The 72,089-nt window shown below is 42.3% G+C and overlaps 1 long non-coding RNA gene across 1 annotated transcript; it reads right to left on the minus strand.

Moving 5' to 3' along the window:
• Positions 1–25,079: 25,079 nt before the first annotated feature.
• Positions 25,080–37,247, minus strand: LOC122686492. The gene is made up of 5 exons (XR_006338794.1): positions 37,170–37,247; positions 36,062–36,206; positions 29,735–29,877; positions 26,455–26,547; positions 25,080–25,201 (listed from the first exon to the last, which is right to left on the minus strand). It is a non-coding gene; the product is annotated as an uncharacterized LOC122686492 (long non-coding RNA).
• Positions 37,248–72,089: the final 34,842 nt, after the last annotated feature.

Genomic DNA, 72,089 nt, shown 5'->3' on the forward strand with positions numbered 1-72,089 from the left:
TGAAACTCCAATACTTTGGCCACTTGATGCAAAGAGCACACTCATTGGAAAAGACCCTGACACTGAGAAAGATTGAGGGTGGGAGGAAAACGGGACGACAGAGGATGAGATGGTTGAATGGCATCACCAACTCAATACACATGGATTTGAGTAGACTCTGGCAGTTGGTAATGGACAGGGAGGCCTGATGTGCTGCAGTTCATGGAGTCGCAAACAGTTGGACATGACTGAGCGACTGAACTGAACTGATGCCGGGAAGGGCCTTCCTACACACCTCATTCCCAAAATCCTTGGGTCTTTATTCAAACATCCTTCTCAGGGAGGCTTCCCCATCCACCCTACCTCCCTACCAACCTCCCCTGCTGTGTTCTCCTCAATACGTTTATCATCTCCTGACATGACACATGCTAATCTCATCTTCTTACCTCTCATCCTTCACTAATACAAACATCCTGAAGACAGAGATTTGTGTCTCTTTTGTTCTTGTGTTTACTGCTAGTCTAGAATAATGGCACATGATAGATGAACAATGAACATGTTTTAGGGGAATGGATGGATAAGTGAGTCAACAGTCACCAGCTGCAGAAATATGATTGCCAACATTTCATATTTGTTCACAACATCCCCGGGTGGAATGCCACTCAGAGCACATTGAAACGGAGGCCAGAATAAAGCACCAAGGCAATTTTAAAATGACAAATTAATGACAAATATATGTCTGTAAATGGGATCATCAGTAGTATACTTGGCCACTCAACTAGAGTCCTGTGCATTTCTGTGTCACTAGAATGCAACTCTGGAACTGATCCAGTTCTGAAGTGTCATATTGTTGCACACAGCTCAGGAAGCTGATCAGGAAACCACAAGTTTATTCCCTGATAAACAACAAAATCTGGACAACAAAATCATATAAATTTCACATCCATCCTTTGATTGTTCATCCAAACACAAAGATGGACTCCTTCACTCCTACAATGACTGTTTCTCAAAGTCCATTACACTTTGAACCAAATTTATATTCAGTAAGTGATAGAATTTAACGAAAAAACAACAGGCAAAGAGTTCACAGAAGGTAGAAGAAAGTTCAAAGCCAATGAAAAAAGCTTGTTTACAGATTAGCAAGGCATGGCATGGACCTACCAGAAGAAAATTCTAAGGAGGGTAATTTATACTTGCATGTATGCGTGGTTGCTAAGTTGCTTCAGTTGTGTCTGACTCTTTGCAAAGCTATGAACTATAGCCCATCAGGCTCTTCTGTCCATGGGACTTTCCAGACAAGAATACTGGAGTGGGTTGCCATGCCCTCCTCCAGGGGATCTTCCCAATCCAAGGATCGAACCCATGTTTCTTACATCTCCTGCCGGCAGGCAGGTTCTTTGGCAGGCATTGTTCTTTACCATTAGCACCACCTGGGAAGCACCAATTTATACTTACTGATATCAGTTGCTTTTTTTTTTTTTTTTGAGTATTTGCTCTAAAAATAGCCCATAATAATATAGCACAGGCTACATACCGAGGACTATTCTAAACACCTCATTAACTCAACCAACACACCCCAAGAAAACACAAGGAGGTAGATAGTATAACAGGCCCCCAAATTACACAAAATTTTACTGACGGATCCTAAGGCACACAGCCAATGAGCTAGGCTCCCTGAACTTGAACCTGGGCAGCCTGGCTGTGGAATCTGCATTCTTCACCTTTCCTCTCCATTTTGTGCTAAAGTTTCTGTTAAAATGTTACCCTCACTATCTCATTCAATGTGTAAAACCAATTCAAGAGGTAACAGAAGAGGAACTGAAGCTTAAAGAGGTGAAGTAAGTAGGCTGGGAAGTAGTAGCAAGGGTTTCAAACTCAAGTCAGCCTGACTCTGGAAGTCCGTCCACCTGGCCTCTTCTGGCCCCGCCTACATTTTCCCATCTGGCTTCCCCACTGGAGAACTGATTGCTGTCCCCAGGACCACCCTCACTGCCCTGTCTCCAGCCCACAAGTCTCCACACACAGGTGAATCTCTCTTTCCTATACATTTCCCTCAATTTTGCAGTGTGAAATGAAAATATCTCCTTCTATATTAATAAACAAGAAATGTCACAGCTATCCAAATGTGAATGAGAGCCCCCAAAACTGTGATCCATCGGATGCTGCCACCCTCCACGATGATTGCTGAGGAGCTGGGGGAATGCAAGAAGCAAGGTGAACAAGGAAACCGGAGTGGCCCCAGATAGCTGAGGTGACTATGAATGGAATGAATTCAGTGAGCCCAGAGGCTTTCGTTTTCCCATACATAGAATGCTAAATTCCTTAACTTGATACCTGATCTTTGATGTTCAGACTGCCTGCTCCCTTTGTTGCAAACTAGTATATTGCCTGACTTCCCCATCTGCATCCTTGGAGCAGTTTTCTCAGAGCTACTGAGAGGCTGTCTCCCAGGCTCGGAGTCCTAAACATTCCCACCAAATAAAGTAACTCTCTACTTTCAGGTTGTGACTATATTTTTTTAGTTGACATAGGAGAAGGCAATGGCAACCCACTCCAGTACTCTTGCCTGGAAAATCCCATGGATGGAGGAGCCTGGTAGGCTGCAGTCCACGGGGTCGCTAAGAGTTGGACACGACTGAGTGACTTCACTTTCACTTTTCACTTTCATGCATTGGAGAAGGAAATGGCAACCCACTCCAGTGTTCTTGCCTGGAGAATCCCAGGGATGGGGGAGCCTGGTGGGCTGCCATCTATGGGGTCGCACAGAGTCGGACACGACTGAAGCGACTTAACAGCAGCAGTAGCAGGAAAGTAAATGTGACTTGTCTCTTTCTTGAGGCTTTCCTTTGAATAAAATCTACCCTCAACACTTAACTCAAATGAAGTTTGTACTGATCAGGTTTCAGACTAAGATAAGAATCTCAGAGAGCATTAAGGACTGACTAAGCATTGACTAGGAAGGTCTCTTTCTGGTAGATGTAAACCATATCCCATGAGGGGGCATCTTGATCTATGAGTAAAGCTGGCAAAATCACAGTAGCCCACATACTGCTTGTGTGATCTCTGACAAGTCTCGTCAACTCTGTACCTCAGTTTCCCACGTGCAAAAACATACCTCCCTTGTGGGATGTGAGAAGAGTCCCTGACCTATTTACAGAACACAGTGCTTAGAACATTTCCCGGCACAAGGTAAGTGCTATGTAAGTGTTTGCTATTGTTATCACGATTATTAAATGCCTGGGTCACTATCCCTGCAAGGAGTGAGGAAGCAAGGAGTGAAGAGTCAGGCTTCTCATCTCTTCATTCCCAATCTCCTCTCAATCTAGAAAAACTTTATGCCACTGGTTTTTAAGAAAGCTTGCTTTCTGCCTCATGGAGTGGAGAAGTTGGGTTGATTTAATAAAGCTTGCTATTTATAGAGTGTTTTTCTTCCTTAAAAGACCTCTGCACAACCAACAGTTCTTTCCGTGACACTAAACAAAGAATTTTTAACAGGAAATTTTTGAAAGAAATGTCGTGGGCCTCATTTTCAGAAATGGCTGAGCTGGTTCAAGACTGCTTACAGTGAGAAGTATAACACAAACTACCACAAAAATGAGAACTTCTAGGGTACAAGAAAATGAACTTCATTCAAATGCCGGGGGGGTGGGTAGCTATTTTACATTTTTCAGCATTTGAGAGTAAATTTGCATTATTCCAAACACTTTGCATGCTGCTTCTTGGGCTTCTTTTAAAAGAAATTTTAAGAGAAGAAAAGAAAAGGGAACAGAGCAATTAAAAAAAAAAAAAAAAGCATCCCTCACTTATTTGACTCACACAATCCACTGACGATTTTCACCTCGCTTGATGGAAACGTCTATGTTTCCTCCTTCTTCAGTGGACTGTTCATCTTCCTCATTCAGAAATCTATTTCCCAAGCCATGAATTTTAACTTATTCACACTTAACTCTTTCCTGGGCTTCCCTGATAGCTCAGTTGGTAAAAAAAAAAAAAGAAAAAAAAAAATCTGCCTGCAATGCAAGAGACCCTCATTCAATTCCTGGGTGGAAAGATCCCCTGCAGAAGGGATAGGCTACCTGTTAAGGGAAGTACACTGACTGAAACCACCCACGCTGGCCAGGCACCATAGTAACCATTTGCATGAGTTGTTTTAGGACAGGAGGTCCTGGTAAGGAACACGGAACTAATAAGCCACCACCAACCGGAAGAGTTCAGGAAAGGTCAAAAAGTGACACCACATGCCCGACCACCTCCCAGAATCCTTCTCTCTGGCATCCATTTTGGCTGAACAAGGAGTGCACCAGCAGGAAGGACTCTGAGTCAGAATGATTGGCTAAAGACAACCCGGAAACTAATCCTATCACCATAAAACCTGAGACTGCGAACCAGGTGGCAGAGCTGTTCTCCTGGGTTCCCTTACCCTCCTGCTCTCCACCCGGGTGCCCTTTCCCAATAAAATCTCTTGCTTTGTCAGCACGTGTCTCCTCGAACAATTCATTTCCAAGCATTAGACAAGAGCCCAGTTCTGGGCCCTGAAAGGGGTCCCCCTTCCTGCAACATACCCACTCCAATATTCTTGGGCTTCCCTTGTGGTTCAGCTGATAACGAATCCTCCTGCAATGCAGGAGACGTGGGTTTGATTCCTAGGTTGGGAAGATCCTCTGGAGAAGGGAAAGGCTACCCACTCCAGTATTCTGGCCTGGAGAATTCCATGGACTGTAGAGTCCATGGGGTCGCAAAGAGTCAGACATGACTGACGGATTTTCACTTTCATTTTCAACACTTTCCTGGCTTTGTGCACTAAGAAAAGCTCTGAAACATAGGCAGGAAATGCCTTCTGCTACCTACAACTTCAGTAACATCTGAATATGTGCTTGCGTGCTAAGTCCCTTCAGTGGTGGCCAACTCTTTGTGACTCCATGGAGTGTAGTCCACCAGGCTCCTCTATCCATGGAGTTCTCCAGGCAAGAATACTGGAGTGGGTCACCATTTCCTCCTCCAGGGGATCTTCCCGATTGGAAGGCAGGTTCTTTATCACCACAGTCACTCTTAATATTGCAACTTCAGATGAAAGGATTTGCTCAGGAAATTATGAAAGAAACCAGATCAGTGGTTGAATACCTACATGGTCAGAGATGAAGGGCTTTTCCTGAGTAGTGTCAGCTTGAGAACAAGACCTCTAGCCCTGAAGGCAAACCATCTCTGTCTGGCCAACAGTGACTCCCCTCAGCTTCCCAGTCTGATTAAAAGATCAGCATTTGTAACTCCATGGCTTTCCTTTCCAGACGTCTGGTCTGTATTGGACGTATAAGACATTGGGCTATTTAGAGGTGGGGGCTCTGTGATTCTGCCCCATGACTGAGATATGCTTCGCTGATGGCCCCATCTTGGATGACCCCATCTTGGATGACAACTCAGCATGGTCGGTCTGGAGCTGCAGCCTCCTCATTGTCAATGACTCTCACACACACGACCTTGACTGTAATGTAACATCTGTAAACAGTGCCACCATTGCTTTGACTTCTGGTTATCACACACAGCCTTTTCATGAACACAGATAAGAAGAGCTGTGTCCAAATTAAGCAGACTGCTGTTGCATTTTCTTCATTGGATTGAGGAATTAAGTTGCCCAACTACGGGTTCCCTGAAGCCTGTGGTGGCCAGATTTATACAGTTGAACAGTATTTGTGTTGCTGGTTGAATCCAGAGAACACATACACTCAGTCTGCATTTTATTCCTGCAGCTTTCCTTGGTTCCAAGAACTCTCTTTGAAGTCAGTGCTCTTTAGTTCAGATGATAAGCACATTATTTTAATAAGGTCAGAACCATGAATCTATTTCACTTGTCAATTAATGTCACTCAGCTCCATGTCACAGACTGTACTAGTCCTCGCCAATTGTCTCACAAATGACTGTAGGTTACTAAGAATACCAACTTATGAAAGTGCGGCCAGGTCAGCACAAATCCACCATCCCCAGAGATGAAGCAAATCAAAGCATCCATCCCACCCCAAAAAAGTGGAGGGAGGGTCATAGTCCTGTGAAAATAGTTGCACTGAAGATATAAGTGTTCCATTAAAAGTGTCATTCACCCAGTGTTTATAAACAACTGCAAGCCAGCACCTATACTAATATTGCATGTACAGTGTCAGAAGATCAGAGTCTCAGGTGCACACAGTTAGTGACATCATCACAGCCAAAGCCTTCATGAATTTTCTTTACAGCCTTAAAGCATAAAATGCAGTGGCACTGGCTTTGCCTCTAGAGTAACTGCGGCAAAGTTTACAGTGCCATCAGAACAGATTATATCAATAAACTGAGCACGAAGTCTGTTCACCAATATAGATCATTTTAAACATGAAAACATAAAGAGCCTGAAGTCGATATTTTCCCATATCAAAACAGTCAGAAAATGAATGTGTTGGCCCACGGGCAGGCCTCATCCTGTGTCAAGGGTAGATATAGCCCCATAATGAAGACAAATTGATCAAGTTCCTTTTTGCCAAATGCCATGGATTAGTCAAATCACACAACTCTCCTGGTTCTAAATAGAATCTTTATGGCTAGTCCATAGCAATAAGATGCACTCTTATATTAACTGAATTCAACAAATAAGCATTAACCATCTAATTCGGGCCTAAGAATATAGTATCCTCTGGAGCTTGAATTCTGAACAGCCATTGATCAAAGAATTATACAAATACACATAAAATCCCAGTTGTGATAAATACTAAGTGTGAAAGGTTTCTAGTCCTAAAAGAGCAGAAAATAATTGGGACATATCAGTATTGTGACTACATTGATCAAGTAGAAATAAACATATTTAAGTTTCAGAATTCTTGTGGAGATTAAATTTTATATATACAAAGATGTATTTTTAAACTATACATACTTAGATAAAAATAAGGATCATTTTACTAAAGTGGATAGACTATGTTGCAATAATAAGTAATAAGTAAAATCTCAGTAATTAAATATTCTTTCCAACCCTGGGATCAAACCCAGGTCTCCCGAATTGTGGGAGGATTATTTACCAGTTGAGCCACCAGGGAATTCCAAGAATATTGGAGTGGGTAGCCTATCCCTTCTCCAGGGGATCTTCCCGACCCAGGAATCGAACTAGGGTCTCCTGCATTGCAGCCGGATTCTTTATCAACTGAGCTATCAGGGAAGCCCATCCTGGAGTGGGTTGCCATGCTCTCCTCCAGGGAATCTTCTTCCCAACCCAGGGATCGAACCCATATCACTTTACATCTTCTGCATTGGCAAGCGGGTTCTTTACCACTAGAGCCATCCTGGAAGCCCCTTAGTTAAACAGATCAAAGATTACACTCAAGTATAATCACTGTCAATCTGAAAGCTCTACAGGGCAGTTCCCTTCAAGCAGAGAGTCAGGAATCCAGTCCACTTGCATCATGGGTCTCCAGAATCTTAAGATGTGGCTTCTATATCATGGTGGTGACAAAGACCCTCAGAGCAAGGGATCACAGAGTCATGCACTGGCTCTCAAATGTTCCATCTTCCCACAAGGGCACTAGTAAATGCTGGGGAGAACTTGGATATTCAGTAAAGGCTTCTGCCATGAGTGGGACAAGCATGGTTCTTGAGCAAGTCATCCAGGTTTTCTAAGACCATTTTCTCATTGATCAAGTGAAAAGGGTGCTTTATCATCTCACAAGGCTTAATATGAAGACTTCATACATTGCAAGGAACCACAGAAAGGGCTCTTACTGCTTTATGTCTACCACAACCACCAGTGACACCAACACCAGGGAGGAGAATAAAAACTGAGCTGAAGAGTGATAGGCCTGGACCACTTTCTGTTGATGAAACAGGCCTGCCAGCCTGGCACCTAAGAATGGACAGCATCCTAAATCACCAGGGTGGGTGGAGGGAGAGTAGGAAGGGGTGGGTGAAAACAGCACTGAGACAACCCTGTGCAGACCTGGCCCTCCCCGCTAACCTCCTGGAAAGCACCATTTGACATCTGGGTCACTGCACATTTACCTAATTTTCCTACTGGGCTGATCTAAAATTGTCTAATCCAGTTAACAGACCCAGTTTTAATTTTTTAAGAAAGCTAAATATACGAAGTTACCTAGTATTTTCTCATCCGGAATCAAGCTATTCGAGGTCAGAGATGAGGTATATTACTTGTTTAACTGGTATTATTAGTCCCTATTTGACCATCAGAGAGTCAATGGCCCTGAGCTAAATTACAGACCCTTGTTTACCTAACTAAAAACCAAGAAACCTATAAAGCAGCAATTCCTGGTTATCATTATGGCTCCCAATTGTCTTTGTGAAGATGGAAACTCAGGTGGTATTTATCTGTTTGAGAAATATTGTGCTTATTTATACTCTCTTAAGCAACTATCCTCAGCACCAATATATCTGCTTAATATGCTGCCTTTATTGCTTTGGTGATAGATTCAACCATTAGGTGCACAGCATGACAAATGGATACTCGGGGCCTTGTGCAAATGATGTCAGCCTCTTCATCATGGGTTTTAGCTCTCTATCTGCTCATGCAGGCTACTCACAGCTAGAATGAAGAAAGCAATGTGCTGTTACATTAAAAGCAATACCAGAAGCAGAAAAAAATGATATTTCTGTAAAAACAAGTAGAGGTGAAAGAGAATGAAATGAAAGTAATTGATTGTAAGAAAAGAGTCTCAGAGAGTTCAAAGAGCAAAGATAAAAAATCCAAAGGCTTGGGAGATTAATTTAACCACTACAAAAAAGATGATTCTGAGAAAAACAACCTATAAGACCAATTGAAGAACAGATGGCTGTTTCAGAAAACAGAATACAATTGAAAATGCTGAGAGGGTAGAAAGGATATGGTAAACAAAACAACACTTATTTATTTAAGAAGTTGATGGCCAAAATGTGTGTTCTTGTTAAACATCATGGTGACCCAAAGCAAATAAAAATCCCAGTAACAGTACACTTCTGTTGCCTATTAAGAGAAGTTATAGAATCTTGGGGGCTTTCCCACAAAACTAAACCCTGAGAAATCACACAAAGAAAAGCAATTCACTCTATGATCTTGGTAGAAATTCATTCTTAACTAAGTAATAGAGAGTATATTTTTAGCCTATTTTATGAAAATTGCCTATATATTACATCATATTATGAAAATACATATATTGGGACGTTTCAAAAGGTGCTCATGCATATGTGTTTACATACATATGTTTTGTGGGAAGGACCACAGGTGGTCACTCACATTTTGAGCATGTGTAGGCAACAACTTGTATGTGTTTGGTGTGTTTACATAGGTCTGTGTGACTTGAGTGGTTATGTATGTGGTTGTACATATGAATGGATGTGTAAGTGTGTCACATGTGTGTATGAAAGTGTAACAGTGTATATGAGTATATGTGACTCTATGCAAGAGTGTCTCTCTGTCAGAGGTATAACTGCGAATACATGCAACTCTATGCGTGAACATGGATGTACATGGGTGCATGTGTATGTATGTAAGTATGTATGAGTGTACATGTGAGCGTGCTGTGAGTGTGCATGTATATGCACGTGGGCACATGTAAGCACAGGTAAGAGCTGTTGCTAAGAGTAGATAACTTCTAATAAACCAGACAATAAGGTGTTTCCATGGCTTAGAAGGAGACAAAGAGCAGAGATATTTAAAGGGGAATTAGCATAGCAACTGGCTTCTTATAAGATCACTGAGACCAGAACCACATTCGGCACCGAAGTCATTTCCTAAACGGTCCCCCAGGGACTGAGGCCTGCTTCCCTCCCTGCTCCATTCACTGCATTGTTTATCCTTACTAGCTTAAGAAGTGGAGAAGGCCCTGGCACCCCACTCCAGTACTCTTGCCTGGAAAATCCCATGGACGGAGGAGCCTGGTAGGCTGCAGCCCATGGGGTCGCGAAGAGTCAGACACGACTGAGCGACTTCACTTTCACTTTTCACTTTCATGCATTGGAGAAGGAAATGACAACCCACTCCAGTGTTCTTGCCTGGAGAATCCCAGGGATGGCGGAGCCTGGTGGGCTGCCGTCTATGGGGTCGCACAGAGTCGGACACGACTGAAGCGACTTAACAGCAGCAGCAACAGCTTAAGAAGGCCTAAAGACTCCAGCAGTAGCCCTTATTCCCTCCTAACCAGGTCTTTCTCATTTCCAGGCACCCCACCTCCTCCGTGAGGAAGGGGCCAGGCTCCACCTGTTCATCCCTGCCTGTGACATCTTCCAAATGCATCAAAAACACTTTCATTCAAGAAAGCTTCCCTCCCCAGCAGTCCCTCTCACTGATCTCTCTCTCTCTCTCTCAGCGTTAAGAACAGCATTTAGCATTTTGAATTACAGATTAAATTAAGTGTACAAAGAGATTAAATCACATGACTACTCAGGGTGATTATAACAACAGTTAACTTTTATTGGGGCCTTCCCTGGTGCCTCAGACGGTAAAGAATCCACCTATAAGGAGGGAAACCTGGGTTTGATCCCTGAGTCGGGAAGATCCCCTAGAGGAGGGCATGGCAACCCGCTCCAATATTCTTGTCTACAGAATATCCATGGACAGAGTAGCCTGGCAGGCTACAGTTCATGGATTCACAAAAAGTTGGACATGACAGGGCAACTTTTATTTTTAAGCACAACTTTTATTGAGAACTTACTATGTGCCTAGCACTCTGACAAATAAGCCTTTTGTATACACCTCAATAATTATCACAACACACATTTGACAGAGCTACAAACAGGACTTTCATTTGAAAGGTGTGGGGGAGAGGCTTAGTCATTCAATCATCTCTGACTCTTTGAGACCCCACGGACTGTAACTCTCCAGGCTCCTCTGTCCATGGGATTTTCCAGGCAAGAATACTGGAGTTGGTTGCCATTTCTTCCTTCAGGGCATCTTCCTGACCCAGGGATCAAACCTGCATCTTCTGCATCTCCTTCACTGCAGGCAGATTCTTTACCCACTGAGCCATCAGGGAGGAAAGTAAAATCCAAACAGTTTGGGTAACTCATCCAAAGTCTTTTTATTTTCTGTGTATGTTCTCTGCTATTCATACTGATTACATTGCATTGATCTGTTCTCAAATTCACAGATTTTTATCCTGTCTTCTCCACTTTACTATTGAGCCCGTCCAATGAGTGTTGCAGTTCCTGGGGTCACAAGGAATCAGACATGACTTAGCAACTGAACAACAACAATAATGAGTTTTTACACTAGTCATTGTATTTTTTAGTTCTATAATTTCCTTTTGGTTTCTTTTAAAAACAATATCTATTTTATTTCCTGAAATTTCCTAATTTTTTCATTTGCTCAAAAGAATCTGTAATTCCTTGGGAAACAGTTTCATGATAATGCTTTAAAACTGTTGGCAGTTCACTTCAATATCAGATTCAACTTCAGTATTAGCATCTGTTGATTGTCTTTTCAAATTTATGTTTTATTTCTCTGGTTCTTGGTATGACAAGTGACTTTCTATTGTACTCTGAGCATTTTGGATATTGTAATATGAGACTCTGGATCCTACTGTATCTTGTTTTTAGCAGACAGTCCCCCTGGTGACAGTTTCCTTTGAGCTTTTTAGTGTAAGAGTGTATATGTTTAAGTTCCCTCCAGGCCCTGCCAATACCAGCATGGGAAGAGTAGGGCACTGACTTGCCCCTTCTCACTATATAGTGGGTTCCTAGTCATCCCCCGTCCTGCCCTATTGACACTTTCCTGATGAGAGGGGTACCAGCTCCCACCCTGCTGGGCTCTGCTGCCACCAGGAGAGGGGAGGGAGAGGGATGGAGTGTCAACAAGCCCACCTCCAGCCTCCTAATTCTACCTTGTTGCTGTCGGATGGGGTGGAGGCTAAGTTCCCCTCTGAGCCCAGGGGAGAGCAGAGTACTGACTAGTCTTAGCACGTACCATCTCCTTAAATTTCATTGCTTCTAAGTGACGATGAAGACTCAGGTCACCACTGGACCCTGCTGACACTACCCCAGCAGAACTGGTTCCACCAGACAGGGAACGAAAGATGAGCCGCCCATCTGGTCCTGAGGACAGCACGTGGTGGAAGAATGGGGGTCTGCTTCTATCATGCATGGGACAGAAGGTCAGCTTCCAGCTCAGCCCTGCTCATACCACCCTACGGAGTTAAGGGAGCAGGCTGCCTGCCTGCTTCCACCCCGCAAGGGGGTGGAGGATAGAGGGGGCATCTTTCAGCTGGTGTTTGGTATTTGGCTACAGTAGGGGAGATGTTTTCAAATGTTCTTGGTCCTTTGCCCAGGGAGAACAGTCTTTCCTTGGAGCTTTTTATAGCTATGCTTATTGGTGATTCTGGGTTGGAGACTTCTGTGGTGCCTGTTCAAAATAAATATATAATAAGGTAACCCAGAGGCATCCCCAGCGGCTCAGTGGTAAAGAATCTGCCTGCAATGCAGGAGCCACAGGAGATGTGGGTTCGATCCCTGGGTTGAGAAGATCTCCTGGAGGAGGACATGGCAAGCCACTTCAGTATTCTTACCTGGAGAATCCCATGGACAGAGGAGTCTGGTGGGCTACAGTTCATGGGGTCACAAAGGGTTGGACACAACTGAGCGACTTAGTATGCACACACACAGGGTAACCCAGGAACTCATCACTGTGTCATTCCTCAAGGTCTCATGGTCTCAGGCAGCCCATTGTTTCACCTTTCACAGATTTCCTTTGCTTGTTTGTTGTATCATGTCTATTCAGTTGTAAAGGGGAGGGAACCTTGGAGGAATGGGACCACTCTATCTTGGCGGAGTCAGAAGTATCCAAGGTCTTATAAACTCATAACTAGTAAGGCTGGAATTTGAACCCAGGAGGTCTAGTCATAGAAAATATTATTTAAATCTCCAAGCTAGCACTAGTCATAATAAAAAGTATTATGTGTATGAGTTTGCTAGGGCTGCCATGACAAAATACCATAGACTGTGTGGCTTAAATAACAGAAACTTATCTGCTCACAGGGGCTTCCCTGGTGGCTGAGATGGTGAAGAATCTGCCTGCAATGCAGGAAACTCAGATTCAATCCCTGGGTCAGGAAGATCCCCTGGAGTAGGAAATGGCTACCCACTCCAGTATTCTTGCCTGGAGAATCCCATGGACAGAGGAGCCTGGTGGGCTACAGTCCATAAGGTTACAAAGAGTCAGATATGATTGAGTGACTAACACTTTCACTTTCTATCTGCTCACAATTCTCGAGCCTAGAAGCCAAGATCAAGGTGTTGCAGGGGTGGCTTCTTCTGAGGCCTCTCTTCTTAGCTTATAGATGCCTCTTCACACATCTTCACATGGTCTTCCTTCTGGATGTATCTATGTTCAGATTTTTTTTTTATAAGACTAATCACAATGGACTAGGGCCAACACCATGAACCTCATTTTAACTTAATTATCTCTTTAAAACTCTATCTCTAAACATAGGTGCATGCTGAGGTACTGGGGGTTGGGACTTCAACATAGGAGTATGGGGCAGGGGGACACAATTTAGCCCATAACAATATATCATATAATAATATAGTATATAAAATAGTAGACCTCTGTGTCACTGATTTTTTTTCTTCCTCTTCATTCACTTATGATTTGGATCACATTGAAACCGGCGGACACTCCCAACACCATCTTCCTTCTAGATGTTCCTCTCCCTGTCCCTGCTTAATGCCTGAGCCCTTTTGATAGACTGACATCCCACCACTGATCCTGGCCAATGGAGCAGGAAAGACTTTGTAATCCAAACCAGGCCAAGGAGATGCTTCTCTAGAATTTTTAGACTCGATGCCCAAGCATTTGAGGCAGAAAAAAAAAAAAAGTTTAGGGACTTCCCTGGTGATCCAGCAGTTAAGGATCTGCCTTCCGATGCAGGGGACACAGGTTTGATCCCTGGTGGGGGAACTAAGATGTCAGATGCAAGGAGCAACTAAGTTGCTGTAGTCGCCACAACTAGAGAGCCCACACACTGCAACGAAGATCCCACGTATTGCAAAGAAAATCCAGCGTGCCACAACTAAGACCCGATGCAGCCAAACAATTAATAAATAGATAACTAACACTTTGGATGCCGGTGTCTCGCTGTCTGCCATGTGTCTTGCTACGGATAAAATAGAGACAGTGAGGGTTCAAGTTCCAGTAGACAAAAGAGGAGCAGGTAAACAGAAAAAAGCACAATCAAGGACTGGGGAGAAAGCTCTGGTGGTATTTGATTCCCTGTTTCTGGTTAGTTCCTGAGTCTTGACTGAATTCCTCTTCTTGGGTTAGTGAGAGCCCTCAATATTTAATAAATATTTATTACTTAAATGTATATAAATGGATCATAAATTTAAATGTATATAAATGGATTGATTCTTTGCATAAAAGTAATAGAAACTCCATTTAAATACCTTTAGGTTGAGCTACATTAAATGGGGTTTCTATTACTGTCATGCAAAGAATCTTCTTTATGATCCATTCTCCATGAGGCTGACCCGCCACACCTGCCCATCATTGTCCACCTTCCTGAGTCCCGTCTCAAGCTGTCAGTCAGGAAGAAATGCCATGAAGGAGATGGCTAGTATTAATTAGTTCAGTCAACATTTATTGAATACCCTGTGTGTGACCCTGTGGTGCTGGGTGCTAAAGATATCAGACCCTAACCCCCAGGAGAGGAAAGCGACATTAGACCATGCTCTAAAGAAGAAGTTGACATCAGCCACTGGTGCAGCTCACCTCAACTTGGAGCTTTCCTAGAATCTCCTTTTCTTTCTGAAATGTAAGCTCCCAACATCTCTTGAACCATGCTTCTGGATTTCAGGATTAACATTTACTAATTAAAAGAGAGAAGTGCAAATTTACATATAATTTAATACATTTTCTCACGTTTGGCAAAAAAGGAAAAACTAAACCTTCCTCTTATCTCAATACAAGGAATGCATATCCTCAAATTTTACAGAACAAATGTTCCTCGATACCTGACTGTAGAGAACAATTTTTTTTTTTCTGGCTGTGCTGGGTCGTCATTGCATCATGCGAATCTTCTCTAATTGCTGCATGCAGGTTTCTCTTGTTGAAGCAGTCAGGCTCTAGATTGTGCATGCTCTTAGTTGCCTGGAGACATGTGGGATTTTAGTTCCACGACCAGGGATTGAACCCGTGTCCCCTCCATTGCAGAGTAGATTCTGAACCACTGGACCACCAGGGAAGTCCCCAGAGAACAGATTATTGACACATATCAGATTGCTCACTGCATTGACTATTTTTACTCCAAATCTGCAAGTTTATATAGCATATATCCCATGGATTTCATGAAGCAATGAGAATTCCACACACATTTAAAATATCCAAAATAAATTAACTTTTTGCTCTGTGACCAAAGCAAGGATTTCGCATTGCTCCCAGCCTGTGTTTCACAGATAACATTGTAGCCAGTGTCCCAAACCACACTGTGGCCATAAAGAAATGTTCCCAGTCACTTTGCACTGAATCTACAAAGCACACATATTTTTGCCTGCCAAGCATTCAAGCCTTTGAAAGGGTCTCCCTGTGTCAGAGCCCTGAATTCTGTGATACCAATGGAATTTCATTACACAAAATGAAGTTATTTGTGGTAAACGATTAGCAAGGGAAAACTGCGAGTCCCCTGGAAAAAATAGAACAACAAAAAGTTTTAAAAAACAGTCCTTTGGACACTCCCAGGGTCTCTCTCCCTGTGGACTAATTAACTGACACATTCAGATGTTGGCTGTCCTTCTTGTTTTCACAAACACAACCCAATTACCAGGCTCCACACAGCTACACTTTATAGCTGAGATGATTTTCAGCCCATGTTTTCATTGCACAGTATGTGTTCCTCTTTGTTAAACAAAAAGTTCACAGACAAGAACTGCAGTGGAGGAGGGAGAAAGGGAAATAGGTACGTGAAAGACCAGACCCAAAAAGCCACATGCAAATTAAGGGAAAAAACAGCAGTCTCTGGACTTCAGCCTCTGCTTTAGGATCTGTTGTCAAATGTGTATTTAAAAAAATATCCCCAATTTGGAATTTATTGTTTGTCTTTGTTGGAAGTGCTGTTCTGCGATAGGTTTTGTTGAACAATAAACCTAATTCAGTCACCAAAGGACAAAAAATGAGCAGTCGATCTATTTTGCTATTTTGCTTTATCCATGACCAAGTCACATAGACTATGGGAGACCCTTTTCATTGTTAAATGTTCAGTCATTAAAAAGTATCCGGAGTGAAGGGCAGGAATTAGGCTTCACATTTAACACAGATGTGGATGAAGCCTCAAACCTGTCTCAAGCCATCGGCTAAGGAGGAAAGTTTGTTCACTGTGACAGACGTGGACTATTTGGTTTAAGTAACTGAGGCATCCCCCTCTAGCATGTGATTGAACAAAACCACTCTTCCCCAACCTGTGTCTTATAAATGAACTTTCTTTTCAAAGTTCTGTCTTGGGTAAGTAAGAAATTACCCATGAAAGAAAGGAAACATAACTCAGAGAATGATACAGATTTATCTGTTGTCAAACCTTTGTACTCAATGGTTTGCAGTGAGGGGAGAGAGGGCTACTACCCTCCAGGAATCATTTGGCAATGTCTATACAAAGTGTTGGCATCACAGCTAGGGTGGAGGGGGCTGTTGGTCTATGGTGGGTAGAGACCAGAGATTTAGTTAAAGTTCCTAGAATGCACAGGACATCACCACCACCCCCGTCCACAATAGAGAATTATCCAGTCCAAAATGTCAACAGTGAGGAGGTTGAATAACCCTGTTTTATAATTCTACACAAATTAATGACCTGATCCTTTCATAAGTTTAGCTAACTAAGATCAGGCTTCCGTACAGTTTTATCTCATGGAACAAGGTGTCTTGGGTGGGGAGGAATAAAGAAAAGGGCAGGGGGTACCTCAAAGGAAAGAAGAAAACTAACAAGACCAGTTACTGGAGTGAAACAAACCTTTCTTACATTTCACTGGGGCTTAAAAGCCAATTACCTACTAGAACCTAATTAATAATCAGCCTTGTTACACCCTCATTTTTCTTCTAAAAGATGACTTGGCTCCACTCCTGCTCCCGCGGGTGTTCAAATTCATTTCTCCATTAATTTCTTCTCTACACCAGGAAACAAATTTCCCTTCTTTCTCTCTCACCCTCTTGGTGCTTCTTTCTGGACATTTAGGTCTTAGAATTTAGCTTTTGATATTCCAGACAGAAAACAGGCCTTGTTTATAACAACCTTTGTGTGTTATATTTCAAAGTCAATTTCACATTATCTACCCAAAATTCTATATATTTTGTCTCTGAATACAACACCAGGACGGAGGTATCAGTCAACTTAGTAGAGAATTCTCGTGATATGAGGGTACTGACCCTCTCAGTTTCTTTAAAAGTATTGCTACACATATCAAGCTATCAGATCAGCATTTCTCATCACTTTTTCTCAGAAGAGTAGTTCCTTGTATGTTGCCCAGAAAACAAGTCATACAATCAAATAAGATAAAAACATCATACTAAAAATGAGTAACTGAGTATGGATTACTATTCCACACTCTGCCGAATATTTTATATACCTAATATATATATGTAATATATATATATATATATTTTTTTCCCCCCCACAACAGCCTGAGCTGGGACTCGTTTTCCCATTGTACAGGGAAGAAACTTGCCCAAGTCTCAGGGCTAATGGTGAGCCTGGGATTTCAGTACAAGTCTACCTGTGTTCAGAGTGGTGCTCTTAAATACTGTGATCTACTACTGGGTTAAACAGAGCTAAGTAGAAATTCTTTACTGCAGAATATCTTAGACCCTTTAATGCATGTGTGCATGCTAAGTTGTTTCAGTCATGTCTGACTCTGTGACCCTATGGACCGTAGCCCGCTAGGCTCCTCTGTCCATGGGATTCTCCAGACAAGAATACTGGAGTGGGTTGCTGTGCCCTCCTCCAGGCAATCTTGGCAAGCCAGGGATCGAACCTGTGTCTCTTATGTCTCCTGCATTGGCAGGCAGATTCTTTACCACTGGCACCACCTGGGAAGCCCCTTTAATATGCTACTTCATTTATAAGTTCTAAATTAATTTCCCAAGCTGATTTGTCCAATGCACCTTTTCCACCATGAAGCACCCTGTGTGGTCAGCTCTCCAGAGGACCCCTTTAGAACCAAACCATGTTCTCCACCAGAACAAGCTGGTCAGAAAAAGATCTGAAGAGAAGATCACACCAGTTAATTTTTCACCGACTAACCTGAACCAGTGACCACAGAAATACCACTGAAGAGCTTTGAGAAGCATGACAAGTGTCATGGGGCTGAGGGGAAAAGCTACTGATATTCTTCTGAGAGCAGAGGCTAAAGAGAATCAGACATTTCGTAGAGTTGCTTTTAGAATTTAAATCAAGCACCATTTTCTCCCTAATAAGCCTCACGTTAAGGTATTTACCAATGAACAGCTGGAGAGGATTAAAGTTGTGTGAATATCTTCTTACATTCAAGAACAAAAGATGTTAAAATAAACTTCCAAGGCAGCTCTGGTGACTTATGAAGTGTCCTGCATTATGAGCAGTTTGGTTGACTGTGAGATTGGTTCATAAAGGCCAAAAATGAAGTGTTACCATTGAACGAGTTTCCAACTATCCATAATAACATCGTTAGCTTATTTTGCTTTTCAAAACTTTCTTCTCTGTTCCTTACTTTTATAGTCAATATTTAAGTGGAATCATAATTCTGGGAAGATTCAGGCTCTGGGAAACAAAGGATAGTCAGGTAAAGAGATAAAATATATTACTTAGGGAAGCCAAGAGAGAGACAGCAAAATAAAACCATATGTGAATTTGATATATCATCCCCTTCAATAGGAAGAACACTTTCAAATTCACATTTTTATTTTTTTCTTGGAATCAGTTGCATCACTGAATTCTTTCAAATAAGTAAAACAGTGAGCAGCTCTTGCCCAGAAAGAAATTACATGAAGCCCACACAGGACTTTGAACGTTCATTTGCATTTGAATGATGCAAATTGTAATTTGGGATAATAAAGTCTATGTGACTGAGCAGGAGAAATTATATGAACAACCAGAATTCCATTCAAGTCCTCTCCTAGTTTTTATCCCAACATGCTAACTTCAATCTACATGTTCCATCAGAGATGCATTTCTAAAAAACACAGAATTCTTCCCAACCCTGTCACATCTGCCTGGCTTAATAGGATCAAATCATTGGTTATTATGGGTTATTTTTATTTAATGTACTCTCAAGGACTCCCCATGAACAATATGTTTCTGAGTCTTCTTTGGTACATCAAATACAGCATTATGGTGCCACAATAACAGTGAACCCAGGATATGTTCAGATTCTGATGTAGAATCAGCATAGTGGCAAATCTGTATTATGAAAGATCATATCTTTGCTAGAAAACTAGTATTAATCATTTGACTATCAGACTACAAACCTCTATAGACATACTTCCTTATTTTCAAATACAAGTAGGATAACAATGCAAAACAATTTGCCTGATCTTCCCTCAAAATGATTAATTTATGTAATTTCTAAGCCTGAATGGGCTTCCCTGGTGGCTCAGACGGTAAAGCGTCTGTCTGCAAAGCAGGGGACCAGGGTTTGATCCCTGGGTCCGGTGGCAGAGTCAGACACGACTGAGCGACTTCACTTTCACTTTAAGACTGAATATTATACAAAGCGGCTAACCAGGTAGCGCTAGTGGTAAGGAACCCACCCACCAATGCAGGTAGACATAAGAGACGTGGGTTCAATCCCTGGGTCTGGAAGATTCCCTGGAGGAGGGCATGGCTACCCATTTCAGTATTCTTGCCTGGAAAATCCCATGGACGGAGGACCCTGGCAGGCTACAGTCACACATGACTGAAGTGACTTAGCACAGATGCAAAGGGACTAAGATATCATGATTTGGGGAGAACATGAAGGAGAAATGCAGTTCTTTTCACTGTGTATGTGTGTGTTTGCTTTGTCACTATAGCATTGTACTGTCCTCTTAAAATTGAGCTTAAATTTTGCAAAACACCTTCTTAAAAAAAAAAAAAAAGTATGACTTTTCACATGAAGGGTTAAGCCCCAGAACTAAACTACATTATTTTTACCAAGACCCTACTGACTATTTATAGCCAATCAGAAAAACAGTGTCATGATTTCATTATAGTTACCCAATATATCACCAGAAAGCACTGTTCACATGTGTCTTCATAAGAACAAGTTATAAATAAACCACAAACAACAACAGATCTTTTTTTTTTTAAGTATGACTTTAAAGATTTTTTATTGACTCTTAGCCTTCAGAGAATCTTAGTGTCATCAAGTGTCCCCACCCGGCCCCCTCTAATCAGGACTTATTTCTTCATCAGTGGGCAGTAAGGCTCTCTTTAAATGGGGAGGCAGATAAAGATGCTTTGTGGTAGTTCCATTCCATGTTGTACATTTCTATTCTTTGAAAGTCCTTGCATTAACATAAACAGAATTGACATCCATAAGTTCCTCAGTGCCCTCAGGAGGAGCAACACAGACTAAATCTAGACCCTCTTTAAAAGACTAGAAGTCACACCGGTCCACCCTTGAAAAGATGTGCTCTCCATAACACCAGTTATGGCCATTCATTCAACCATTCTTCATGTGATGGTAAGGAGACTCAGGCATCTTTGCCTCCTTTCTCTGACACTCCTTCACAGCCTCCTCTTCTCTACCTACCCTTCTATGTTTGAGTTTTCTCGTTTTCCTTCTCTTTGTCTTATCAAACCCCACACTCCCCTCCCAATTGTCACATGGATGAAGACCACCAATTCTGAATCTCCAATACAGACTTCTCTTTTGAGCTCAACTCCTAGCTGATCCACATGCAGGTACCAAGGGCAGCTCAATCTCAAAATGTCACAGCACCATCTTTTCTCTACATTCCCTATTTCCATCAATGCTATTTATTAATGCCATCACCCAAGGAAGGCATTTTGAGTCATAACAAATCCTCTTTCCCCCTCAATAAATTTCTCTTCTAATAAATCTACTTCCTAGAATATCCTTGAATTCTGTTCCCTCTTCTCCATACCACTCCTACTACACGTCAACCTGGTCTCCCTTGTTCCAGTCTCACCTTATTTCCCTCCCTGCAACCAGAGTTATCTTCCCAAAACACAGCATGTTCTTGTCACATCCATTCTAATCACAATGAAAGAAACTGTATCAACAAAACTGCCTTTCATGCAAAAGCTTACCCTTAACTGGCCAGGGAACAAAAAATATGCAAATAAATCATATTCTTTTTTTAGAAGAAGTTTGAGTGAAACAAAAGAAACAGTTGACAGAAAGGAAGAACTGCAGCTTTAAAAAGCCTTTCCACTCAGCTCATCAGTTCTCAGCTGTTAGCTGACAATAAACATATGTGCAGAAACTACAGTACAAGACAAAGATTTAAGAGCCCATAACAATACCTGTGTATGTTCAAATAAGACATTTTCCAGACCTTCATACCTGGGTAAAATAAAAGGACACATTCTGAGAGTCTTTCAGTTTTTAAGAAGTTAATCTTCCCTCTCCCCCATCATTAATAACTCCACAGGACTTTCACGCCTTTCTACACACGCTGATTATAGGGGGTTCCTGATAGAGCTCTCTAGGAGGAATAAATGCACTGGCGAGAAGGGTTTGAAAGGATTGTGATTCAGTGGCAGAAACAGAAAACTTTATTACTTTTTTTTATGAGGCAGGTTAGCTTCTATATTATATGAATTGTCTGTCACAAACAGCATCACGCTAGAGATAAAACTGGATTCTGTTAATCTTTAGTCACTTTTATGAAACCAAGCAGACTGGTTTAATTATATATTTTTAGGATCCTAAAACTGACTCTCCCATTCTTGGCTCTTACAGTTTTCAATAAATACACACTACGAGTCCCAACCTTAGAGTTTCTTGATGCCTTCCAAACAAAATATTTCAGATTTGTTCATTTGTCTAAATTTATTTAGAAAATATATATATAAAGGACGATGATGGAATAGACCCTTCCAGACTAGTGCATGCATGCTCAATCGCTTAGTCGTGTCCAATTCTTTGCCACCCCATAGACTGTAGCCCACCAGACTCCTCTGTCTATGGGATTTCTCCAGGCAAGAATACTGGAGTGGGTTGCCATGCTCTTCTCCAAGGGATCTTCCCGACCCAGGGATTGAACCTGCATCTCCTGCATCACAGGTGACTTCTTTCCGCTGAGCCATAAGTACAATGTCTTAAACTTTCAAATTTACTTACTTCTTTTTGAAAACATCCATAGAACAGTCTCATTGACAGTGGAGTAAAATGAAAGAAAAAGGTTTTTTACTATTGTTGTTTTCTGTTGAAATGTAGTTGGTTTACAATATTTTGTTAGTTTCATTCATTATTGTTATTTGACCTTGAAGAGTGATGAACTCTGAAAAGTGAATAAATAAAACACTAAATCATTAACAATAAATAATTCCAGTTAGGTCCCAGGCCTGAAGTCTGAATTTTCTCAGCTCAAAAGAACTGACATATACTCTAGAAACAAAACTGATTTTCTTGCATGTTTATAAGTGTTTATGTCAGTGTGAAACTATGTGTTTTCTTCTGCACTTCCGTCAAAAACAGAAGCATTTTCATTTAGATTTCATTTTCCATTTCCTTCCATGCTTTGGAATCTTATTACGATGCTGGTGCAAATCTGCAAAGCCACAATCAGGTGTTGCCAGCAGCTTCTGCATAAGTTAGTTTTTACTTGGTGTGGGTTTGAAAAAAAACTTTTTTAAGATGGCTCCATTGATAAACATTATCTGGATTGAACTTTCACAGTTCTGTGGAAAATCAAGCAGAACACACGTTTGCTGGTCATACCGCAAGGTTTTTGCCCTCCCCCAAGGATTTGTGAGGATGGATGTGTTCATGGCCAAGTCACTGTCCTGCTTGTCTGCTCAAATCAGATGATTTGGGGTCATAATTATATAGAAAAATGAGATTTTATTATGTTTCATAGAAGGAAAAATAATTGTAATATTTTTTGCCCTACCCTTTGCTGTGATTTTTTAATCCTCTCCCCAAACTTACAGATTATTTCAGATGCAACAGACAACTTAAAAAAATAATGGAATGGGAAAGAAGGGGAAAGATCCTGAAACATAATCTCTGAACAACAACAATCCCATACCTAAATGCAACTAAAAAAATGAGGACAATATCTCTCTACGGTGGATAAAAAATAAATGAAAACTGTGAGTGTAAAACAAGAGCAGTTTGAGAAGATGTCACAGATGATTAACCTCAGAAATGCTAATATGTTAGGGAGAAAATGATAAGGAAAGTAGATTGCATTTCTCCATGCTGAACCAAAAAGATAACAGTACATCATTAGCCAAAAATTTTGCTTGTGTTGCCATATATGAAAATCTATATAGATTTTGCCTTATTTTTAAAAATGCATGTAGAAAGGGTACAATTTCAACCCCTCAAAACAGCACCAGTTGCAGATATTTTATTTAACTTTAACCTTTTATCCGGACCCATAACTCATTGATTAAGAATTCATCTCTATATTTCAGCTCTTGGTTTAAGGCCCCTCATACCACATATGTCAATCCAAGACTATCTGGAGCATTAACTTAAAATGTCAAAAGTGTAATTTTTCTTTACAGCAGAAGTAGAATTATAAAAATTAGATCTTTCAATTACAGATGACATTTACCACTCTAATCAAGGTTAGCCTTACATGTGGGTGGGGTCAGAGATTGAATGAGAAAGATTCTCTATACCAAAATAACTCTACCACAGGTCTGCCAAGGAGATTTTGCTTCTACTTTTAGTAAATACTCCTATTATCTTGGGCTTCCCAGAGGGCACTAGTGGTAAAGAAACTGCCTGCCAATGCAGGAGACTTAAGAGATGCAGGTTCCATCCCTGGATTGGGAAGATGCTCTAGAGGAGGCCATGGCAACCTACCCCAGTATTCTTTCCTGGAGAATCCCGTGGACAGAGGAGCCTGGTGGGCTACAGTCCGTGGGGTCACAAAGAGTCGTACACAACTGAAGCTACTTAGCTTTCACAGGCACCGATTATCTTGGTTCTGAGCCATGACAACCATAACCATAACTGTATTTTATCGTGGATTTCCTATGAACCAAATACTGTGTTCAGCTCTTAATGATTGACATAAAGGAGTCCTTAAGTATGAACACTAAAGTCAAGCCCCGTATATTTGAAACCTAGACCTTGGGAAAATTAGCTAACCTAACTGAACTTCTGTTTTCTCAAGTGTAAAATGGGTATCAGTTCAGTTCAGTTGCTCAGTCGTGACTCTTTGTGACCCCATGGACTGCAGCATGCCAGGCTTCCCTGTCCATCACCAACTCCTGGAGCTACTCAAACTCATGTCCATCAAGTCAGTGATACCATCCAACCACCTCATCCTCTGTCATCCCCTTCTCCTCCTGCCTTCAATCTTTCCCAAATTTCAGGGTCTTTTCTAGTGAGTCAGTTCTTCACATCAGGTAGCCAAAGTATTGGAGTTTCAGCTTCAGCATCAGGCCTTCCAATGAATATTCAGGACTGATTTCCTCTACGATGGGTTGGTTGGATCTCCTTGCAGTCCAAGGGACTCTCAAGAGTCTTCTCCAACACCACAGTTCAAAATCATCAATTCTTCAGCTCTCAGCTTTCTTTGTGGTCCAACTCTCACATCCATACATGACTACTGGAAAAACCATAGCCTTGACTAGACAGATCATTGTTGGCAAAGTAATGTCTCTGCTTTTTAATGTGCTATCGAGGTTGGTCATAGCTTGCCTTCCAAGGAGCAAGCATCTTCCAATTTCATGGCTGCAGTCACCATCTGCAGTGATTTTGGAGCCCAAAAAATAAAGTCTCTCATTGTTTCCATTTTTTCCCCATCTATTTGCCATGAAGAGATGGGACCAGGTGCCATCATCTTAGTTTTCTGAATGTTGAGTTTTAAGCCAACTTTTTCACTCTCCTCTTTCACTTTCATCAAAAGGCTCTTTAGTTCTTCTCTTTCTGTCATAGGGTGGTGTCATCTGCATATTTGAGGTTACAAATATTTCTCCCAGCAATCTTGATTCCAGCTTGTGCTTCATTCAGCCCAGTATTCCTCATGATGTACTTTGTATATAAGTTAAATAAGCAGGGTGACAATATGCAGCCTTCACATACTCCTTTCCCAATTTGGAACCAGTCTGTTGTTTGGTATAATAATATCTAAATCATAGAGTGGCTGTGAAAATGATGAGAAAGATGAGAATAGAAAAATTCAGCAATTTTCCTAAGATCACACACTGCTAAGTAGAAGAAACAAATTTCAATCTAGTTCTTGTAATTCCAAATTCCTGTAACTTTCCACAATATCACACCACCTCTGAGGAAGCCCAGGATGACATGCAGATAGAAGGCACCAGAGAAGAGCAAGACACAAATGCAGGCAGTGTTTCTATTCTTGGAAGAAGACATGGACCTTTAGGGGTCCTGGGATAACCGAAAGAAGATGGATTCTGTTTGACTCTCAGAATTATAGGAAATTATATTGGTGACACATTCAGCTGGACATCATGGAAACTGACAAAGAGTTTCTAATCCACAGTGCTCGACATACTATAGAACTTAAAAAAAGAAAAAAAGGAAGGAAAGAAAACCAAAAAACAAGATAGTGAAAAAACTGAGTCAGTTAATGAACTCTTAAGAACCATATGAGGCTTCCCTGGTGTCTCAGTGGTAAAGAATCCACCTGCCAATGCAAGAGATATGGGTTCAATCCCTGGGTCAGGAAGATTCCCCTGAAGAAGGAAATGGCAACCTGCTCCAGCATTCTTGCTTGGAAAATCTCATGGAAAGGAGGAACCTGGTGGATTACCGTCTATAGGATCACAAAGAGCTGGACACGACTGAGTGACTAAACAACAAAGAACTGTATACTGTATAAGAAAAGCTCTTTCACCCAGTTAATACATTTTACAGTCCACTCCCAGCTTCAGCCTCCTTCAAACACCTCAAATACTTACATTTTATAACAGAAGATGAAGGTTCACTTCAGGAAAGTTGGGATAAGTGATGTTGCCCCTTGGTTATAAGCTCTACCAGGGCAGGAAGACCAGCAGTTTTAGTGACCACTTTGTAACACTAGCTGGCACATGCTGAGTTAACTCAATAAGTCTTTCTTGAATTGAATTCAGTCCAATTGCTACTATGACCTTCATCCATAATGCAAAGATATATGACCCTCCTGTTTTCTCTTGAGCTCTTAATTAACATCTAGCAATATTCCCTTTGACATGCATTTGGATCCCACCCACATTAAGCATCTGCAAGGCAAAGTCCCAAAGTCACACAGATCAGACATATCAGCTCAAGAAAAACGGAAACAGTTGCATCAAAAAGAATGTGCCTTATTTTAAAATGATTAAATATATAAGATAATTTAATATATATGATAATTCATGTTGATAGAGGGATTCAACATTACGTGATACTGACCTGGATTTAATGTAAAACATTTTTTTTTCTTCATGGAATCCAGAAAGTCTCATGGTGGTTTTCTTTGTGAGATATTACAGTCATCTAAAGAACCTGTGGTCCAAAAGAGCAAGTGGGAGGTACAATCTTGTAAGACGGAGTCTCAAAGCCACATGTCATCACTCTGAATCTTTGGTGTCACCCTGCAGGCTACCTCTCACAGCTTTTCTCCATAAAGCCAAGTTTTTGAAGCTGAAATAACATTGTTCATAAGGCTATATAAGTACAACTACTTTTCTGTAAATCTATTTGGAAATGTATGTCAAAACCTTAAAGTACGTCCATCCTTTGACTGAATATTTCCTCTTCTCAGAATCTATCCTAGAGAAATAATCAAAAATGCAAAGAAAAGTTTGTATTAAAAGAAAAAAAGAAAAGTTTGTCTTTTATAAAGAAAAGACCCAGAATAACAAAATGGTCATTAAATTCAGGTGCATTCATTGATACTAAGACTCGCCTTTCTCCATTTTAATGTCTTTGAAATTGGAATATGTTTTATAGTAGCTGGCATCTTATTATCCCCATCAGCCATGCAATAGCCACGAAGTAGCTGTCATTGGCAGGCAAGCATTAACTTGGTCACAGATGTTCATCTTGTCATTATTTCTGTTGAATGATGGACATTGTTGGTACTACACATGTTGCTTTCACTGCCATTTAAAAGTAACACAGTGATTTAGTATTGAGATGAAAAGTTATTGTGTAACCATGTAAACAGAACTGCAGCAGGTAAATTTTATATTGGTGAAGCAAATATTCATCACAGGAGAAATGATCACTATTTCATATTTTGTTCCAAAGAAAAAAAATCATGTGTTTTATGGAACCTAAATAGCTGAAATGGTGCTACATTTTGTTTTCTGAGGAATATGCAAAAGAAGCATCTCCTACATGCTAAGTAGTGCAACGCTTAGGCAAAAGAATTGCCAAGTGCTTAGAAGGGATGAAAGAAATGTCAAAGCATCAAAAGGCTAGTGTAAGCAACAAATGTGTTTCAGGAGATCTTGAAGGCTTTGTGTCATAGCTTAATTGAAAACATCTTTTTCCTTTCATAGTAATGTGTAGAATAATGTGTTCTACAGTCAACAGCATCTTAAAAGCATTTAAAATAAAGACTTCCTAGAGACAAAAAAAACTCTGGGCTTAAATAGAAATATAAAAGAAGAATAAAAAATTGCAAACTCACAACTATGTAAGATAACTTTTAAATAGTGTGGAAGAGTGAAAGCAAATTATGTTAAAATGTGTAAAAATCTGTAAAGTGAGACTATGATTAATCTTTTCTTCTTCCTTTTTATGTTTCCAAGTTGTTTTTTTTAACTTTCCATGATCATTTTTTGTGTAATAGGGTATATTTTGTTCCTAACAATAAAAGATAAAATTAGAGATGCTTTCTTTTTTATTAAAATGTGATTTACAGTGTTGTGCTAATTACTGCCGTATTGCAAAGGAATTCAGTTATACATATATGTACATTCTTATTTTAACAAAAGAGTGTGTTTTTTAATTAGTTCAAAATAATATTTAGAATATTAAAAACAAGAGTGGAAATTTACCCTCCATGCACTCATCACTTCCTTTATAACCATTATTGTTGTGTGTCTAGGCCTTGTTGAATCTGCTCATATTTTATATCCTTATTCTTCTGCAAGGATAATTCTATAGATTCTGTGAGATACAGTCAATAGATTCACAAGCTTCCCCTTGTGTCTCCTGCCAGGTGTTCTTAAATCCGACCCATGCATGTCAACCCAATCTATACTCTTCACACTTTCATTACGCTCAGTCAAACTTTCTTGGCCTTTGCTATCCCAACCACAAAAGCTAACTTACTACATTTTTTCTAACTATTAAAGCTCTCTCTGATAAAGGACCTTTCCAACTCATCTTTCTTAGTGCTTGTAATTATTCTGAGTTCACTACCCAAGGCTATTCTGAGATCAGGTGAGTTTACTTCCAAGTTATTTATCCAGTTGTGGTATCTTTCAATTTCTTTTCCGTATGAAAGAAAACTAAGAGGAACAAAAGAGGAAATACATCTTTTCCCAGATATATTATTGATCAAAGGGCCTTCTAGCTGGTATAGTTTGCAGCCATGGACTTTTGGATGGTAACCTTAATGTCATTCACTAGAATTTCTGAGGTCACTGAGATGATGAATGAGGAGAGCATAAGGTGAAGATGGAACAGAAATAAGAAAACATAGAGCCTGAAATAAACCTCAGAACCAGGGGACCCTGAACAAGCTGGATTCATGTTGGGGAATAATGTATCCCCAGGCCCAGATCTTTCTAAGTTTCATTGTATTTACAAAATCTGTCCATTCTCTAGTCTTTCATTCTTCTGCAGTTGAAAGAAATTGTGCCCAACTGCCACAGGCAGCCTTGGAGTACAAGCAGGAAGTAGGATGAACCCCAACTTCATATGTTGGGGCTCCTCATCAGTCAGTGCTGAGATAAGACTTCCCCCCAGGCTGCATCTCTATTTGTCCCTGCAGCTACTAAGACTGCATCCTTTGTGCCTCAAGCACATGTGTACTCATGGCCTGTGGGTGGCCCTCCGGTGCACATGGCAAGACAATCAGAGCAGCCAGTTCCACAAAGGAAGGCCCCCAAACTAAGCTCTCCTCTGGCGCCATCAATCAGCCGAGTCCTAAAAGGAAGCTCTGTTTTCACTTCAGTCCCCCCACAAGTCTGTGTATTTGATGGTAAAATTATAAAATCATCAATGCACTTAACCTGTAGCCCATAAGCATGTTAACTCCCTATTTGTGCTTCATCCCACCCCAAACTGGGCTTCCTTGATGGTTCAGTGGTAAAGAATCCACCTACAATGCAAGAGACCCAGGTTCAATCCCTAGGTCTTGAAGATCCCCTGGAGAAGTGAATGGCTATCCACTCCAATATTCTTGGCTGGAGAATTCCATAGACAGAGGAGTTTGTCAGGCTACAGTCTATGAGGTTGCAAAGAGTCAGATACGACTGAGCGACTAAAACACACTCACACACCACCCCCAACTAGTTAAAATAGTAAATAAATAAAATCAGACTTGATGCTACTCACCTACAACTTATAAGTATCTAGTTGATACTTATAAGTATACTTGTAAGTATCTGAGTTGGTCTGAGATTGACGTTTAAGACTTGCTTTGGCCAGAGTTGGACTCTCCCTGGAGACTTGGACACAGAGGCTTGGTGGGAAGCGACGGGATGCAGAGATGCCATGGCAATCTAGAGCTTACCTCAAGTCAGAGACACAACACATGGGGTCAGCATGGGGGGAGGAATATCCATACAGAGGAGAAATATGAAGGAGGTGGGAGAGAGGTCTGCTACAAGTGCCTCGTCACCGTCACATGAAGACTTAGACTCTGTCAAGTTGAATCTGCCAAAAATTGTAAAATAAAGATATGTCTCATTGCTCTGTCGTGTGTGAGATGTTCCTTAGCATTTCATGCAGGCAGAAAATTGCCGGGGAAGGAAGAAATCACATCCCGAGCTCATCCCCCAACTAAGCGCTGCAAATTTGGCATTTCTGCACAGGAGGAACGGTGGCCTGCTGGCAGCAGATTCTTCATCAACCCAACCCGCAAAGAAAACACAGAACAAGCAAAAGACACTGCATCTTGATTGCTCTCAGTACCTTGTGAGTACCCATAGGTCTTAGGAACAGTTCCTGGAATCATTACAGAAACTCTCTGCTCACCTGAAGTACTGTGCTCCCTACCTGAATTCTGTTTAATTCATTAGAATTAATACTAGAAATCTGGGGAAATAGAGGAAGTGGGGAGGAAAAGCATTATTGCATCCAGAGCACTAGAGCAAGGCTGGGTATCATCGCTCTCCCAGCCTCGTTCTCCCAGGTCTTTTCAGTAAGAAGCTCTCTCTTGAACCACGTAGGACTCCACAGCCCCAAATGATAAACCAGCCTCGATGCCAGATTTGACTTTCATTGCTCAGGTTATGGGGGTCCTTCCTACTCTGCAGGTTCCCAACTGTCCATGGCAACAGGGAATACACACAAAGGAAGGCAAGCGCTTCAAACACTTTGTCTCATTTTTCAACACACCTTTTAGCAGAACTGGTTGACGTGGAACAAAACAGACTGTTTGAAATTGCACCCATTCCTCTTTGAATTGCCCTCCTTTTGGTGGGAGAGTGACAAGCAGAGATGTAGTCTAAAGGCTGATTGTCCAAGGGGTGACCAAGTGGGCAGGATAATCGGCACCTGAAGCATCAGTTTAGCATCTGAGTCACTTCCCAGGTGGCGCTAGTGATAAAGAACTCGCCTGCAGATGCAGGCAGACATAAAAGAGGAAAGTTTGATCCAGAGGTCAGGAAGATCCCCTGGAGGAGGATCCAGGAGGAGGAAGACCCCCTGGCAACCCATTCCAGTATTCTTGCCCGGAGAATCCCATGCACAGAGGAACCTGGCAGGCTACAATCCGTGGGGTCGCAAAGAATCGGATACAACTCAGTTTCGACCAGAAAGAAAAAAAAAAAAAAGAATCGGATACAACTGAGCGACTTAGCATTCAGGCACAGGCACTTCCAAGATGAGGACCTTATCTTACGGGAACCTGGGCTGACCAGTCTGTGGCCTAAATGGCACTTAGCATTACCAATGGATGCTGAAGAGGAGGACAAAATAAGACGCTATTACATTCCCTTAAGTATGTGTCTTTGAATTGACTATCTGTCATCTGCCACTAAACCCCCTCACGTTGCTTCTTGGAAGGACTGACAGCTCTCAGCTGCTGCCGTCACCAATCCTTCCACGCTGACACCCCAGATCAGATCATGGCACCAAACCTTAGCATGCCTTTCTTTTAATTCTATACCAGGATTTATGCCACATCATCCTGTTCTAATGGTTCATCACTTAACAAAAACCAAAAGGAACAACCGGAGAAGATTCTTTAGCCATTTAAAAACCACAGTGTTGCAGAACATGCAATGATATGGGAAAGTGCTCATCATATAGTATGCAGTGAAAACACCCAGAGAGAAAATTATGTATGCAATATGATCTAATTGGATTATACATATGTATGTGTTCGTGATTTCAAAATACTAATCTTGAACATTTCTTGACAAAGTGCTTAAGAGTAATTTTGATTTTTTTTTCTTTATACTTTCAAAAGTGTTCTAAATTGAGCATGTATCATTAATTTTTAAAATCTGGCCGTGCCTGGACTTAGCTGCAGCATGCAGGATCTTTAGTTGTGGCATGCGGGCTTTAAGTTGTGGCATTCGAGATCTAGTTCCCTGACTAGGGATCAAACCCGGGTCCCCTGCATTGGGAGCATGGAGTCTTAGCCACTGGACCACCAAGGAAGTCCTGAATATGTATTATTTTTATAGGCAGAAAAAAAATAAAAATCTTTCCAAACTGCTACACAGATGTAAGATAGTCTTCAGTTTAAACCAGCATGTTATTGTTTATTTACACCACATTCTACGCCACTAATTTCATTTCCTATTCTCTGGATTTCCCAAGGCCCATATGGTTCAACTTTGTTTCTGGCGTCCAGGATGCAAATGAGGCAAGCAGGCTGACTTTTGGGTGACTTCTCAGCTCGCCATGTGTCAGGAAGCAGAAGGAGCCAGAAGAACTGGCTCTGAGCCCCATCCTGCCCCCCAAGTCTAATCAGGGACCTTGGAAGTCCCTGAGCATCTGGGCCAAACTCTCCCCACGTATGAACTGAGAGGTTGGGCCCTCGCTTGAAATGTCTGCTTTCCATGAGCTGCTAGATCCAACTGCAGCAGAAAGTTCTAATTGCCATGAACGTGACGGTTCCTTCACAGAGTGCTTCTCACTCAACCGGAAGTGGTGAAAGCCGAGTCATCAGTCTGCAGGAGATCCAACATGCTGTTTTATCTCAGAACAAAGCTCTTAGGTAAAATATTCAATGCAGATGTAAATACAGTCCAAGTGTCTACAGTATTGAAACAGGCAAGGTGGTCTTTGAGAAACCTAAATCATGTAGTATAACAAACATAAATAAGGAGTTAGCTTTATATCCAATATTTAAGTTTGGGCTTCCCTGGTGGCTCAGATAGTAGAGAATTTGCCTGCAATGCAGGATCCTAGGTTGAGAAGATCCCCTGGAGAAAGAAAGAAATAGCTATCCAATCCCGTATTCTTACCTGGGAAATTCCATGGACAGAGGGGCCTGGTGGGCTACAGTCCATGGGGTCACAGAGAGTAGCATATGACAGTGACTAATATTTTCACTAAGTCTAATCATCTGAATTCACTTGAATCATCAGGTGACTCAGGTACAAATACGTGGAATGATTACAATGACCTGATCTGAACAAGTAGTTGGAGAAAATATAACCCTTCCCTTGAATGGAATTATTGACATTGTAAATTCTGAAAATTATACAAGTAATACATAAAATCACTGCAAAATAAAATTCATACCATGCAAATGTCCACAGAATGAAAAATGGAAATACTCCTTGAAGTCTCACCCTCTGCCCACCCACTCCTCTATCCCCAGATAACCTGTTTCAGGTCCTTTCCATTTTAAACGTACGTATCTCTACATGGTTCCTATCACTCGCTCCCAAATTTCCACAAGAATATCTATAAATATCTCAAATCTTTGTCCCATCAAATGTAACCAAAAACAACAAAATTTTTTTACTAAAATGAGATCACTGTTTTTCAAAGAAATGTTGATTATTTGTAGCCTCTACAATTGATGCTGACCATTATTTTCTCTTTGCTCATTTTGTTATCTTTAAATAATAAGTAAATAAACATGAATATTACAGGAAAAACTGTTACTGGGACAGCAAGAACAGTATAAAAGCCCCTGCATGCGCAGTTTTTGGTCTCCCAGACACAGGCATATGTGAACCTTTATCGGCTCAGACTCAGAACTGAGCTCAACAGATGCCCCAAGTTAGCTCCCATGTGAAAACACATCCCACCTGTGGGCACTGCCAGGGAACATCACAACTCTTCCTTCTCTGCAAAACCTGGACAGAGCTTCGGGTCCAAGAGAAAGGATCAGATGATTTTGCAGGCACTAAAAGTTCAGAAATGGCACTTAGAGACCAGTCCTTAAGGTCTCATTATTTAAATGCTGACATAGACAATTGACTACCGGCAAAACCAATTCTGTGCAGAGATCACTTAAGTATAGAGCTCGCCTAAGAGGAGAAAAAATAGGCAGCAGTCCCCAACCTCCAGGTCATGAACTGATACCTCCTGTCAGATGACCAATGGCATTAGATTAAAGTGCACAATAAACGTAATGTGTTTGGATCACCCCAAAACCATCCCCCTTCCCCCTGGTCCATGGAAAAATTGTCTCCCCTGGTGCCAAAAATTTGGGTACCACTGGTTTAAGGAGTTAAATACAATTAACCAGACAGCCCAGGTCCCCAAAACTGTTACACTGGGCTCACAGAGGGGCAATGATGCTTTTTGTTAAAGTAGAGGAAATACACTCTATCTGCTAATAAAAATGATCATTTATTGAGTACTTCCTGTTCTAAGCATCTTATGTAAGTCAAACAATTTAGTTTCACAACAAACCCAGACAAAGGTGCTATTATCCTATCTGTTTTAAAGATGAGGAAACAGAAGAACTCAGAGTTGGTCAGCTTCATCTTGAGAGGATCTGGGTTCTCCCTCCTACTGGCAAAATGGCTGCAGCAGAATCAGCCTTTACATCTCAATCACTGCACTATTCAGAGGAAAAGGAACTCTCTTCTGGAATCCACACTCTCATTGGCCTGATTGTGTTATGTGCTCGTTTGTTATGGATAGGGAGACTGAGATGTGCAGATTAGAGCAAGCCAATCAGAGCCATCGGGCTATATACTAGGAGGTATAACTAGGATCAGTGCCACCTAAATTTCCAGGGGGTAATGGATGCTGGAGAGGGGAACACCAGACGTGTACTACAGTATTCACTGGCCAGAAAAGAAAAATTTTCCTACAGTGTAATTATAATCATAGTTTAGCTTGACACTCTTAATTCCTATTGGTATTATTTGTCCTAGAACAATATTTTCTCCATGTAGTCACTTTGAAATATATATACATGTATATATATGTATATATATTTGTTTTTTTTTATTCTATCTCCTCTTCCCCAGAATTGATTTTTCCTAAGGACAAGAGGTTTGCAATACATGGTGAGCACTCTTAGGCATATATGTGAGCATTACTTTTAATAGGAAATATGATAGTGGAGAACTAGGACTATCATATACTCTTTGATTAGAGGAAAATCAACACTTCAAATGAGAAGCTACTTCATACCGAGTTATCTTATGTACGCGTTATTTTACCCCTGAGTTATGGATTTAGTGCTTTGCTTCAGTTCAGTTCAGTTCAGTTGCTCAGTTGTGACTCTTTGTGACCCCACGGACTGCAGCACACCAGGCCTCCCTGTCCATCACCAACTCCCAGAGCCTACTCAAACTCATGTCCATCGAGCCAGTGATGCCATCCAACCACCTCATCCTCTGTCATCCCCTTCTCCTTCTGCCTTCAATCTTTTCCAGCATCAGGGTCTTTTCAAACGAGTCAGCCCTTCACATCAAGTGGCCAAAGTATTGGAGTTTCAGCTTCAACATCAGTCCTTCTAACAAATATTGAGGACTGATTTCCTTTAGGATGGACGGATTGGATCTCCTTGCAGTCCAAGGGACTCTCAACAGTCTTCTCCAACACCAGAGTTCAAAGGCATTACTTCTTTGGCACTCAGCTTTCTTTATAATCCAACTCTTAAATCTATACATGACTACTGGAAAAACCATAGCCTTGACTAGATGGATCTTTGTTGACAAAGTAATGTCTCTGCTTTTTAATGTGCTATCGAGGTTGGTCATAACTTCTCTCCCAAGGAGTTAGCATCTTTTAATTTCATGGCTGCAGTCACCATCTGCCATGATTTTGGAGCCCAAAAAAATAGTCTGCCACTATTTCCACTGTTTCTCCTTCTATTTGCCATGAAGTGATGGGACCAGATGCCATGATCTTAGTTTTCTGAATGTTGAGCTTTAGCCCAACTTTTTCACTCTCCTCTTCCACTTTCATCAAGAGGCTCTTTAGTTCTTATTCGCTTTCTGCCATAAGGGTGGCGTCATCTAAGTATCTGAGGTTATTGATATTTCTCCTGGCAAGCTTGATTCCAGCTTACACACAAGCAAAGCACACAAGTGAAATCAGAACTGTAGGCGTCCTTATGAAGTGCTCAGAATTATTCCTCTGCTTTTGTTCTAAACAGATAATTAGCTATCCAATTTAAAAGATGTTCTCAAATGGAGATGCCACAGCATTCTTTGGGAACACACTTCAAAGTTTAATGACCTTCCCTATCAGTGTGATGCTTATATTGAAATTCAAGTTAATCACACAAATATTTGTTAAATGTGACCATCCTGATCATGCCTATGTCCCAATAGAAAACATCCTCTATGTAGCCTTCATAAACTAGAAGACCACAGTTATGCATAAGTTGATCAACACATATGTATTTGAGCATCTGTGCTAGGAATGGAGGCTTGCAAACAAGTATAAACATTATTCTCAACCTTACCTCTCCTGGATACATGGCTGACATCCATTTTCCTGGTTCTTCATCGTTTCCATGGCTTTTCTCTGGACCTTCTGCTAGTTTTCCACAGCTATGATAAATGGATGTCTCACAATTGACTCCACAAATAGAAACAGCCAAATGGATTCTAGAAGGAAAAAAAAATGTAGTTTATTTTGGGAAGCAGATTCCCAACCACAACACTTGCATTAGGTTCTGCTTGCATTGGAAAAGAAAAATCAATATAAAATGGAAAATGTGAACATAATAGATATCACCTAATAATCCAGGGAGAGACACCTCATGTCATGGTTACTAGGGATGACTAATCCAATAAATCCCTTGGCTAACACCAGCTGTCCATAACTGAAACAGACCAGCAACCATTCCCAGGCCAACAACATACATACCCGCTGCTAAGAAGGACTAATTCTATCAGAGCCTGAGCAGTTCCGAAGTTCATTCAGTTCTGCTCCTAAAGAAGTTTCAGAAACCTTGTAGACCTCTCCATTGTGATTTAAAGCTGAAGAAAAGGCATATTAAGGAGCAATTGAGGTCATCTTGTTTAATGCAAGAACCTCTGTATACCCGTGGTTATCCATCAACCCAGCAATGCAAAACCAAGCATGGCTGTTCCAGTGACAAATATTGGAAAACCATTCCTCACACCAAGTCAAAGTCCTTACGACCCTCCACTCAGCCATTCCCACCAAAATATGTCTAAGTCTTCTCCCAATGATGAGCCTTTAAACAGAGGAAGTCAGCTATCATATTCCCTTCTTAGTTATATCTCCTCTGTCTTCTTCATAGAACATCCTGTGAATGAGTGAGTGAGTGAAGTCACTCAGTCATGTCTGACTCTTTGCGACCCCACGGACTGCAGCCCACCAGGCTCCTCAGTCCATGGGACTTTCCAGGCAAGAGTACTGGAGTGGGTTGCATAAATTTTGTGTCATCTTTCTCCTTCTCACTTTGGTTGAGCAAGTTAAGTGACATAAAATCAAGAAATTCTGAAAAACATAGCTGCTTCATTTTCTATCATATTGCTTTTGCTAAAGGTGTTTATGTTCGTTTTGCAGTCACTCAGAATTGAACAAATAAGTGTTCACACCCTAATAAGCATTTATCCTGAGGATGTCCATTTTGTCATGAGTCAGCATTCATACTGCTCTGTGCCTCCTTAAACGATACTCTGCTGATTTTCTCCATCTTTGAGTCTTACCGTATTCTGCCATCCCAATTCAGTCATTCTTGCCCAGTAGATTAAGGTCAGGTAGCAAATGCTTCTTTCCTCCATCATCTAATTGATCACACTGGTGTGACAGTTCAATCCCTCCTTCATCTTGAGAAGTGGCCTTGTGTTAGATGGTAATTCTGTGGAGGAAAAAAACAGAAAGAGGAAAAGCCAATTAACCTTCAGAAAATGATAGTAGAACTTGTGCTTCTCCACACCTGATTATTTTCTAAGCAGCAAAATTTTCAATTTATTAAGCTTTAGGTGGGTAAGTGATGCTTTTACAAACAGAGAATGTGAGATACCATTTTTCAGTGGCTCTGTGACAATCACATACACTGGGAGAGATTGAGGTAATGAGCAACTATAAGAACCACAGATCTGAGTTTCAAACATGAGATGCTCTGTCTGCACATCTCTACATTGCTATTTGGAGAGATAACTCTAACACATAACTCCGAAAAGTGGAATTCAGACTTCGTCTGAAAGACCTGGGTTACAATTGTAGGTCAGACCAAAGTATTCAGTACAGACCAGCTCCTATTGTGTATAGAACCTTTATGTACCCTAACTCAGTTATCATTCAAAACAGCCTGTCAAGACACAAGAAGATGGGCTCCAATTTACAGATGAGGTCACTGAAGCTTGGAGAATTATGACTTGATGAAGCTCACATTAAGTGCCAGATGGAATTAAAATGGACTTCCCATGTGGCACTAGCAGTAAAGAACCTTCCTGCCTAAAGCAGGCAGACATAAGAGATGCAGGTTCAATCTCTGGGTTGGGAAGATCCCCTGGAGAAGGAAATGGCAAACCCACTTCAGTATTCTTGTCTGGAGAATCCCATGGATGGAAGAGGCTGGCGGGCTACTGTCCATGGGGTCACAAAGAGCTGGACATGACTGAAGCAACTTAGCATGCACGCACAGAGTTAAAATCAGAAATCAATCCATCATTGATTCAGGATGCTACACTAAGAATTCCCACCATAGCAGTCTTTATTGTTTATTGTAGCACATCTTCTCTGAGATCTAATATAACAAAATTAACTTCTGCTTTGACTTGCCCTAGATTTTGACAAGTGACACAAGCAAAAGTGAGAGGGGAAGAAGGAATCTAAAAAGGCTGCAAACATGTATCCTGAAGGATACATCCCCGGCGCACTGCCCAGAAGCCAACCCTAATCTCAGCTTCAGTGACAGGAAGCCACCATATACTCTGATCATGGTGTCTTAATATCTGCTAGGGGCCATGCCTCCTTCTGTTCCTTGCTACAGAACCCTGACTCTAGATACCTATTTCGAATAAGGGCATCAGTTCAGTTCAGTCGCTCAGTCGTGTCCGACTCTTTGCGACCCCATGAACTGCAGCACTCCAGGCCTCCCTGTCCATCACCAACTCCCGGAGATTACTCAAACTCATGTCCATCAAGTCAGTGATGCCATCCAGCCATCTCATCCTCTGTCACCCCCTTCTCCTCCTGCCTCCAATCCCTCCCAGCATCAGGGTCTTTTCCAATGAGTCCACTCTTCACATGAGGTGGCCAAAGTACTGGACTTTCAGCTTCAGTGTCAGTCCTATAGGACCTTACAAAATACTGGGTCTCCAGACAGGTGTACCCAACTTTTCACTCTCTCTGGATTAAGGTGTGTGCGTGTGCTAAGTCGTCTCCGTTGTGTCCAACTCTTTGCAACCCTATGGACTGTAGCCCTGCAGGCTCCTCTGTCCAAGGAATTCTCCAGGCAAGAATACTGTAGCAGGTTGCCATGCCCTCCTCCAGGGGATCTTTCCAACCCAGAAATCGAACCTGTGTCTCTTATGTCTCCTGGATCGAGACAGGTAAACCCATTTTTTAGTGTTCCTGTGTGGGAAGGACATTTTTTTCCCCTCATTTTCTGAGATCACTGGTAAGTCTCTCACTGAAACGATTTTAGGGGGAAAAAAGAAAAAAATCCTGGCTGTGGGGGGTGCAATTTTCCAGATATTTCTAAACTTTCACACCACTAACTGGGATTAATCACATGGATATCGTGAATCTTTTTTTGGTAACTAAGTACAGAACAATTTTCTAATCTCTGCTTTGCCATTTTCTTTATAATTGTGGGCTAGTGACATATGTTCCTTCATCTGTAAAATGGTGATAATATTAGCCTACTCCAGGGAGACTTTGTGATAATAGAAGAAAAGCCTTTAAGTTTAGGTGCAGCGGCCACCCCCATGGATCCAGGTTTCAGGGGATTTGGGAGGAATGGGAGGGAGCACAGTGGGAGTGGGATGGTATAAGGAGCTCAGAGAAAGAAGTTCAGCCCACCCCTCCCAAAGCATAGCATCCCACCTTCTCTTTCTCTAGTTCAAGCTTTCTCTTATGATCTTCTTCCTGCAGGTCCCAGGAAGCTACTCATCTCAAGTTAAGAACACTAGCTTAAGATTTTGCTTGAGGTCCTCACATTTCTAGATATGCATTGCTGCTTTTAAGACTACACAAAATATGTGAATGCCATGGCTGAAGATTCCTTCATTAAGGAAAGTATAGTGATGTGGGATCTGTTGACTTTTCACCTTGGAGACCACCAAATATATTACCATCCACTTCTTGTTTTAGGCGTAGCTCATATAGCCACCTATCAGTAAAGCAAAAGCTGGTCTCCAGGGTAGACTATCTTGCCATTCTTTTTTTTTTTTTTTTTTTAATGATTTTTTTTTTCCCCAAGTAAATGGTTTTGTTCATTTATTTATGTATTGGCTGTGTCACACGGCAAGTGGGATCCTACTCTCCTGACCAGGGATGGGACCCATGCCCCCTGCAATAGAAGCACAGAGTCCCAACCACTGGACCACCAGGGAAGTCCCCACTCTGCCTTTCTTACATACAGTCAGCCTTAGAGGAAATAAAGAGAGCCAAGGAAAACAATAGAGACTAACCTCAACTGAACGCCATCATGGCAGAATTGTGAAAAAAATAAAACCACAACTTTACTGGATTTTAAAGGAAATTACATAGAGAAAAGCACATTTATTTTTGTATACCCAAATAAATAACATATGTCTATTAGAAACTTTTACTAGTAGTGAATGCCCACCCTCTTCTACTGAAAACATTTCATTTGCAGACAATATGTATCAATGACTATAGGTCTTAAAACACTGACAAAAACTCAAGATTCAAAATAAAACAACTTCGATTAGGTTTGTTTTAATCACAGATGCCAATGTTTTCAAAATGCTAGAATATCCTTTCATAGCAACCACTGTTTCAAAAAACAGACCTCTTAATTGTGTTTGTCTAAGAATTTAATGAGATAATCCTACTTTTTTAATTAAATAAAAATTCAGTATCTATATTGAATTTGATAACAATGTTTACCCACAAATATAGCTAAATAACAACTGTCTCCTTTTTCTGGAAACAAGACAGAAGATATACTTGTCAAGTGTAAAATCTGATAATTTTTAGTTTAGCTTCACAAGTCTTAAAAATAACCTGGGACTTCACTGTAGGTCCAGTGGTTAGGACTCTACTTCCCAGCGTAGAGGGTGCAGGTTTGATCCTTGCTCAGGGAGCTAAGCTCCCACAGGCCTGGCAGCCAAAAACCCAAAACATAAAACAAAAGCAATATTGTAACAAATTTAATAGACTAAAAATGATCCACATCAAAAAAAAATCTTTATATAGCTATGGCTGATTCATGTTGATGTTTGGCAGAAACCAACACAATACTGTAAAACAACTATTCTTCAATTAAAAATAAATAAATTTTTAAAAATCTTTTTAAAAAATGACCTAGATGATTACATATTCATTTACCTCTTCCTTTCCAACCACCTACTTTGTCTCATAAGCCAAATCTCTGCACACTTTCAATCCTTTTCATGAATATGTTAAAAGGGCCTGTGTTTCAGTAATCTCAACCCCTCTCTATGTGTTTCCATTCACCTTTTCAACAGTTCCCTCATGGTTCAGCTTGTAAAGAATCCATCTGCAATGCAGGAAACCTGGGTTTAACCCCTGGGTTGGGAAGATCCCCTGGAGAGGAGGAAGGCTGCTCATTCCAGTATTCTGGCCTGGAGAATTCCGTGGACTGTATATTCCATGGGGTCACAAAGAGTCAGATGTGACTTTCATTTTCACTTATTTTCAACCATTAGTCAATTAATGATCTGTTCATCTCCAAGTCAGTATTGAAGTACCCCATAAATCAGCAGTTTTACTTTTGAGTCAATATGTTTCCCTCATTCCTTCTCTGCTATACTCTAAATAAGAAGTCATTCAGGTTAGGGAATGTTATTTCCAAAAGACAATCATCAAAGGAGTGTTTCATAGCCTTCAAAAATCTACATCAAATTTGTAAAATTTTGTGAAGTATTGATTAAGCACTATCATTGCAAAGTACCATTACAAAGTGCAAAAAAAAATCTATGCACAACATATGCATATGCGTAAAACAATCAGATATAAATACATACATAGAAGTTATTTTGGTAGATAGTTGTGTGCATCTGTGTTTAATATTTTTAGCAGCTCAGCATCCACTTATTCTTTCTATAAAACACAAATTTTCTTTTGAAGAATGACTTCTTTTCAGTAGTATTGTTTTGGTGGTGGTTTAGTGGCTAAGTCATGTCCAACTCTGAGACCCTGTGGACTGTAGCCTGCCAGACTCCTCTGTCCATGGGGTTCTCCAGGCAAGAATACTGGAGTGGATTGCCATTTCCTTCTCCAGGGGATCTTACCAACCAGGGGATCAAACCCAGGTCTCTTGCATTGCAGACAGATTCTTTACTCACAGAGGGAACAGTGAATCCCGTGCCTGCCTCTCACCAGGAATGTCAAACAAATCAGCATTCCTCACTTTCTTTCAAGAGTCAGAAGCCCAGTGAATCAGATACTGTCTTCCAGGATTTGCATGTTATGTTAGAGACTCTGGGATGGAGGAAACTTGAAATCATTCTTTCCAGCTATGGTTCCCTGACATGATTGTGCCTTATCTGGAAACATTCTCAGCCCTTCAGAGCAGCCTTAAGTAGTGACTATTACCAATCCCTGTTCTCAGCTTTCCAACTGATTTGCTGAGCTCCTGGTCAATTTCCAGGAGATTCCCTTCTAAAATTGCCCAAAGTCAGTTTCTGTTGACTACAATCCAAGAATTCTGACCATTACAGTTACTGATGAAACAAACTCTACATAGGAACTCAGTTAAACATACTATTTAATTTGGGGCAATGAGTATATATGGACAGATGCATCTTGTTGATCAATGAGTAAAGAGGATCCAGGGAAGTTGAATTTCCAGGCAGGAAGGCTGCCATGAGCTCTCTCCAGGGTAAGTGACAAGTGCTAAGAAAACATCTTTTCCAGGCATGACACACACAAACATGTATCTAGTGATATATTGTGAAATTTCATTAACAGGGTTTTTCAGTGAGTATTGCAACCCACTTCAACATTCTTGCCTGGAGAATTCCATGGACAGAGGAGCCATAACCCGTGGGGTTGCAAAAGAGCTGGACACGATTGAGTGACTAACACTTATTCCAACAGTAACGAAGTGAGTTACCTCCCTGTGTTGAAAAATTTTGTATTTTATGCAGCTAGTTTAAAAAACATTTCATCTAACTATTCAATGTATATGTAGCATATTATACTCAATGGCTCAGGAAATTTCATTGTTCACCCTTGCGATCTTTTTTAATAGTGACTTACTATCCTGATTCCCCTATATCACTCAGCAAAGAGGGGATTTCTTCGCTTTGTTGATGCAGAGCATTAACTTAATGTTGCAGAATTTAAGGTCTTCTCTTTTATAAACTTACAATATCCCTTCTCTCCCTGTGCTGTAAGCCTGATTTAATTATCTTCCAGAAATCAGTTTAGGTACTATTTTTGTCTTTGCTTGCCCTTAATCCTTATTTGATTAAAGTTACCACATTCTTAATTGGACTCCTCCACTAAGAGGAGTCCTCTATTCTAAAATATCAAAGGCAACAGTGGGACTGTTAGGTTAGTTTTAACAGGCACCTTGGATTCAACAGACTTTTCTGGGATAATCAGGAAATCGGTGTGATCTACAAAATGCCAGTTCCTGTGCTCCACACTGCCCTGAACTACCGAGCCCTCTCATCTCTGAGCACTGGTCCCCTCCTCTCTCACAGTTCTAGCCAGCAAGCGAAGGGGGATATTTATAGGAATGAGGAGGGTGTATGAAACCGATTATCCTCATTCTAGAAGGCTGGAATCTTTTTCAGTCTTGTAGGTCTTTGAAAAACTTCAAATACTATTTGATTGAAGCCCCGCAGTATTAGCAGGAAAGGGCCTCGCTAAAAGTTTTAGCAATTGAAAAGGCAAGAGAAAACCATAAATCCCTGTCAGCACATATTTTGAAAGAAAGTACGTGTATCACTGTGATGCTTTTACCAATGAGTGACCTTTAAGATGGTAGGAGAAATGGAGAAGGAACGAGGGAAGAGAGAGTTGTCTTAGCTCCAAGAGGGAGCAATATTACAGCAAAATCACTTTCCCACCAGCAGATATTTCCAGGGTTTCCATGAACACCAGGCACACCTGTAGCAGGGGGGAAGACATTTCAACTCTACCCAAAGTGTTAGTTTCCTGCAGGACTGCCATAACAGAGCATAACAATGAGAAGCTTCAAACAGAATATTTTTCTTTCATAGCTCTGGAATCTAGAAGTCTGATATCACAGTCGGTTCTTCCTGGAGGTTCCGAGGAGAACCTCTCCCCGGCCTCTCTCCTATTTCTCAGGCTGGCTGGTGTTTCTCGGCGTCTCTTGGTTTGTAGCTCTACCACTCCAGTCTGGTCCTCCGTCGTCACAAGACACTCTCCTCATGTGTCTCTGTGTCCCTGTGTACAAAGCTGCCTCCTCTTATAAGGACGCTCGTCATTGAATTAGGGCCCCACCAGAACCCAGGATGACCTCATCTTTATTTTATTTCATTGGCAAAGGCTCTGTTCCCAAATAAGGTCACATTCATGGGTACTGGGGGTTAAGACGTCAACAAATCTTTTTGGAAGATGCAATCAACCCACAATACCCTCTATAATACTGACACAAAGTAGCCTTGTACTACTGCTTAGCTATTCTGTGCTCCTCCTTGTATATTCAATTCTTTTTTTTTTAATTTGGCTACACAGGGTCTTAGTTGTAGCATGCGGGATTTAGTTCCCTGACCAGGGATCAAACCCCTGTGCCCCTGCCTTGGCAGCACAGAGTCTTAACCACTGGACAACCAAGGAAGTGCCTATTCCACCCTTTATTGAACTGGTTCTCAGTCACTGTGGGCCTTGCATGGATATGCCTTCATATTTTAATTTAAATCTTATAGAGGAGAAGACAATTTGCTTTGAAAAAGAGGGAGGTATATTATCTGGATAAAGACTGTCGGTTCACTAGAACAGGGGTCCCCAACCTTCAGTATCTAATGCCTGATGATCTGAGGTGGAGGTGATGTAATAATAATAGAAATAAAGCACACAGTAACTGCGATGTGCTTGAATCATCCCAAAACCATCTCCCTCCGCCCCGTCCATGGAAAAATTGTCTTCCCTGGTGCCAAAAATGTTGGAGACCACTGCACTAGAACACACAAGAATTTTTGCCTTGTGTGAGTATGAGAGAAGGAGTTCTGGGCAAGCAGTAAGTCCACCAAAAGAGACCCCACTGGAGAAAATCAGTGAGCAGCGTGAGAAAGGGGCAGACGTTCCTGGACCCCCTGAAGTGTCCCTGGGTAGTAATAGCAACTGCACTGTGATCGATGCTTGCTTGTTGTGCTGTTGGGAGACCCTCAGCCTCCTGCAGTGTGCTGCCAATCTAGAAAGCAAAAGTCTTAAGAACCTCTGTTCTCAGGGTTGAGTGTAGATCAAAGTCTCCAACTCTAGCACCTCTGCCACTGAATAATCATAATTTACCAGGTGCTTAACTCAGTACACTGTCTAAAGATGAGACTTTCAGACCCATAAAGAAAATGATTTGGGGTGGCTGAGAACTTTTCCAGATTTACTCAGTGATTTGTTTCATGTATTCAGGGAAAAGATGGGCTTCCCAGGGGGCACTAGGGGTAAAGAACCCACCTGCCAGTGCAGCAGATATAAGAGACGAGGGCTCGATCCCTGGGTCAGGAAGATCCCCTGGAGGAGGAAATGGTACCCACTCAACTTTTCTGGCCTGGAGAATCCCATAGACAGAGGAGCCTGGGAGGCTATAGTCCATGGGGTTGCAAAGAGTCGGACACCACTGAAGTGACTTAGCATGCGCTCACGCGTACGTAAAGGAGCCCCACCCAGGGCTCGGATAAAATCACCCAGTGTCCCTGGAGAAAGAAAAACTGATCTCAAGAATATGAATCTTCAGAATCCATCTATAGCTGCTGGAGGGTACCTAGAAGGCTTTGCCCAGGCTCTAACTCCCAGCAAGTTGCTGAGGAGCCAGAAATCCTGTCACTGGGGATTTGCTCTGAAAATGTGTGAAGAGCTGCCAGACACAATACAAAACCCACCCCCACATATCAGCTATCATCAGATATTTTTCCAGCCAAGAAAGAGAGAAAGGGACCTATCTGGGACACATAATGAAAAGAAAGGCAAAAAAGACCCAAATAATGTCACCCATTCGTAGCTGTGCCAGGCGGCTGGTCTTATAACTCTTCTCCCCATGGAGCTTCTGCTCAGCACGTCCCTAGATGACATTTTCCGTAACTTGGATGATAGAGGGGGATCCATGAGGTAGGAGATCTTTCAGAGAAAGTTCACGCTCAGTGAAGAGAAACGAGGGAAAGACTAGAGATCTGGGGAAAAGGAAAAATAAAATGCTCTGGTTTTGCTATGAAGATCAGCTTCCTCATCCTTCTGCCACCCTAACCTGCTGACTGCCGTGTCCTGTGAGTCTGATCCTGAAAGACCACATGAACATTAGTAAATGTTGTAAAATGAGAGTCTAGGTCCCATCGTTCTGTCTTCAACATGAGGTCCGGGTGGTCTTCCACACCTCCGCATGGTCCACAGCAAAGCTACTCAGGAAGACATTCCCACACTCCCCTGAGAAGCTGTTTTAAGTGCAGAGACATCAGCTAAATGCCAGCAAGAGCCTCATGAGTATAGAGACGAGAGGACTCTGGAAATGTGAAGGGTGCCAAATCTCACCTGTCCTCACCTCTCCTTCTCTCTCCTTTGGAAATCTCCTCCCTACTTTTCCCTACAAAATCCTCCAGCCAGAACTTCCAGGCCACTATGCTGAGGCTATAACCAAGCTAGCATGCTGTCTTTCACAGGACGGCCTTGTGCTGCCGAGTTGGTGATGCTTTTTGGTACTGAGGTGCAGTGAGATCATCTTGTGGCAAAGATCAATCGTCATTTCCCTCTTCTTACCTGGGCACACATCTGGAACTCCCCTCCCAGCTCCCTCATAGTTACAACCACAAGACTGAATTCTAATTAGTGGATTGTGAGGACTGAGCGGCAGTGGGAAGTCTGGCCCATGAAACTCCAAGCACAGTAATCTGCACTCTTTCCCCATCCACTAGTCTGACGTAACGAACACCTGGGAAGCCACGTGGTGTGGCTGGCAGAGCCACAAGACAGAAGGAGCCTGGGTCCCTGAATCACCACTAGGAGCCTTCAGTCAAACCCTTTAGGGTGTCACACAAGTGAGAAGTAAACTTCTATTGCCTTTGAGCGATTCTACATTTCTTTACTCAAATTTGTTTGTTACAGTGGTGAATCTATCTTAGTCATCTTCTTTCTGAGGTGCCCACCATAGATAGAGGCCATATGCTTTCTTATACCATCTATCACTAGAGCTTCTGAAACAATACAGATGGTATAAGAGAATCTTATTGATGATAAAACTACTCAACAATAGGATTTTATATTATTGTACAGAGGAAATAGGCCAGCTTTAGAGTCACACTGAGTTTGATCCTTTTTCCAAAGTATTCTGCCCAAACACTTTTCAATCATCTCACTTTATTCCTATGACCCTAAACACTTCTCTGTAACTGGGATCAGTAGTCCTAATTAAATCTTAGGACAAAGTCACAAAGCCTGACGTTTAAGGAGAAGAATCAAAGCATTTAGCAGAGCACCTGGTACACAGTAGATCATCAGTGACTAGAAGATATCATTATTATTTATATTTATTAGCATTTACTTGATTGTACCCTTTAAGTATTCATGCGTCTATCTTCAAAATCAAGCAAGAGTTCCTAGAAGTTATGAATTATGTCTAATTTATCTTTATAACCCCACATGCAGAACAGTGATGATTACTTCAGTGAAAAGAAGCCCCCCTTTAGTTAATATTTATTCACTCACTGTGATCTCCAAAGCAAGAATCAAGTCTATAAGTCTTTCCCGAGAATTTGGAAGGGTGACCTGCACATAATAGGAATTCAACAACAATCATTAATAAACTAACTTCTTCCCTATAGGTCGATGATGTCATTCTGGTCATGGGGACTGGTGGGAGACACTGATTGTTATATAGCAGATAGATCTGTGGGAGAATCTGGATTCCAAATTCAGCTTGAATTTCCAAAACCTCCTATACCACTTACGTGGCATCACTCCCTGCCACAAACAGTAAATTCATTCAAAAGGAAGCATTCTCCAGTTCCCACTTGTATAATTAAGACAAACAACGTAGCCTTCTCAGCTGCCTCACAAAGTTGTCACGAAGGTCAAACACCATAATGGATGGGAAGTGATACACATATATGGTTGCTATTGTTTAGTCGCTAAGTCATGTCCAACTCATTTGGGACACCATGGACTGTAGCCCACCAGGTTCCTCTGTCCATGGGATTCTCCAGGCAAGAATACTGGAGTGGGTTGCCACTTCCTACTCCAGGGGATCTTCCCCACCCAGGGATCAAACCTGCATTGGCAGGCAGATTCTTTACCACTGAGCCACCGGGGAAGCCCAATATACATATATACAGGGACCCGATTATTGCTGTTATTGTTATTATCACAAAAGCCATCTTCTGTCATCTTTGTTATCAGTACTCTCATGGTCTAGATTCTTTCCCCTCACCTGGTAGGAGACTGTCTATCACATTCTTCCCCTGCCTGATGCAGGACCATAAAGTAAAATGCTATTATTAAGACAAATATATTACATAGTACATAAAGACAAACACTTTTGTTATTAAATCGATCTTGCTTGGAAACACACCAAGAAATGACTCATTTCTTAGAAAACAGGTTAAGAATGCATTTCATTTTGTCCAAGATAAGATTGTATCACACGCAAGTCAGACTAGCAGGTGATAAGTCCATTTCACTTTCTCAAGTTGTTTGAACAATGAGTAGACCCACAGGCGGCTACTGAAATGAAAAACAGGAATTGGGAGGAGAAGGCAGAGTAAGAGTTGAAATGAGAAGAGCAGGGTGAAGTTAAGCTTTGACTAGCTGGAGGAAATGTAGTTCAGTTACACTATATGCATATAAATAATTGCCCTGGTTACATTGAAAGGAGGTTAGACTGTCACCAGGAGGGCTGCCAGCCTTAGGGCCAAATGACCCCTCAAAGTTACATTCCCTTGGGGGCTTTCTCCTTGAGCAAGGCCAAGCCCTCCCCTTCGTAGGCTCTGATACTTTATATACAAAGTGCTCTTGGTGTAACCAAAAGTGGGGTCTGGCTACTTGCCACTCAAAAGTCAGTGAAGAGGCGAGGTTAGTGGAAAGGAAAGTTTGCTTTAGTTTATATGCTGGCAGCTGGGCGAAAGGGCAATATTCCTGCCCAAAGGCCAATCCGTCAATTCCCCACTGACAATTAGTGGGCAAGAGCTTGTATAGGCTGAGGGAGGGGGCTACATGCAGAAACAGCACAGTCAGCTCTGACAGTCATCTTGAAACTGGTCATTGGTGGTCTGACCAGCATCATCCTCATTGTTTTAAGTACAGTTCATCTTCAGCTCCAGGGTTGGTTTGTTTCCATTTCTTGAGGTCAGTTCTCACAATTGTAGCGGTTTATGTCATAGCTACAGTCTCATCATCAAGTAGTTAACGTCTCCCACCTGGTGGGGTTTCAGTATATAAGACAGCTCACACGATATGGCTCAGAATATTATCTATAGCCCATGAGAAGGAACTAAAAGTCCTTGACTATGCTTAATGACTAAACCATTATTACTTGGTCTCCTCTGTTTTCCTTTGTTTCTTCATGTTCTCACTTCTTTGATTAAACTTACTCTTTGGCTACAGTTCTCCTACAGATAAAAGGCAGACAGAGGACACTGGGGACAAGGATCATAGGATCTTGCTCTTTTCATTAGCACATGTAAGTGAATTCATCTCTTGGGGATTTAAACTCATGGGATATTGAGGGATAAACAAAAAAGCCAGCATCTGCTTTTACACTGAGCCATGTAGCATTCAAGATCCTCATGAATGTCTCCTCTAGCCAGCCCAGCCTCTCTGATTTTGAATACCACATGGAATACACAGACTGAAAGTAATTTACTTTGTGAGTTTAACCTTGAAGTTAGTATAAGAATTCAGATTATAGAATTTCCGGCCATTCACCACAACAGGAACATACGTGTCTCTAGAAATCAGTGCATTAAGTCGGAGAAGATGAGTGCCTTCTGCCTTCCCAGCATAGAGTCTGAAAGATCAGTGCCAATATAGATCTCTCTTGATTCCCTGCATCCAACACTCATTTGTCCTTTACTGCCTCCCTCACACTTGGACGTCACATCTTTTCTCATTCTTCATCATATTGATAAAGTCAAACAAGGTTCTTAAGACTCATGGTGGTTGTATGTGAAATGTTTTATTTCTAAAGTTAATATTGCCAATTGCTGTTGACACTGTTCAGTCCCTAAGTCATGTCTGACTCTCGGCAACCCCATAGACTGCAGCACACCAGGTCTGTCTTCCGCTATCTCCCGGTGTTTGCTCAAATTCATGTCCATTGAGTCAGAGATGCCATCCAACTGTCTCATCCTCGACCACCCCCTTCTCCTTTTGCCTTCAATCTTTGCCAGCATCAGGGTCTTTTACAATGAGTCCCCTCTTCGCATCAAGTAGCTGAAGTACTAAAGCTTCAGCTTCAGCATCAGTCCTTCCAATGAATATTCAGGGTTGATTTCCTTTAGGATTGACTGGTTTGATATCCTTGCTGTCCAAGGGACTCTCAAGAGTCTTCTCCAGCACCACAATTCGAAAGCATCAATTCTTCAGCATTCAGCCTTCATTATGGTCCAAATCTCACATCCATACATGACTACTGGAAAAACCATAGCTTTGACTATACAGACCTTTGTTGGCAAAGTGATGTCTCTGCTTTTTAATATGCCGTCTTAGCTTTTCTTCCAAGGAGGAAACATCTTTTAATTTCATGGCTACAGTCACAATCCACAGTGATTTCAGAGCCCAAGAAAATAAAATCTGTCACTTCTTCAACTTTTTTCCGCTTGAAATGATGGGACCAGATGTCATGATCTTAGTTTTTTGAGTGTTGGTTTCAAACCAGTTTTTTCACCCTCCTTTTTCACCCTCATCTAGAGGCTCTTTACTTCCTCTTCACTTTGCCATTAGAGTGGCATCATCTGCGTATCTGAGGTTATTGATATTTCTCCCAGCAATCTTGATTCCATCTTGTGATTCATCCAGTCCAGCATTTTGCATGATGTACTTTGCATATAAGTTACATAAACAGGGTGACAATATATAGCCTTGTTGTACTAGTTTCCCAATTTTGGACCAGTCCATTGTTCCTTGTCCAGTGCTAACTATTGCTTCTTGACATGTATACAAGTTTATCAGGAGACAGGTGAAGTAGTCTGGTACTCTTATGTCTTCAAGAATTTCCCACAGTTTGGTGTGATGCACACAGTCAAAGGCTTTAGCATAGTCAGTGTAGCAGAAGTATATATTTTTCTGGAATTCCCTTGCTTTTTCTATGATCCAATAAATGCTGGCAATTTGATCTCTGGCTCCTCTGCCTTTTCTAAACCCAGCTTGTACATCTGGAAGTTCTCAGTTCATGTACTACTGAAGGCTAGCTTGAAGGATTTTGAGCAAAACTTTGCTAGTATGTGAAATGAGTGAGTGCAATTGCATGGTAGTTTGAACATTCTTTGGCATTGCCCTTCTTTGGGATTAAAATGAAAACTGACTTTTCTAGTCCTGTGGCCACTGCTGGGTTTTCCAAATTTGCTGACATATTGAGTGCAGCACTTTAACAGCATCATCTTTGAGGATTTTAAATAACTATGCTGAAATTCTGTCACCTCCACTAGCTTTGATTGTAGTAATGCTTCCTAAGGCCCACAGGACTTCTCTGCAAGAATGTCCAGCTACAGGTGAGTGACCACATTACCATGGTTATCCAGATCATTAAGACCTTTCTTATATAGTTTTTATATGTATTCTTGCCACCTCTTCTTAATCTCTTCTGCTTCTGTTAGGTCCTGACCATTTCTGTCCTTTATCATGCCCATTCTTACATGAAATGTTCCCTTGATATCTCCAGTTTTCTTGAAGAGATCTCTAGTCTTTCCCATTCTATTGCTTTCCTCTACTTCTTTGCGTTGTTCATTTAAGAAGGCTTTCTTATCTGTCACTGCTATTCTCTGGAACTTCACATTCAGTTGGCACGGCTTCCCAGGTAGTGCAGTGGAAAGAATCTGCCTGCCAGTGCAGGAGAAGCAAGAGATGAGGGTTCAGTCTTTGGGTCTGAAAGATCCCCAGGGAGAGGAAATGACAACCCACTCCAGTATTGCAGCCTGGAAAATTCCGTGGACAGAGGAGCCTGGCGGGCTACAATCCATGGGGCTGCAAAGAGTTGGACACAACTGAGAGACTGAGCACAAACACGCACAGTACTGCTCTCACACAACCTCAAGGACCCTGCGGTATTTTTATTCAAGTTGTCACCTCTGCTTAGAGGAACTAGTGTCACTTTTCCTTGGGGAAGAATATATTTGGCCTGTTTTTGATGCAAATACTAATCATCTGATGGTCGCATCTGCAAACCCTGAGGTATTCAACTTTCTTCTAGGAGACAAATATTCTTTTTATTAAGATGACTTAATAAGCACAAATTCCTTGACAAAAGGAAGTCTGAAATGGCAGATTTTGTAACTAAAATAACAACTGGTACCTGAGGCACAGGGAGGCCGCTGAAATAACAATAGACTGGGATTCAGAATACTGGCTCCTTGATCTGGTGCAGCCAGTACAGCTCTGGGAAGCCTTTTTTTTTTTTTCACACTTTCATCCTAGTTCCTTATCTAAACAGTGAGAGAGCTAGATGAGATCCTTTCCAGGGCTCTTTTCTGCTCTAAATTCTTATGATGCTAAGATACTAGAGCTGACATGCTGTACTACTGAGAAACACTGCTAAGATGGGAGAAAGAAAAGAGCTACCAGGGATGACATCTTGACCAAGTCCCAGGCATTTTGCACACACCATCTCATCCTGTCCCCAAAAGTATCCTGTGAGTGGGTCTTATCATCATCTGCATTTCGGAGATAAAGACAGCGAGGCCCAGAGATGTTACACGATTTGTCCAGTGTTATGGATTGAACATTTGTGTCCCCCAGAGCACGTGTGTTAAAGCTCTAACCCTCAGCATGATGGTCTTTGGAGGTGGGGCCTTGGGGAGATGATTAGGCTTAGATGAGGTCATGATAGTGAGGTCCTCATGATAGGATTAGTGCCCTTAAAAGGAGAGACTCCACCTCCCCCATATCCTCTCGCTCCTAGTTGACCCTCTCCCCCCCACCATGTGTGGACATAACACAACAAGTAGGTCATTGTCTGCAAACCAAGGACTGACTCCTGGTTGTGTTGGTTGTCTAGTTGCTAAGTTGTATCCGACTCTTTTCCAACCCCATGGACTGTAGCCTGCCAGGCCCCTCTGTCCATGGGATTTCCTAGGCAAGAATACTGGAATGGATTGCCATTTCCTCCTCCAGGGGATCTTTCTGACCCAGGGATCAAAACCTTGTCTCCTGCATTGGCAGGTGTACTCTTACCACTGAGCTACCAGGGAACAGGAACGAAATCAGCCAGCACCTTGAGCTTGAACTCCCAATCTCCAGAATGACAAAAAATAAATGCCTACTGTTTACATTACCCAGTCTGTGGTATTCTGTTATAGCCAGCTGAGCTAAGACACCCAAAGCCCTAAAGTTAGTACCACGTCTGAACCCTGTGCTAAAAATAGAGGCGAAATGAAACTCCACAAATGTCTGAAGAAACTGTCCCCAGGGCGGTCAGCTGTATGTCAACAGTTCCCGTTCTTGGGTCCTGCTACTCTGAAGGAAGGACTAAAATTAATTACTCTCAAGGCTAACCCTACCCCCAGTGTGGCAAATGACCTAGATGGTCTGGTCGGCAGGACAGGCATCTGGGGGCAACCTTGTGCAACAGTATCTCATTGACCCTGCATTTAGTAAGCAGGGCACCTGCTAAACCATCAGTTCAAAAGTCCATTCTTCTGGAACAAGCACTGCCGTCTCCCCAGAGCTTTCTTTCAAGCCATAAACTTCACTGGATTGGGAGGCAGATGCTCCAGGTGAGCTGCAAGTTGGCCCACTAGGTGCAACTGGCAAGCCAAGAGAACACAGATGATAACAGGAGAGAAGGAGGTGATGGGGAGGAGAGAGCTGACAAGAGGGAAGAAAGAGAAGGAGGGGGAGGGGGGATGAAGACAATCTCCTACTTCTCCCTTGCTGGGACCAATCTGAGAGCAGAGGATTCTGCTCCAGGCTTGAGTGCAGATGTTAATGCCATTATTTATAGCTGTTGTTATTGTTCAGTAGCTAAACTGTGTCTGAATCTTTGTGACCCCATGGACTGCAGCACACCAGGCTCCTCTGTCTTTCACTGTCTCCTGAAGTTTGCTCAAATTCCTGTCCATGGAGTCCATGATGCCATCCAACCACCTCATCCTCTGTCACCCCCTTCTCCTCTTGTCTTCAATCTTTCCCAGCATCAGGCAGGGTCTTTTCCAATGAGTCAGTTCTTCACATCAGGTGGCCAAAGTATTGGAGCTTCAACTTCAGCATGACAGTCCTTCCAATGAATATTCAGGGATGATTTCCTTTAGGGTTGACTGATTTGATCTCCTTGCAGTCCAAGGGACTCTCAAGATCGTCTCCCAAACCAGGCCGCTCCACTCACGTGGGAAGGGTACCAGAAGAAGCAGGGAGCCATGATGATGATGGAGGGCAGCAGATGGTGGCCACGCAAGCTGTGGCGGCAGCTTGTCCAGAGCGGATTCTGTTCTTCTTTCATAGCATCTGTTTCCCAGTTGGGGTTGAGTCTCAGGTCTGCTGAAGCAGCTCCACTAGAATCCAAGTGGGTCTGGGGCTGTTCATTTGCATCCGGACCCTTCAGCCCTGGGGCAGACTGCATTGAGCTCAGGCAGAAAATGGAATTTCCCCTTCCTGCCTCATTAAAGGAACTGTCTAAGTTCACTTCTCTAACTGAAGCGATTGGGGCTGAATTTAGCCTTGAGCAGTAATGAGCAAAGGTATAAAGTTCCATGATCGTTCCTACGTCTCAGTTAACAAATGCACTGGAGTCTGAAAGAAATCCCTACACACATCCTTACTCAGGGAGAGGGGGAGGATATGTGATTCCATCTGCCGTCTCACATGCTGAGAGCCATGGATGGCAGTCATTTCTAAGAAACCATTTTTAAAAGCTGTTTACAGGTCATATTTTGCATGTTTCCTCCATAAAGCATATCACTGGACACCAGGCAGAATACCATGGGTCACAAATACGGATGCATCTGTCTTTGTGTTCCTGAGTGCTGAGTTGTTTCAGTCGTATCCAGATCTTTGTGACCCTACGGACTGTAACTCGCCAGACTCCTCTGTCCACGGGAGTCTCCAGGCAAGAATACTAGAGTGGGTTGCATGCCTTCCTCCGGGGAATCTTCCCGACCCAAGGATCAAACCTGTATCTTTTATATCTTGTGCATTGGCTATGGGGTGTTCCTTACCACTAGCGCCACCGGGGAAGCCTCCTCACTGTCTTTAGATGCATTTATATTCAAGGGAGCAAGCCATTCTAGAGGTTTCATCTGGAATATCCAGATACTGAAGTTGCCACTTTAATGAGATGTTTCTTATAACATCTCTCTAATCCCTTCTTCCATCTCCCATGTGTTGATCCAGATTTAACTTCAGCTTCTTCAGCTCTACCTCAGGCACTAGACTTATTGCTCAAGTTTGGACTGTAAGGAGGAAAGTGCAAGAATGAGATCAGAGGTCTTACCAAACCTCACCGCCCCAAAGCACAATGAGCCACTTTTGGCAGCCTGGCCAGTCCAACAGGAAGGCCAGGGGCCGAGGAACAGCGCCAAGCTTTAGCTAAGCACTCAAGTGTTGAAAAGTTTCAGGCGAAAATCCTGAAGCAGAGCAGTGGAATTTTCAGGGAGTGGAGCCCCCTGACTCCTGCCCCGGAAATTGTGTTTATGGGATGCTTTCTGGCTCCCAGCAACCCGGCTCAATTTCCATCAGGCAAACAGAAATGAGCGCAGACTTTCCACTACCCCCATCCTCCCCATCGAGGGTTTGCAACAGGCTCTGACTCCTCTCACTTCCTGCCTGAGCATAAACTCTCAACACCCTCTGCTCCACACGGGAGGTGGGTGGCAAACAGCCAGGATCTGGGCGGTCAGGGGAGCAGAGACACAAGGGGAGACCTGGTATCCTCTGCACTAGGAACATGGGCCCCACGGAGGGGAGAGAGGAGGTCTTAAACGCCCTTAGAGTTCAAGGTCCAGGCATTTCAACACACACGATGTCCACTTTCAGCATCTAACTGATGAAAAATCCATGGGGGGTGGTGGGGACTGATGAGGACACAAAGGCAGAGCCAGGACTAGAATTCAGATGATTCTCCATCCACTCCTGCTCACAGTCTCCATGTTCCTGCAAGGAACGAGAAGAGAAAGGAAGGAAAGAGGGTTCCTGAGTGGAAAAGTTTGATCATCGCCAGCTGAGGGTTTTCTGCAGCAGAAATTGTAGCACCTTCATCGGCTCTGCCCACGGCCCTTGAGAGGCATCCGGTTGGCTGCTCCCTGCCTCAAGGTGCCAGCTCTGAACGCGGGGGCGGCAGTAACGGAACTCAGCTCAGTGCCCAGGCACAGAGAAAGAACCTCTGCATCCCAGGGCCTCTTGCCTGTGGGCTGGGCCGCCTGCAGCTACAGTGGAAATGTGTGGAAACAGAAAAAGGGAAGCTGTGGTTCGGCCTCAGCAGACCAAATGCAGAGAGGGAGCATGGAGGGCTCTGAGCTAACCCACAGCTGCAGGGCCCCTGCCCTCCCGCCTCCACAGGCTCTGCTCAAAAGCCAGTGTGAAAGCAGGCGAATTTCCCTGCAGAAACTGTCCCATTAACTCATTTTAAAATGGGGCTTTGAGAGTCTAAAAATAAAAGACACGGTTTCTTCTGCTTTAGATTATGGTTGGATGTGCAACACAAAACCTAGATTTTAAGCCGGGGGTCACGCCATCTTTAGAAAACAGGTATTCATGCTGAAAGATTTCCCAGGTGGCACTAGGGGTAAAGAACCTGCCTGCCAATGTGGGTAGCTGGAAGAGACTCGGGTTCGATCGCTGGATTGGGAAGCTCCCCTGGAGGAGGGCAAGACAACCCATGCCAATGTTCTTGCCTGCAGAATCCCATGGACAGAGGTGCCTGGAGGGTCACAGAGTCAGACACGACTGAAGCGACTTAGCACACATTCATGCTAAAATCCAAGCCTCCAGGGTTTGTCATGTGGGTCCTCCAGATGGTGTTGTTTTGTCCCTTCTGATGTGCTGAGATAACAGTAATCACTCTTTGTGGCCCACACCAGAGACCTCAGATATATTAGGCAGGGTACATGTTCCTATTCCCACTTGACAGATAAATGAGGCTAAGAATTTCCGGCTGCGAGATTGGCCCTGGATCATACAGTTAACGGGAAACAGGGCTGTGATTCAAAACCAGGCCTGAGCCAGGAACCCGGGGGCCATTTCCACCATCCAGGTGCAATTGGACAAAGCTCACTTCATCAACTCAGTCTTACTCCTTGCTGAGCACATAGGATTTCCCTGGTGGTCCACTAGTTTTGAGTCCGCCTGCCAATGCAGGGGACATGGATTCGATCCCTGGTCCGGGAAGATCCCACATGTAGTGGGGCTCATAAGCCCACGTGCCACAGCTACTGAGCCTGTGTGCTGCAACTACTGAAGCCTGCACACCCAGAGCCTGTTCTCTGCAACAAGAGAAGCCACTGCAAAGAGAAGCCCATGCACGACAACCAGAGAGTAGGCCTTGCTCTTGAAACTAGAGAAAGCCCGTGAGCAACACTAAAGACCCAGCACAACTCAAAAAAAGCCTAGCACATAGAAGCCCCAGTACACCCATCAACCCCACACTCTCCTGGACTGCCGAGACTCAGCGAAGGTGAACTCTCCTCCCACTATCCCCTGAACACTCACCAGAGAAAGGTGAACTGCCTCCTTTTCTCTGAGATACATTAAAGCTCATCCAATATGCCAATCAGGGACCCACTTTTTAAGTGTGTTCCCCATGCTGGCTGCTAGCAGATGGGTTTCATCTTTCGGTAATATCTATATATTAGTGGCCATACCAGTGGGTTTACTTTACATTATAATCCTACATGGCTTCCCACGTGGCTCAGTGATAAAGACTCCACCTGCCAATGCAGGAGATGCATGTTCGATCTCTGGGTCAGAAAGATCCCCTGGAGTAGGAAATGGTAACCCAATCCAGTGTTCTTTCTTAGGAAGTCCCATGGACAGTGTCCCTGGTGGCTCAGATGGTAAAAAATTTGCCTGCAATGCAGGAGACCTGAGTTCGATCCCTGGGATGAGAAGAACCCCTGGAGGAGGACATGGCTACCCACTCCAGTATTCTGGCCTGGAGAATTCCATGGACTGTATAGTCCATGGGGTCACAAAGAGTCAGATACGATTGGGCTACCAAGCATAAATGCACGAGTAATCCTAGATAGAAGGAATCCAGGCTGTTTAATTTTTGATTCAGTATCACATAGAAAAATCATCTAGAACTAGGTCTTTAATAAATGTTTGATTTCTAATTGGAGATTGTGAAGATGGTGATGAGGATGACAGGATAAAGTCCTGTAGGCTTTGTTCTGTATAAGCATCTAGAGTGCTTTACCAGAATTCTCTCTAGAGATTTGCCAATGAGTTTCAGTAGAGTACTCGGTGGACATGGGAGACACAGTCTCTGTGGACTGGTTTTCTCTGAATATACCAGATAATGGTTAGTGTCTCCTCTCTCCCAGGACACTGGATGAGGCGGCAGAAGAGTCTCAGAGGCTGTGGGAGGCAGCAGGTCAGGAAGAGTGCCTGTTAGCACACAGAAGCATCACCTGCTCGCACAACAGGGAACCAACCATGTCTGAGTCACCGAGCTCGCAGCCAAGCTGACAGGCTGGAGAAAGAAATCAACAAAGCCTTCCCATCGATGCATGGACTGCTGGTTTCCCTAATAACGTGCTGAGCGTGAGTCAAAGCGGGGAAGCCAGAGGAGAGAGTCGGTCCCCTGGGGGCAGCCAACTGCATGTTGGGGTCTTCTCCGAAAAGACTCTGCATCCTGTGATCAAGCCACAGATTACAGTCAGTGCGACAGCATCAAGCCTCACTCACCAACAGTTAACAGCCACAGTTGAGGTGTGAACATAAAACAAGGGCAGAGGTAATAGGTGTTAGAACTATGGGACACTCTTGAGCCAGGAGGGGACCTCCTCCACAAGACACTCAAGCCCAGGACTGTGAATACCTTTCAAAATGCTCCAAAACTGTTCCTCCAGGTATTCTACATCAGTCAAAAATTACCCTTAGATTCTAAAGCATTAGATTTAAGTAACTGTAAATAAAGAATACAAATAGCTTCTGTTATGCATCAGGTCAATATATCATACATCCCAGACCAAGAGGCATTGCACTGATTCTGTCTTGCATTTAGGACATTTGTTTTTTATTGCATCTATGGTTTGCTGAGTACTTTCAGGGGAAATATATAAAGCTTTGAAAGTACAGCACATGAAATTTATAAATTGGAAGTCTTTTTACTGTTAAAATAATTTGAGACATATAAGCGATTGTATATCAATGGCTTACCATCTTTTAAGAAGACGTACTTTTTTTTAGAAATGAAATCTTCTTTAATATGAATACTTTCTGGCTTACTTTGGAAATAGGGCACAGAAATTAACCCACAGATTCACATTTCAACCATCTCTTGTCATTTTTGTTATTTTATTCCATAGCTCATGGAGATGAGGACTGGAAAAGAATTAAAATGTGCTTTTTGACTCATAGATCCTTATTCCATTTTAATTGCAGGTAAAGATGACACACTATGGCAAAGACATTTTATTACAATTCAGAAAGAAAAAGGTTGAGGGAGTTATGAGCTGTACGGGATTGGGGGCACTGAAAGAGGCATGACAATTAAATTCAGAAATACCCACCATTTCCTATAAATGGTATTGCAACAGATAAATAGCATTCATGTCATTCTTTGCATCTGCTTAAATAAATGGCCTTGGCTGACTATAAATATTGAATGCTGTCTTTTATATTAGGGTAAGCATCAGTAATGATACTACTGTCTCTGCCCTTGAGGTCAAATGAAAAGATGAGTTTGCCAGTTGCTAAGATGATGAACTCCAAGCATTCCTTCTCTCTAACACCCACACATCCACAACCAAACAGTGAGCAGGCCAGCCACGAAGTCTCAGAGTTTCAGTCTGGAGCCAGCCCAAGTCCAAGTTCTGACGCTACGACTTACTAGCATGATGACCTTGATGATTGCCCAGACACTCACTCAGTGCCTCATTCCCCTCTCTCGGGTGGAAAGAGGGGCTAGTAACACCTCCTGTGATGTGAGTTCATTGAGTTATATACAAAGGGCTTGGAACAGTGTCTGGCATGTAATAAATGCTACATCGTTGTTGTTCAGTCACTCAGTTTTGTCTGAAACTGCAACCCCACGGACTGTAGCACGCCAGGCTTCCCTGTCCTTCACTCTCTCCCAAAGTTTGCTCAGACGCGTATCCATTGAGTTGATGATGCCATCCAACCATCTCGTCCTCTGTTGTCCCCTTCTCCTGTTCTCAATCTTTCCCAGCATCAGGGTCTTTTGCAATGAGTCAGCTCTTCGCATAAGGAGGCCGAAGTACTGGAGCTTCAGCTTCAGCATCAGTCCTTCCAGTGAATATTCAGGGTTTTCCTTTAGGACTGACTGGTTTGATCTCCTTGCTGTCCAAGGAGCAGCAGTTTATTCAATGACAATGATCTTTTTTTTTCTTATCGGTGCTTTCTTTAGTATTTCCACCCCTACTCCTCTCCAGCCCGGCTTCTACACCCACCCAACCCCAACCCAGGTCGCCTGCAAGGAGTAGGATCCTAGCAGAGCTTCCTGTTCTAGTAAATTTCACTTCACCCACCTCCAGTTCAAATCAAACATCCCCTCTTTGTGGCTCACTCTACCCAGTAGACACTTCTTTTTTTTAACTTTTTATTTTATATTGGAGTACAGGCGATTAACAATGCTGTGACAGCTTCAGGCGGAGAGCAAAGGGACTCAGCCACACGTGTACATGTATCTCTTCTCCCCCAAACTCCCCTCCCGTTTAGGCTGCCACAGAACATTGAGCAGAGTTCCCTGTGCTATACATTAAGTCCTTGTTGGTTACCTGTTTTAAATATAGCACAGTATACAGCAGCTACTGCACTTTTGACTTTATCTAAACATAGTCATGTGTAGTGGCACTGAAAGACACATTTTAAACATTTTTTTTCCGGTCTATTGAGATATAATTGTTACACGTGACTGTATGAGTTTCAAATGTACAGGATAAATGTATGACTTACATATACTGTGAAATGATTACCACAGTAAGTTTAGGGAACATTTGTCATCTCATACAGAAATAAAGTAAAAAGTCACTTTTCCTTGTGATGAGAAATCTTAGAATTTACTCTCTTATAGACTTGCATTATATAATTTATAGCAGCAGCATATTAATCATGTTGCACATTATATCACCAGTACTTATTTATCTTTTAACTGGAAGTACTTTGATTACCTTCCTCTAAGCACATATCTGATCTTTCATTCTATGAGTTTGGGATTCTTTTTCCTTATTTTATATTCCACATGTAAGTGAGCTCATATATTATCTGTGTTTATCTGACTTATTTCACTTATCATATGCCCTCCATCCTTGCATGTTGTCACAAATGGCAGGATTTCCTAATTTTTTATGGCTGAAAAATATTCCATTATATATGCACATATATGCACCCATTCCATTAATATTTCTATATATATTCCACTAATATTCCAATGTAGATATACATTCCAATAATATTCCATTATATATATAAACATATAATGAAATATACCACAATTTCCTTATTCATCAATCAACAGATATTTAGGTTGTTTCCATTTCTTAGCTACTGCAAATAGTGCAGCTATGAACATGGGGGTGCAGATATCTTTCAAGCTAGTGTCTTCATTTCCTTTGGACGTATTTCCAGGAGCGGAGTTACTGGATCACATGGTAGTTCTATCTTTAAGTTCTATCTTTTTTGAGGCTCTTCCATACTATATTCCAAAATGGCTGTACCAATTTACAATTCCACCAACTGTTTACAATGGTTCTTTTATTTTTTCCCATGGTGGGCTCAGATGGTAGAGTCTGCCTGCAAAGCAGGAGACCCTGCTTTGATCCCTGGATCAGGAAGATCCCCTGGAGAAGGAAATGGCAACCCACTCCAGTATCCTTGCCTGGAAAATCCCATGAATGGAGGAGCCTGGCAAGCTACATGCCATGGGGTCGCAAAGAGTCGGACATGACTGAGCAACTTCACTTTCACTTTTTTCTCCACACCCTTGCCAGCAACTGTTATCTCTTATCCTTTGAGGATCATTCTAACACATGTGAGGTGATATCTCATGGGGGTCTTGATTTGTAGTTCCCTAATGACTAGTGATGCTGAGCATGTTTTCATGTGCTTAATGATCATACACATACCTTCTTTGGAAAAATATCTACAAAAGCTTTTTAGTTTCATGTAGTGCTTTAGGTACTTTAGGTGTCATACCCCAAAAAAATCTGTGTCAAGAGTTTTCTTCTATATTTTCTTCTAGGATTTTCATGAGTAATATATCTTTTGAGAGCTGGTATCAGAAGCCTGCTTGGATAGGAAATTGTCTTCCTATCTATCCTAAAATTGAAAATTTTTCAGCTATTTTCTTCACAACAAAAATACCTTGAGAGGTAAATTTTGGCAGGAAAGATGAGTCCCAAAGACTCTGACTGTAACAAGACAAAGAAAGAGAGATAAACCTAATTTCTCTGCAAGAGAAGTACACATATATTCAGGGATCCAGGTAGGCAGGGAAAAATAAGTTGGGTGAATGGGACCAAGGCAGACAAACAACATGAAAAACGATTTCAGCTTGCAGAAAAAGGTGGCCAGTGAGAGATTCTTGGTGAGCAGGGCTGAAGAACAGTTAAAAGAGGAATTGGTCATCTTTAAGTTCAAATCGTTTGTATTTCTGAGATGTGAGAAAGACTTAAGACTTCTAGTAAACTCTGACACGAACACAAAGGGGCATGTGGTAAGTGGTTTGGGACCAAATCAAGGAAAAGAAGCCAAGTTCCACACAGGAGTTGAGGTGAAGCAGAGGGAAAAGGAGAACCATGGAAATAAAAGTAAAGGTAGGGGTTCAGAGGCTTACAGCTTGGGGCCAAAGTGAAAATATAAACCTTCAGGAAATTTGCAGAAATCTTGGTCATGAGGTTGGGCTTCCTAGGATATGTGACTCAAGGCTGTATTATTTAAATCCCAAAACCTAAGTGCCTCAGCTTGGGTATGCCAAGAAGCAGACACAACTGGATGTGTAAGAGATTTACCGGGGAAGCACATGTGAAGGAGTAAGAGGAGAGACTATAAGAGGTGAGAAGAGACTTCAGAGAGAGATGCAGATTTGACACTTATGAAAGGAGAGGGAGAGGGAAGGGAAAATGGGTGGAAAGAGCCTCAGGTCACAGAGCAGTTCTATGAAAGATCCAGCCAGACTGATGGTAAGTCCTTAAGTCAAAGTCACTGTTGGAAGAGTCTTGCAGTAATGGCCCCACCATGCTGGTAGCAGCCCACTGGAAGTGTGTACTTGGTGCAAATGTGATGGTAGATTCAGTGGGACAGCAACTGGGGCTGCCAATCAGCCATGACTGCAGAGCTGGAGATTGGAGCTGCATATTTTCATCACCACCACCACTTCAGCTGATAAGGTTCACACTTGAATCATCACTGGAGTCTCAATTGCTCAACAAATGTTTGCTGACTTGATAAAGGGATCCATCCTGCATGTCAAATATTCATCCTAAACAAACTTCAAAACCAAATGTTGTACACTTAAGAACTCATTATACTATTCTTTCTATTTTGTGTATTTAAACTTAATAAGAAGGTTTATTACATATGTTATTTAGAAACATTATGGTGTTTCCTCAAAAAATTAGAGAATCACCATATGACCTGGCAATTCCACCTCTGAGCATATACCCAAAGGAGTTGAAAGCAGGGACTCAAAAAGGCCTCTTCATTTCCATGCTTGTAGCAGCACTATTCACAATAGCCAAGAGTGAAAACAACCAGAATGCCCATCAACAGAAGAATAGATAAACAAAATGTGGTATATGCATACGCTGGAATGTCATTTGGTCTTAAAAATAAAGTAATTCTGACACCCACTACAACATAGTTGAACCCTGAAAGCATTATACTACATGAAACAAGTCAATCACCAAAATGCATACACTCCATGATTCCAGTTACATGAGGTAACCAGAGTGGTCAAGCTCACAGAGACAGAAAGGAAAATGGTGCTTTCCAGGGAGAAACGGCATGATGAGGGTTAATGGGTACAGAGTTTCCACTGGGGAGGAGAGAAACTTCTGGCAATGGATGGTGGTGCTGACTGCACTACAGTGTGAACGTACTTAATGCCACTAAGGCATACACCCAAAAATGGTCAACATGTTGAGTTGTGTCTTATGGAGTTGAGCAAACTCCAGGAGATGGTGAAAGACAGGGAAGCCTGGCATGCTGCAGTTCATGGGGTCACAAAGAGTCGGACACGACTCAGCGACTGAACAGCAACAACCACCACAATAAAAATATATTATTTAGAGGATACATCTTATGGGAGGTGAAATAGAACTACTCCACATGAGCATGAACTCTCTTGCCACCAAGTCCACCTCTCCACCTCCTGATCTCTAAAGAAGTCAGCACAGCTCCCAACCTCTCCAAATCTAGCCATGTGGCTGGTGGACTGGTTCTAGGACTTTCCCTAATGGTTTCCTTCCCAAAGTCTACTTAGGGTAACTTCTCAGACTTCACACAGGAGCTTCCTCTCAGCAATCATTCTCAGACAGCCTATCCCCCCAAAGGCCACAAAGCCCAGGGCTCTGTGGCTTCTTAAACCCCAGACACTAGTCCTGTCCTTTGAGCCCTTTAACTGAGATTTAGCTTTTTTAAAAAGAACAGTGAACTTGTTACATAAAAGTACAATAGCTTGATGGCATCTCCTCCTCAAAGACATTTGCCAGGATGACGGTGTGAGAAAGAAAACCCAGGCAAGGTGCTAGCTGAGTCTTTGGCAGCGGGGTACTATGGTGGGCTGACCCAGGGGGATATGCACCCTGAGTTAACAACAAAGATGATAAACGGAGGTGGGGGCAGGAGGCAAGGCAGGGTGTGCCCTTGGTACCTGCTTTCCACTCTTTTCATCATGTTTCCAACCCCTGCTCATGACACCGTTCTCACTTTCTACTCTGCTTCAGGTACTAAAAGATTGCAGATATCCTGTCCTTCTCTCCATTTCCATCTTCCGTCCTGCATATCTGTCCACTCACTCTATTAACTTTATCATTCTAGAAGTACAAAATCATCAGGAACTCTAAGTTCAGAGTTTGGGCTCTGCATTCCATGTGTTCAAGGCAGCATATCACATCTGTCAATAAGATAACATGGCATCAGTAGGATTTGAAAGTACTGATCATTTCTGCTTATAAAGATGGCAAAGACAGCTGACCCAAGGCACCAAAAGGCCTATAAATCACCTAGATTGATTTATAGATCAAGGTGCCTGGGTCTATAAATTGTTCAGAAGGGCAGGGGAAGGGGACAAAAAGGGCATAGAATGTTCAATAAAGGATGCAAAAGTGTGGCTCTTCCCTACAGTGATGGATATTAGAGTGCTTGGGCCCCTCCACTCCCAGAGCAGCTTGCCATGTTAGTTTCATTTTACGTAATCCAAAACCAACTATTCTAAATAGTTGGAGCAGAAAAAAATACGATTAAATGATACTAATTCACTTACAGAAACTTTAGAAGAGCCCATCAGTAGGTTTGGGGACTAATCAGCCAAGTGAAAAAGTAAAAGCTTCAGTCACTCAGCCGTGTCCTACTCTTTGCAACCCGACGGAGCCTGCCAGGCTCCTCTGTCCATGGAGTTCTCCAGGCAAGAATACTGGAATGGGTTGCCATGCCCTTCTCCAGGGGATCTTTCTGATCCAGGGATCAAACCCAGGTCTCCTGCATTGCAGGAAGATTCTTTACCACTGAGCCTCCGGGGAAGCTGGCGTAGCATATATATGCTACTATATATAAAACAGATAACTAATAAGGACCTACTATATAACACAGGGAACTCCACTCAATACCATGTAATGACCTATACGGGAAAAGTATCTGAAAAAGAGTGGATGCATGTATATGTATTACTGCTTCACTTTGCTGTACAACAGAAACCAATACAACATTGTAAATCAACTATACACAAATAAAAATTAATTTTAAAAAGCCTACAGTAGTAACTATTATCTCATAACCCATTTGTCTGTCAGTAGGTCATGTACCATGTGACATCACTTCTATCATTGTCTCAAACTCTTTGTGTCTTTTCTTATTTATTTATTTATTTACTTATTTATACATAAATACATCTTATCTCCCCAGTTAGCCACTAAAGCCCTTAATGGCAGAAGCTCTTGTTAGATTTCTTGGAATGTCCATAGCATTTCACAGAAGTCTTTGTTCATTTCAGGCAATCCATAAAGATATGTGATTTTAAATTTACTCCATAGACTTATTTGCTTGTTTATTTATTTTCTTATTTATATATATTTGCTCCCCTGGTGGCTCAGATGGTAAAAAATCTGCCTGCAATGCAGGAGACCTGGGTTCATTTCCTGGATTGGGAAGATCCCCTGGAGGAGGGCATGGCAACCCAACCCAGTATTCTTGCCTGGAGAATCCCGATGGACAGAGGAGCCTGGCAGGCTACAGTCTATGGGGTTACAAAGAGTAAGACATGACTGAGCAACTAAGCATACATTTACTTATTTGTATATAAATATGTCTTATCTCCCCAATTAGCCACTAAAGCTTTTAATGGCAGAAGCTCTTGTTAGATTTCTCGGAATGCCCATAGCATCTCACATAAGGCTTTGTTAATTTCAGGCAATCCATAAAGATAGGTGATTTTGAATTTATCCCATAGAGTTTTCACTACCAGAGTGACTATGGATGCCCTTGTTTCTTAGCATGCCCCACAGGCCAACACTTGTGCATTTTCTTAAGTAGGACATCTTTCTTAGGGAATCCAGGTAGGAGGAAGTCAGCAGTTGATTCTTCCCCAGCAAGCATGCTGGCAGAGACAGAAATAATGCCTCAGCATCTCCCATTAATCTGGACACACTGGCCCAATATTTATCTGAACAGTGCTGATTAGACATGTTAGGTACATTCTGAGAGCTCACCAATCCTTATGGCAACTCCATCAAGTAAATGATATTATTTCCATTTTACAGCCTGTGTAAAACTCAACTGGATCCCACAGCCTATAGGGGACCAACCCAGGACTGAACCAGACAAGCTGGCTCCAGAGGCAGTGCTTTTAACCACGGGTTAGCGACCAAGACACTCCCTTTTCATATTGTAAACTTAATCATGGTGTCTACAGAAAGAGTATATTCTAAGGATTTTTAAAGTTAATTTTCATAAAACATGTTGTTATAGCATGGAGACTGGCTCAACAGAAGAAAGCTTGCCAATATTTTTGTCTTGAATTTATTTTGAGGGACTTTAGAAAGCATGCACTGTATTTCCTCTTATCCTCCCTAAAGAGTCAAGTCAGATAAAATAGGGGAGAAAAACACAGAGACTCACGTGGAAACATCTCATACATTCAAAAGTGGCTGTGAGGAAACCAAACGTGCCCTTAACCTCTTCAAGTGAGTGGTATGCTAATCATTCTATCTAAGGCATGTCTGAGAATAAGTTGCAAAGCCTCAATTTTCAAGAAAATACTAAGAATGTGGTAGAGATGGGAATCTATAGCCTAGAAATCAAATACTAATTAAACATTTATAAGTAGAGTTAATGGGAAGGTTAACATTTTCTAGTGGTCCAAGCAAAAAAAAAAAAAGCCCTTTTTTGTGCCTTCTTTTTCATCCTATTTCTGCTCTGTTCATCCAAGGAAAGTATTATTGGTTGTCTCTTGCTAGGTGTTCAACTTTCTTCGCCCATCAGAAATCTAGTTGACTTCATTTTTTTTTCTACCTCAATATTTCCTGCACAGGATGGTAAGCTTCTAAACATCAGTGTTCAGAAAAGTGTAAGAGCTTTCAGCTTTTACTTGAGGAAAACTATAAAATTTCAAGAAATGCATTTGCTTTGGGAATGTCTTATCTCTCCCAGTGTCTTTTGGAAGCAGAAACTACACGAGAAAACGTCTCTAAATTTTTGTTCTATGAAATGTTTTCCTTGAAATCACTTGTCTTATAAACAATGAAAAGTAATCATGTTTTTCAGTTTACCTTGGCCACCAGGAAACTCAGCTTCACTTTCAGGCCCATTATATTTGGGTCTATTTTAGATCCAAACAGAAGTGAAGCCATTTAGAATTTATGACTCAGTAGGCCAGTTAGTGGGCTTCCAGGTGGCTCAGTGGTAAAGAATCCGCCTGCAATGCAGGAGCCACAGGAGACGCAGGTTTGAACCCTGGGTCAGGAAGATCCCCTAGAGAAGGGAATAGCTACCCACTCCAGTATTTTTGCCTGGAGAATCCCATGGACAGAGGAGCCTGGTGGGCTACAGTCCACAGGGTCGCAAAGAGTAGGACATGACTGAAGCGACTTACACACTCAGGCCAGTTAGCAATGTGTTGCTTCTCAGTTCCAAATGCTTTCTTTGCATCTACTCTGAAAAGTGGCATGGGCCCTTTAAATGTTTTCCCTTCATCAGCTGGCACTGTTAACCTTTATCAGCAGTGGGCTCTGGAGAGACATTTCAGGATGAAAGGATTTGGTTTCCTGGTCTGGTGCTGGTTCTCCAGACTCCTGCGGGGCGCACAGCTTCTCTAGGGCCCTCTGACAGCACACGTGGCTTCCCCAGGACCCAGCACCTGCAGCAGAAGCAGCCTGCCTAGGGCTGGACCCCTGCATAGCACAGTGGTCCACTTCACCCAGCAGCCAACCCCTTAGGGCAGATTTATGGCAGAGTTTCTCCCGTGAGACACCTCCCTGTGTGTCCACCTCCCAGTGAAGAGCTTCCTCCAACATCCTAGAGGGCAGATTGCCAGCAAGCTCCTAGGGGTGAATTTCTGGATAATTCTTACACACAGCATCACACTGTTGCTCTGCTATCCAGGCAGCCATAGCTGCTCGGTCTCCAACCAGGCCTGGTTCTCAGCCCTGGGGGAGACCTCCTCCCACTCACTCTCAGCCCTTGGAATAGTGTCTACCCCACATCTCTGCTCTTCCGATATTCCACAGAGCTCTCCTGACCTCTTCCCAGGCAACACCTTGTTGCTTCAGCTCCCTGTTACAGTCAGTAATTCTCTCTATTCAACTTTCCACATTCAAATGACTGTGTTTCTCTCTCCTGATCAGTGCCAAACTGATAAGTCTTAGCATATGTGCATTTTGTGTTTTCTTCCTACCCTGACATCTACCCCAAAATGTTTTACCCCTTGATTCCATTATTTTTCAATTCAGATTTCATTACTTTACTGTATGTGTGCATTCTTTAAACTGTTTGTGGAATTTAAAGGTTATTAATTAATTGAAATGTATATGCAAATGAGTATCATGTTTTTTTAACTTGCCATGTACCTTTTCCAGGAAATAACTAGACACAAGGCAGAAGATCAATTACTTTTGATGAAGATAATGAGGCTGATAATCCTGCTGATCCTAGCTTAGACTGTCTTACAGCAAAATAAGACCTCTGGAAGCTTCCAAGTTAGTACAAAGAATAACAAAGCTATGAGTGCGTGCATGCTAAGTTGCTTCAGTCCGACTCTTTGTGACCCTGTGGACTGTAGCCCACCAGGTTCCTCTGTCCATGGGATTCTCCAGGCAAGAATACTGGAGCGGGTTGCCAGGCCCTTCTCCAAGGGATCTTCCCAACCCAGGGATCAAATCCTCATCTCTTAGTCTTCTGCATTGACAGGTGGCTTCTTAACCACTAGCACCACTGGGAAACGCAAATCTATAAGAGACCTATGATAATACTAGTTCATCACTGTGCTTCTCAAATCAAAATTTTCCAACAAGTGTAACAGAGTAGAGGATAACAATTTCAGATGAACACAGGAGACACAAGTGTGCCTTGTGATGGGAAGTCTCAGACCAAATTCCTAGGGTGGCCCCAAATGAAACACTTCCCAGGTTAACCATCAACCCCATTACCACTGTAATGTTGCCCACACTAATGGCCTCATTTTTACCTGACTAGCACTCTGAATCGGAGAAGGCAATGGCACCCCACTCCAGTACTCTTGCCTGGAAAATCCCATGGATGGAGGAGCCTGGTAGGCTGCAGTCCATGAGGTCGCTAGGAGTCGGACAGGACTGAGCAACTTCACTTTCACTTTTCACTTTCATGCATTGGAGAAGGAAATGGCAACCCACTCCAGTGTTCTTGCCTGGAGAATCCCAGGGATGGGGGAGCCTGGTGGGCTGCCGTCTATGGGGTCGCACAGAGTCGGACACGACTGAAGCGACTTAGCAGCAGCAGCACTCTGAAGACTGTTTCTAAAAATGGTTACATTTTGAGGTACTAGGGACTGGGACTTCAACATATCTTTTTGAGGGTGAGTAGACAAAATTCAGCCCTATTCAGTTTTTTGCCTAGAGGTCACAGCCTAGTTCCCTTCCTCCACAGCAAATAATCAATTAGCTCTTTAAAGTACAACTTCTGCTTGATGACGGATTTTGGAATATGGGTTTATATAATACACCCTTCAAGGTAAAGCATAAGTGAGTCCATAACTTAGAAACCTGCTAATTCTTCTCCAAGTCCCTCTTTCTGTTCACTGGCCATGGACGGCTGCCCTCAACCTTGTTCCCTCCAGCCTCTCCTGGCCTCTACTTGCTCCAGTCACTGCCTCTCGTTGTGCATGTTAGTGTGTGTGTGTGTGTGTGTGTGTGTGTGTTAATCATTCAGTCATGTCCAACTTTTTGCGACCCCATGGACTGTAACCTGCCAGGCTCCTCTGTCTATGGAATTCTCCGGGCAAGAATACTGGAGTGGGTTGCCATTCCCTTCTCGAGGGGATCTTCCCGACCCAGGGATGAAATTTGGGTCTCCTGCACTGCAGGTGGATTCTTCTCTGCTGAGCCACTAGGGAAGCCCCCGCCTCTCATTAGCAGCCCTGAACTCACCAGACACTTTTGCTTTTTCCTCTTTCTTAATCCAGTTCCTTAACCAAAGACCCATAACTATATATCAGCTGAATGAAAATCTCTATACTCTGCCAAACAGGTATAGTCTATGAAAAATGACCCAGATGGTAAGGAGGACATTTTAGTTCATCTGAAGGGAAGCTCTTCACAATTCTGTGTTGAAATCCAAGTCCTTAATTGAAATGTCAGAACTCTGGGGAAGGGTGATACATTTTGCCACTAACTCCTTCATGTGAATGGCAGGGGTAGGGTTCATGTTAGGACATTGTGGACTCCCCCATGGAACAAGAAGACTATAAGGGAAGAAGCATAAACTCTGCACACGTGTGTGGACAAACACATATCAATGCATTCTTGAACTGGTCCAAGCCAAGAAAAACCAGCTAATTTAAGAGGGGTCCCTAAGTTGTTTTACAGGCCTAAAGTCTTGGCAAAAATGGACCTGTAAACATTGCCTCTATGTCCTCACTATAAACACCCTGTTTCTCCCACTCTATAAATTCCAAATTAAAAAAAAAGCGATGGGTGGCCTATAGGAGGCAATTCCATTTAGGCAGACACAAGAATGTTCTGCTTTAAGGAGGAATAAAAGATTCCTTCATTAAAAATCAGCCCCCCATCATTCCCCTCAAGGTCTGTAACTCTCATCTTTAGGATTACTCTTAAGTTAAAGACATCCTATCTTTCCAAGACACACGATAAAAGCAGAACACTAGCTGGGAGGAATGCTTTGTGTCCTTAGGGACCGTTAGTATTTTCAGGAGCATTGGGTATTGTATTCCTGGTGGTCACTTTAGTCAGCTGTCCCATGGGAACAAGTCCAACTGTAGACATATGTTCGTTTTGTTCTCTGCTATATCCTCAGAGCTGTGCAAATCCCTGGATGTAAAATGAAATATGCATCTGCCTCTATAAATCAGAGACAGGACATCACCTAGCATTTCATGTTGTTTGGAAGAGTTAATGATTAGCACATCTGAAATGCTTAGAATGGTTTCTGAC

This window comes from Cervus elaphus, chromosome 30, assembly GCF_910594005.1.
Source record: "Cervus elaphus chromosome 30, mCerEla1.1, whole genome shotgun sequence".
NCBI lineage: Eukaryota > Metazoa > Chordata > Mammalia > Artiodactyla > Cervidae > Cervus > Cervus elaphus.